This window comes from Phocoena phocoena, chromosome 3 (assembly GCF_963924675.1).
Source record: "Phocoena phocoena chromosome 3, mPhoPho1.1, whole genome shotgun sequence".
Lineage (NCBI taxonomy): Eukaryota > Metazoa > Chordata > Mammalia > Artiodactyla > Phocoenidae > Phocoena > Phocoena phocoena.
In genome coordinates, this window is record NC_089221.1 from 5,253,364 (window position 1) to 5,325,452 (window position 72,089).

Consider the following 72,089-nt stretch of genomic DNA (forward strand, 5'->3'; position numbering starts at 1 on the left):
TGGAGACCAGGATACTGCCAAACATCCCAGGATACACAGGGCAGCTCCCATAACAAAGAATTGATTGGCCAAAAATGTTAATAATATCAAAGGAGAAAAACCCTGGATTGAATCAGTGAAGTTTTAGACATCTGGAATGAAAATAAAGCTAAAAAGGAGCATTAATGATGTCTTTTAGATCACTAAGGGAGGGTTCACAAATATTTACTGAGTGGCTAATATGGGCTGGGAAACTTGGAAAATTTATTGTATCTAATTTTATCACAATCCTTCGGAGGTAGGTATTATCCTTACTTTATTGATAGGGAAATTTAAGTTTCACGGAAGTTAGATTACTTGCCCCAAATTATGTAACTCTTATCGTGATGCTCCAAAATCAACCCAACCATTTCACCAAAATGTCTCTATTTATCAAATCAAAAAGCTTCAACAAAGCATGAAAGATGAAAATCTAAGACTGAAAGAAGGATGGCCTCACATGGTTGTGAGTAAGTTTATGGAACTCAATACTCACAAAAGTCAGTACCAGCTAAGCATAAACACAGACACTATATACATTCATTTATAACATTACTAATGGCATTCTCATGGGAAGATAGGCTGTTTGGAGCACACTTCTGAAACTGACATCAGAAAGGACAATCACCTCTTTCAGGAAACTACCTTGAGATTCAGACCACATCCTGCATCTCATACTCAATAGTCAATTAACAACTGCGTGTCAAATTAGTCTGAAATTCTTGATGTTCTGGTCAAAGACAAGATTCAGTGGAATGGGTCACAGAGTTTTACTTGACAATTTCTATGTTTACATGTTCTTAGCTGGAAGGAAGGGAGAGAGAGGCAGGGAGTAGGGAGAGAAGGAAGGAGGGAAGGAAGGAAGGGAGGGAGGGAGGGGGAAGGGAGAAAGAAAGAGAAAGGAAGGGAGGAAGGAAGGAAGGAAGGAAGGGAAAGAGAGAGGGAGGGAGGAAGGAAGGAAAGGAGAAAGAAAAAATGAAAGGAAGGAAGGAAGAAGGAAAGAAAAAGGGAGGGAGGAAGGATGGAAGAGAAAGAAAGAAAGAAAATTAAACTGAGAGTAGATGAATTCCACTTGTATAGTGAGCAGACATGGGGTAGCTAAGATGAGGAACACGTAAACATGTCTCAACTACCAGCTCAGAGAACTCCTCTTGAAGACAGGGTAATGTCTACAAGCATATCAAGACTTTCTCTATTTACCTATTGTTTTCTAGTTTAACACTATTTTCATACCTGGATATTTTAATATTAGTCCCAAATCTAAATATTATAAGATGTTCCTATTTTACAAGATCCAACAAATCCTAGACCTTTAACAAGGGAGTTCTCAGGTGTCTTCATGACCTCAGACTTGGTGACGTTTGCAAATAGTCATGAGATGGATCACATTTTCCACTTTGCATGCAGACCGTTCTATGTCACAGACACAGCTTTTGCGTAGTACTTTTAAAAATAGCTCACTCTGTTTCCTGGGCTGGCTCGTCCTTCCCCTGGGCTGGCTCGTCCTTCGCTTCTGCATTCTTATGCAGAGGTTCCCAGGCTGGAGGGGCGGCAGGGCTGTGTGGGAGACTCCAGAGCACAGCCCAGCCCAGCCTGGCCCTTTGCGGCCCAGGGCTCAGGGACCCCGCCATCAGCCAGAGGTCCAGGGCACTGCTTTGACGTCTACCTCTGAAGCCTTTCCACAAGGAACTTCCAACTAGTAGGAGCTTATCTGTGAAATCTGGGGTTGGACTAGATGTGTTTTCAGGGCTCATCCATTGGCAGATGGGGGAGCAAGCAGCTCGTGGCCCAAGAAGCTGACTCTCCTCCCTCCACAGGTGCCAGCCTCTCCTCCGCCACAGGTGCCAGCCTTAGCTTAGCAGGGTGACCCCTCTCCCTGCCTTCCTTCCCTTCAGAGCCCTTAAGGCCTGACCCTTCCTCTCTTCAACAACAGTGCAGCGGGACAGGGGAGAGAAGAAATTTTCTCTCTCTGGGTGCAGTTGTCCACATTAGGGGAGAAGAGGCCGGAAGGTCCCCTCCGCTTCCACACCCCCCACTGAGGTCACAGCCTCCATCAACACAATCCCTGGGTGCCTGGTGCGCACCTATGGGCACTGGGTGTTCTGTGGGGCATTGAGGGCTGCGGAGGAGAAAGTGAGGTCGCGACTCACAGGCAGTCAGTTCATAACCCGCTTGGAAAAGAGAACAGCAGAACCATCGGTTAAAGTGATGTGCTTCTAAACAGCAGGGTGAAGGCAGTCCTGCAGTACTCGGCTCCCCCGGCTCTGCCCCTCTGTCCCAGGTCCCACCTGGGTGGCACCCAGAGCCCCAGCACCACCTCCTGGGTTGAGCCCAGGGGAAGCTACAGTGGTCCCAGCAAAACACAAAGGGTGAGCCTTCCAGGGCTGGGGGTTAAGTGTGTGTGTCTGCCTGAGGGTTGTGAGGAAAGGTGCAGAATGAATGGCCAGGGAAGAATCCCACATTTCAGGTTTCGAGGACCACTGTACGGCGGTCTGGGCACATACTCTGCGCACAATAGTGTTTTAGGGACAAATAAAATGTGTTCTCTGGGGGCTTCCCTGCTGGCGCAGTGGTTGGGAGTCCGCCTGCTGATGCAGGGGACGCGGGTTCGTGCCCCGGCCTGGGAAGATCCCACATGCCGCGGAGTGGCCGGGCCCGTGAGCCATGGCCGCTGAGCCTGCGCGTCCGGAGCCTGTGCTCCACAACGGGAGAGGCCGCAACAGTGAGAGGCCCACGTACCGCAAAAAAAAAAAGAAAAAAATGTGTGGTCTAACAGACTTAAAAGTGAGCCTTGGTGACACAGCGCTTCCTAGACTAGCTGGAGAAGTTTGGAATTAGAAGCCACGGCCACGCAGAGCGGGCCAGGACTCTGTGCTGAAGAATCCCACCCACTCCGTGCAGGGCACAATGGGGACTCATTGGGCCAACAGGCTTCTTCAAGGGCGCGGGAGTGGGTGTATTCGTTTACTAGGGCAGTCATAACAAAGTAACATGTTTTCACAGTCCTGGTGGCTAGAAATCCAAGATCAAGGTGTTGGCAGAGTTGATTTCTTCTGAGGCTCTCTCCTTGGCATATAGACAGCCATGTTCTCCCAGTGTCCTCACGTGGTCATCCCTCTGCACAGGGATCTGTATCTTAATCTCCTCTTCTTACAAGGGCACCAGTCATATTGGATAGGGGTCCACCCTAATAACTTCATTTTACTTTTATTACCTCTATAAAGGCCTTATCTCCAAATATAGTCACATTCTGAGGTATTAGGGGTTAGAACTTTAACATGTGATGCGGGGGTGAGGGACCCAATTCAGTCCGTAACAAGGGAAAATTGTGAATGGGTGTCTTGAGGCATTCATAGACCTCTCCTCACCCCCAACCCAGGCTCAAGTTGACTAACTCAAATAACTGGCACCCTAGGGGGTCACAGGTAACTGGGGAAGGTGAGCTGAGGGGTCTCCGGGAGCTGTGAGCTTCTGGGGCTGGGGGGGTCATTTTCAGGCACAGAGAACATAATCGGGGTGGGGTGGGGTGAGGGATAGGCCGAGCCCAGTGCAGGGAGGAGCTCTGCAGGAGGGAAGGGACAACGGGGCTGCAGAGTGGAAATAAGGTCTGGATCCGACCTGCTTGTCATTAGCTCAGAACTGGCCCTGCTGCTTGGATGACCTGGTAGTTCTACATCCACATCTGACATGAGTGGAATGACATAGCAACCAAAAAGGATCCACACCTCCACTTGAGTGGCTCCTCTACCTCTTGAAAAACATTCGCAAAAATGTTCTGCCCTGTGAGACAAGATTCTACATTCCAATTCCTCTATCCCAAACCCCAAACATTGTTTATATAATGAGTCTGAAAATCAAAGAAAAATGTTAGAAGACATTCTTCATGAATTCTGATAAGGATGTGATTCTTTTTGGAGGCATCCTAACTTGAAAGCTACACAATAAACCCCAATTCCAACAGAGTTATTCTCCTCTATCGGGTAGATGGTAATTGCTTTTAAAAATATATATATGTGCACAACTCGTGGCTTACCTGCTTTAAGCTATCTGTTTGGGGGAGGTAATATCTAATCTTCTTAAATTGTCTAATTTTTTATTCTGCAGAGTCTCACTCAGAATAAAATCTCTTTTCAAGAAAAATACTGCTGCCTAGATGAAAAAGCAGCACTGAAAATACAGAATATTTTCTCAGAAAAGACAATAGCGGATTGTCAGAGAAAAGTAGTTCAGTGAACACACACGTGAAACTTCTGCCACAGAGGCTGGAACTATTTCAGACTGAATGAAGATAAAGGACAGGATGGGGACCCCAGACAGTCACCGAGGTGATCCAGGCTGTGTCACAACAGGCAACATTGGAAGATGCACCCAAAGCTAGGAGAAAGCATGGGTGCAGCTGGAGATCCCAGGATGAATTGGAAGCTGCTTCCCTGGATGACCAGTAACAGTTCACTCCTTCTGGAAGCGTGCCCCTCACCCTCAATCACGGAAAACAAATTCAGAATCAGCCTTGCAACAGGTTGCAAAGTGATAGATTCAGAGGGGGGACTTATAAGTGTTTGCTCCCCAGCTACTTGTGAATGCAAAGAGCAGCAATGAAGTTTTAGGCTCTTCAGCCGCTCGGGCTCAGACACATTGGGCAGCTTGGGATGGGGGTGGCCTCCAGGCTCATCCAGATCCCAGGAAAGGGGTGGGGGAATTCCAGGCATTTTAGGAGTAATCCAGTGTTGATTACCCCCAGGGTCATAGAGGACCGTGACAGTAGAAATGCTGCAGTGCCTGGATTTCTACCCAAGGACCACTGCACAAACACATTTCCAGCCAGGCAGTATCACTGGTGGGATTGCTTTGATCAAAACACAGGCTTTTCTATTTGAATATTCATGACTGTATTAATTCATTTATGCATGTATTCGATCATTCAGTAAAAATACATTCAAATATGCCATCCACTGAAAGACAGAATAAATTTTATCTCACATTGCTTTTGAAGATATTTGTTATATATCTTAAAATCTCTTCTGTTGTTCTTTGAGCTTTGTTTCCTTGGATGTTAGTTCTTTGGTTAGGGTTGCTTTTCCTCAAACATTTGGTGATGTTTTATTCTCTGTGCATGTGGGATTGCTCAGGAATCCCTGCTCACCCCCTGGGGAAGGCTGATTCTGAATTTGTTTTCCATGATTGAGGGTGAGGGGCACGCTTCCAGAAGGAGTGAACTGGTACTGGTCATCCAGGGAAGCAGCTTCCAATTCATCCTGGGATCTCCAGCTGCACCCATGCTTTCTCCTAGCTTTGGGTGCATCTTCCAATGTTGCCTGTTGTGGCACAGCCTGGATCACCTCGGTGACTGTCTGGGGTCCCCATCCTGTCCTTTATCTTCATTCAGTCTGAAATAGTTCCAGCCTCTGTGGCAGAAGTTTCACGTGTGTGTTCACTGAACTACTTTTCTCTGACAATCTGCTTCAATCTGCTATTGTCTTTCAAGGATGCCTCCAAGTTTCATGTCCACTAATGATTCTCTTTCTTGTTTTCTAGCAGTAATGCTGGTGGGAGTGTAAAACAGTTCAATCAACATGGAAAAGAATTTAAAAGTTTCTTGCAGAGTTAAACATATGCCTAGCCTTTGACATAGCCATTCCACTCCTTGTTATAACCTGAGAGAAGTGAAAACATATATCCAAAAAGACATGCACCTCGGTGAGCATAGAAGTTATATACACAATATTCAAAATTGGAAACAACCCAAATGTCCTTCGACAGGAAAATGGATAAACATATTGTGGTATATTCATGCAATGAATACTACTGATCAATAAAAACAACTACTGACACATACACGACATGGACGAATCTCACCGTGAAATCATATACTGATTATATATCACTGACAGAAGCCAGATATAAAAGAGTACATACTGTATAAATCTATTAATATAAAGTTAAAAAAAAAAGCAAAACTACTTTATGGTGATAGAAATCAGAACAAAGGGTGCCTTTGGTGGAGGGTTAGGGTAGGCTTGACCTCAAAGGAACATAGGGGAACTTGCTGGAGTGATGGAAATACTCCACATCTTGATTGAGGTGTAAGCTACACAAGTGCATACATTTTTCAAAACCCACTGAGTTGTGCATTTAAGATCTGTGCACTACACTGTATGTAAATGAATCCTCTATTTAAAAATTTTTGAAAATAAGATACTATTTGAGTACCAAATTTGCAGAGTTCATTTTTCATTATATTTTTCAAAGCTGACATGAGAGCAATAAGACATGTATTGTCATACACTGCTGTTACGATAAATAGCAAAAAAGGTTCAGAAGATTCCGTTATACTCTAACGCTTTGAAAATGCATAAGATAAATATAATACATGTTCTCAGTTTCAGCTAATTACAATATTTCACTCACCACCCCTCAGCTTGCCAGGAAGCAGAACTGACTTTTGTTTCTCAGAACACTATATTTGGACCTATCTTTAGACCTAATATTTAAGGTAACAGTGAGTAGAGACACCACCTTGACACACAATATCAGCTGTCATTTCACACTTCCACACAACCAGAAGGTAACTGTCTTTGCCTCAAGCAAAGATGAAAAGGACAGGAAAAACGAGATGATTATCTCTGGAAATCTCCCCAGGACCAAGCAGTTTCTTCTTCAAAAAAGAATGCATGACTCATTTCATCGGTCAAGCATGCCTTCAACTGCCAGAGAAAATCTAAATTCCGTTATTACAAAAGCCATCTTCTCCACTCAAAAAGCTAAGCAGAGCCCAGGAGGAAGCCTTCAGAGATCGTCATGGCGACAGTTCACACGGGTCCTCCAGGCAGCCCGCACGCTGACCCGCGTTTGGACTGGACCACCTGACTTTTGGAAGTCCTGAATGAACAAAGGGGTCAGGATGCTCCGGTAGCTTCTGAAAGTCGCTGCAGAGGGGAAGCAGCAGCGGGCCGAGGCAGCACATGGGGACAGCACACAGCACCTCTACAGCCATTTCTGTCACTGATGGCATTTCTGGGAGGTGAGCGGCTAAAACCTAAAGGCAATACCCTTCTTTCTTTTGGCTTCCTCAGCACCCCTGTTTCTTCTTTTGTTTCTCAAACACTTCAGTGGCTTTGTAACCAGTTATCTGGATTAAATATCTCCTGTTGAAACACTTAGCCTAGCTCTGTGCTCCTGATTAGACCCTAACTAATACAGGGCTTAAGACCAGGAGTGGGTCCAAAGATTGAGATGACCAGCTAATGGCTTTGACCTCGAGCACAATGATGGAATCGATGCTGGCGGAAAATGGAAAATTGGTAGTTAGTGTAAAGCAGCGTCACAGTTCCGTAGTGATCACCCCCTGTGGTTGCCTGAGATGTGGGACATACTTGAAAGGAAGGTTTGGGGAGAGCGAGTAGCTGCTGCATTTGACCGTGACTGTAGAAACGCGGATGACAGTGGAAAGGCGGAGGATGAGCTCCTCTGAGCAGCGGAGAGAGAGCTTGCAGAAGGAAAACAGCAAGCTCAGAGATCAGAACACTCAGTCCAAGAAGAATCAGAGCAGGCAGGACAGTCCACAATGGCCCCATAAGACTGTCATAACCCTTAGAGCGAAAGGACTGGTACAGCGCAAGACCAGTCCCCAAATATGATTCTTGAGGATACAGGATTAGCAAGTACATTGAACTCACAGCCTTGCTAACACTCTGGTGTAAAACTCTGAGCATCGATTGGGAAGAAATAGCAGCCTGAGAACTGAAACGGGCCCCTGTGGGTGACTCAGAAAGCTTTGAGAACCCGCAACCCTGACACTCCTTGCCTGTGAAAGTAGTCTCTCCACACCTGGGTGAAAGTACTAGCTCCTTTGCCTGCAGACCCCATACTAATCTTGCCCAAGGGAGTTGCCTTGCAAGGGAAGGCCTGTTCTCCCCAACACTCAGCCACCGCCCCTCACTGCCACCAAACCAGAGCCCAGCTCACCCCAAGGGGACAAAGGCCATGTCTGACCCAAGAGGAGAGAGCTTGTACTCCAAAGGAATTGCAACACAGTGTGATCCGAAGGGCAAATCCGAAGGGCAGAGTGAAGAACTGCTCAGGTACAGGCTAGAGAAAATGCCCGATAAAGATTACGTGCACACACACATGATCTGAACTTCTTCACTTTAGTTTACTTTCCTAAATTAGCTATTAAGTACAGGTGGTAAAGACTTCTACCGGACCTCCAGAATCCATACCTCCCTGTTTCTTTCTAGTGAGTTTAACCTGGCACATGCTATCCAGTGAAAAACAACATCTCCCGTGCCTCCTTGGAGATGGGTGTGGAATTGGCTATGAGTGGCCTATGGAATTCCCTGGACATTTAATTACAGCTACATCCAGAATGAGCAAAAGGCAGCAGGTGAAGCCACCAGGGAGGCCATGTGGCAACTGCCTTGTCTTATTACATACAAGAGAAATAAACTTCTTATTCGAGCCCCTAGATTACTTTTTGTTAAAGCAATCTAACCAGTGCTCTACCTAATACAAAACATATTATTTCAAAATAAAAACACTGCTATTTATTATTTAAAGTTTCATGTGAATTAGTTTGACCAAAGTCCACGCACCAAGACCAACCCCTATGGAGCCTCCATCTTCTAACCTGAAGTTCTGCTTTGATGTGTCGGATTGGCTGAGACCAGGTCCCATGTCTGTGCCTGGATGCAAGGAATCTGGGAAAGCACATTTCTGGCTTCGAGGAAGTGAGAATCAGAAAGACCTGTACTGTATTGGTTATCTATTATTGCGTAACAAGTTGCCCAAAACACGATGGTCTACATCAGCAGTGTTCTTTCTTATCCCTCACAGTTTCTTTGGGTGGGAAAATCCGTCAAGGCACAGTGGGGATGGCTGCTTACTGCTGCTCAGTAACTGGGGCCTCAGCTGGAGGGCTCAAAGGCTGGGGGCCAGAACCGTCTGAAGACAAGTTCACTCACGTCTGGTCCCTGCTGCTGGCTGTCTGCAAAGACCTTAGCTGGGTCGATGGTCGGACACCCACATGTGTGGCCTCTTTAATGAAGGTTGGGCTTCCTCAAAACATGGTGGCTGGGTTCCCAAGGCAAGCATCCTGACAGAAAGCCGTCAGAGCCCTGTGCTCTCATAGCACAACCTATGGAATTTGAAGACTGCATTGTGATAGCACTGGATGAGGCATCAGGCCTGGGGCTCCTGGCTCCCTCTCCATCACCTCCTGTGACTCTGGGCAAGATCCTCACTGCTGTGACTTCAGACATCTGTGCTGTAAAATGAAAGGCTGAGTTTTCAATTAAATAACAAAATACATCTGCTTCCATCATGGGTCTTGAGCAAATGCAGAGGTGAGTATGGAATATTCCTTGACGTCCTCAAGCTCTTTCCTTTAGAGCCTGCTAGAGCAATTTTCTATAGAGTGCTCAGAGGGTGATAAAGACATCCTCCCCAGAACCCCAGCTCCAGGGCGGCAGGGTTTCTTCACTGCCGTCTCTGCAGTGATGACTGCATGCAGTAGGTGCCCACAGAGCAATAGTGCAGCACCATATGAAACTGTCTGGGTTTGAATCCTGGCTTCACTGACCACTCACTGTATCATTTTGGACTAGTTACTTAATTTCTCTATAAAGGAAGGCTAAACATGGTACCTACTTAGAAGATGTTATGAAGAGTAAGTGAATATCTATATTTATATAACATATATATAGTGCTTGGGATGACACTTGAGATATGAAGTGCCATCTAAGCACCGGCTTTGATGATCGACGAATGAATGCCATAATAGGTCAGGTGACCTGGTGACACCAGAGATCAACACAATGCAGCCTTGCAGTGAATTCTAGCAGAAAATGTTTGTGAATTTTGACAGTGATCTTAACACCTTCGTTCAAGGGAATAAACAATGTGTATGAATTGGGGGCTGATATTTTGAGCTAGTCTGGTTGATGCCTTTATGAGACTGGGGCTCCTAAAGAAATAGGACCAACTGGAAAAAACGGGGATGCGGTCCTCTGAGACAAAGAATAAATGGGCAAACCCAGTTCTGCATCTCTTTATAAAAACTGCCACTGGAGACAGCTGGTCCCTGGCACCATTGATTCAAATGCTCATGGGAGGATCACTGGCAGGTACAACACAATTCCCAGACGACGGACGACTGTGATAACCAGCTTCCCTCCCTCCCTGCCTCCCTCCCTTTCTCCCCTTCATGGCAGATTGTCCTCAGCTCTCTCTGCAGAGATACCCTAGCCGTTCCCTCCCCACCCCATCACGACTTGCGAAGGGAGGAGGAGATAGAGACCCACAGCTGTCCTTAGAGATTATTTTATTTTGCTAAACGCTCTCAATTCAACTGTCTTAATGTTGTAAACTTAATCGCCAATCAGCCAATTTTTAAAAACTTGCTAACAATTTTTTTTCATTGTAACTGCAATATATTCTTTTTCAGAGTGTTTGAAAATCAAATAAAAGAGAATAATTTTAAAAACAAAATGTAACCTCTACACATTGCTAAGCTGGATAGGTGCCCATTCATTCCACTGGTGACGTGGAAATTTCTAGAATCTCCTGGGATAGGAGAAGGAGGGGGCCCTTCTTCCCACTGCTGCTGCTAGCGTCCCATCACTGAAGCAAATGTTTGAGTCCACGGACTGGAGGGTTGAGGAGGGGGTATGTTGAGAATACCTACCTGTACTAACGTAATAATTGTTACCATTTCAATTTTCCTCCTTCTTGTCTTTTTTGCTACACATGGTTTTATGCAGTTGTAGCTATAGTGTATATAATTTTGCACTCTGCTTTCTTACTTAAAACTATTATGTACATCATAAATATTTTCATTTCGCTATGTAATCTTCATAACTGTAATGTTATTGCTGCATAATATTCTCTCAAGTGGATTAGGTATAATTTACCTTCCACTTACGCTATTGTTGTAAATTTAGGTCGTTTCCAATTTTTAACTAACATTTGCCTTTAGCCCTTTAAAGGGTTGATCAGAGATGCTGAAAGTGTGACAGGTAGATAATAATTAAGATGACCTTTATCTCACCTGTCAGTCTGTCCTGCTTTGGCCTCTTGTCCCAGCATCAGTATTAACTGTGATCCTTTCACTTTCAGAAAAAAAAAAAAAAAGCCCTGTATCCCAAGAATAAATTATATGATCACCCTAATAATATTTCCAGTCAGAATTAAAGGCCTTACAGATGGCTGCCTGGGATTTCAGTTAAACCATTCCCAAACCACACTGGATGACACCCCTGCTTCAGGTAGGAAACGTTTCTCCAAGGCCTCCCCCTAGGTCAGCTGGCCTGTGGGGATTATAATCACACCTGTGGAGACTTTCTCACCTCCACCTCTGGGATTGGGACTGAAAGCCAACCCCGGCAGAAACCCTGCAGTGCAGTGTACTGTCTGGAGCAGCTGGTCAACCTCAGCACAGGGCTTGGGGGCACAGGGACCAGGATGTAGGTCCCAGCACATGGTCGAGCTGGGCTAGCCGCTGAGCTTCTTTGAAACACAGTTTCTTTACCAATAAAATGGGTCAGATAAAACCCGAGATGGCTTCTGTGGCCGTGAAATGATAAAACATGTAATGCCTGCCTGTCCCCACCAGTGTCACCTCCCGATCTGCTCACATCCCCTCTTCCCATAGGTTAAATGAACTCAGGGTACTTTACAGACAGACACTGTCATCTTCCTGATCAACCTCTCTTTAAAAATCAGAGCTGGACAGAACGGGTCACAAAAAAGCCCATGAGACCAGGACAACTAGATCTCTTGGTCACCAGCCACTGGTCTTGCCTGGTCTGCTGCATTGCCCACTCCCACCCACTGGAAAACAGCCTCCACGGAAAGGCACCTTTACATATAGTCACCGATCCAGGGGACCACGTCCCAGGGTTGCATGCACTTGCCACAAACCGGCGAGGACTGGCGGGCACCTCACTCTACCGGGAAGCAACTCTAGAAAACCGAACCACAGGCCCTTTGGGTCTGAACTTAACTTCCGCGGTGATCTGAAGAGCTATTTTTCACAGGGAAAATTTTTAATAATTTATAAAAAGTGAAAATGGTAAAGACGTTTGAAAACAATCGTCACGGTGACATCAGAATGAACGCGCTCTGCTGGTGAACTTAGAGGCTCCTCAAGACGAAAGCCAAACCAGGAACAGCGGTGAAGTTTGGAGTCAGTCCTTGGCCATTTGGGTTTTCGGGGTGATGCCTCCTATATTGCGGGGATCATCACCGCCCCTCCCCATTGCGCAGCTGGGCCACAGACACTAGACTATGCGCGGCGGCGCGATTCCTGCAAACGTTGGACTCTTCACGGCTTCCCTGCTTGTTCCAGCTTCTGGGGCTCTGAAAGTGCTTTTTGCTTGAAATTTCACCAGATAAAAATGTTTCAATGAGTTAAAGGCAGAAAGGGAGGGGAGGGATGAAAGCGTCCAAGTTGAAGGAGGATCCCCATCCCTTCCGCGGCCGGTCCCGAGGTTACCCGCGGGTACCGGGGACTCCAGGGCCGCAGAGGGCCCGCCCCGCGCCCTGAGCGCCCGCTGGCGCCAGGGTCGGATGCGTTTCCCCGCAACCTCTTGGAAATGACTCGAAAGCCAGTGCTCCGTGGTCCCTTCCTTCCCCTTTTGGAACACAGGGACCCCCTGGCGTGGCGGGGAGGAGAGGAGCCAGGCCCGGTCGCAGGGGTGAATTCGCGGAACGGTCATCCTTTAAAGTCGGGACTCGAGGGGTTCTTTAGCGGGTTGCGGAGAGCACGCTTCCCGCATCCTCCTCCCCAGGCCCTGATTCTTTGATCAGTCCTTAGGAGAGCACCGGTTCCGCAGACCCCGGTCCAGGATTGCGGTGTGGACACCAGGCTCCATCTGGTACACACGGGATTCAATAAACAGGTTGCTTTCCATCCTTCTCCGACGCCCCTTCCCCTCCGGATTGCTCCAACTAGGTTAAGTGAGGTCGGAGGCTCAGGCCGGGGTTAGAGCCTGGATCCCGGGCAGAAGGACCCGGAGTCTCTGAGACCCTCATTAGCGCGCGCACACACGTGCCCCTTCTCGCCCTGCTCCCCACCCTCGCTCCGCTCCGGCCGGCCGGCCGGCTCCGCGCGGCGCTACCCCGCAGGCCGGCGCGCACCGATGTCTCCCCCCAGCGGCCGTGCGCGTGTCGCCGCAGGAGCCGGGCGGCTGGCGGGCGGCGGGGAAGCGGCGCGGCGCAGGCAGTCCCGCGGCTCCGCCCCGCGCCCCCCTCCCCGGCCGGCAGGACCGCCCCCTCCGCGCCGCGCTCGGCTCAGACTGAGCAGCCGCCTTTGCAATGTCAGCAGCCGCGGCGGCGGCGGCGGTCGAGGCCCCGCGGTAGCGGCCAGCGCAGCACGGCACGGCGGGCGCGCACAGCGCGAGCCCGCGGCCGCCTCGCTGCCTTCGGGGCGCTGCAGACGGCTCGGCGCGCCCCGAGGCGGCGCTCGGACTCGAAGCCAGCCCGGCTGCGGCCGCTCACAAAGGACCGCGGACACCAGGCTCCGGGGGGCTGCGCGCAGGGACCGGCCGGGGGACGGCCCGCCGCGGCGCGTCCCCTCCACGCTTCCCCTCCCCGGGCGGCTGGAGCCCGAGCCAGAGCGGGCCCCGTCATATGACAGCGGCGACCCAGCGGCCGGCGAGCGCGCGTGCTGCCCGCTCGGCTGCGCCACGGCCGCCGGCGCCAGGGGGGGCCTCGCGCCGCGCCCCGCTGAGTGGTCGCCGGTCGCTGCCGCCCCGCGCCCCCCGCGCCCCGGCTCTCGGGCTCCGGGGGCAGGAGCCGAGGGGAACCCCGCGCCGGCGCCAAGCCTAAAATGGCCACGCTGCTCCGCAAAATCGGGCTCATCCGCCTGCACAACCGGGACACCGAGGACCCCAAGCATCACCACAACCACCGCGGCGGCGGCGGCGGCCAGCAGAGCGCGTCGCTGCGCGGCAAGGGCGGCGCCAAGAGCGGCGGCCACAAGCCGCAGCAGCAGCATCCCGCCGGGGGCGCGGGCGACGCCAGCCCCGGACCCGGCAAGGGCAAGGGCAAGCGCGCGGCGGAGCTGGCCCAGCGCGACAAGCCGCCGCAGCCGGCGGCGGGGGCGGCGAGCGGCGGGGGCCCCCGGGAGCGCGCGGCGGGCGCCAGGGCGGGGCCGGGCCCGGCGGCGGCGGCGGCGGCGGCGGCGGCGGGCGGCAGCCTGGTTCCCGCGGCGCGCCAGCAACACTGCACGCAGGTGCGCAGCCGGCGGCTCATGAAGGAGCTGCAGGACATCGCGCGCCTCAGCGACCGCTTCATCTCCGTGGAGCTGGTGGACGAGAGCCTCTTCGACTGGAACGTGAAGCTGCACCAGGTGGACAAGGACTCGGTGCTGTGGCAGGACATGAAGGAGACCAACACCGAGTTCATCCTGCTCAACCTCACCTTCCCCGACAACTTCCCCTTCTCGCCGCCCTTCATGCGGGTGCTCAGCCCGCGCCTGGAGAACGGCTACGTGCTGGACGGCGGCGCCATCTGCATGGAGCTGCTCACGCCGCGCGGCTGGTCCAGCGCCTACACCGTGGAGGCCGTCATGCGCCAGTTCGCCGCCAGCCTGGTCAAGGGCCAGGTAAGCTGGGAGGAGGCCGGGGGCGCGCGGGGCTGGCCCCTCGGCGCTCTCGCTCCTGGTGCGCGCGGGGCTGTGTCTCTACCCCAGCCTGCCAAGGGGACACGTTCCCGAGCGCCTCCGCTTCTCTTCCCTGAGCGTTTTCTTCTTTCCCTACTTTTCCATCCCGTCTCTGTGGGTCTCCCGCTTGTTCCCGGTCGGTCCCCATCGCTCTAGAATACGCTCTCTCCCTCTCCGCACACCCTCCTCTCTTTTCTCCTCTGCTGCTTCTCCCCTCTGGCTCTGCCCCTCTACCCTCTGCCCTGATCTCCTGACCCGCTGTGCGCGTGTGCCCCTCCCTTTCCTCCTCCTCCGCCCCCTCCCCAGGCTTCCGCTCTCTCCCCCTCCCCCTCCCTCTCCCGTTTACCCCCTTCTCCTTTTCCTTGGCTTATCCCCATCTCCTGACCCCACAGTCTCCCTGAGGGTGGAACTTCACGTGGACTTAGGAATCTAAGTATCCGGCCCAGTTTATTGCCCCCTTCCCTGCCACACACGCAAAGTTTCCCCCCCCAACAACAACTCAGGGGGGCTCTGCAGGTGGAGGGCTCTGCAGAGGGCCTGCTGCCTGCTGGTGAATCTGCTCCCCTGCTCTGCCCCCTCTTGACCAGCATGTAGCGCAAAGGTGAAAATTTTGCTCTTGAGAAATTTCACTGGAGAGGCAGAGGTGTGGTTTGAGTGTGACAAAGCCAGATGACCTCAAGGAAATGCATGGTACCTGGCTCCTTCCAGGACCATCACCTTCTGGGTAGTTGTTCAAGGTCTTGGTCTCTCTGAGACCTGTTTCTTCCTTCCGGGTTACCCCTGCCCCGGAGGGTTAAATCCATTATCAGAACTAAAGATTTTTAACTAAATACTGAAATCAGGGGCAGGCTTGGTGCCTGAATCATCTCACCTATTGCACCAGACGGCAGCTTTACCAAAAGAAACCCCAGAGAACTTGAGAGCAGAGAATGAATGAATCTTCTGAAATTTGTCCCACCCCCACCACCAGCTGCAGGCAGAGGCATGATGGTTTTATCTTCCCACATTATATGCTCCTGATCATGTTCAAGTTGGTTGATGTTTTCCCAAATCGCTATTGAACATTACTTAATAAAATTATAATTTAATATGGGCGTCTTTTAGATTTATGAAGAATCCCTGTTTTGTTTAGGAGTCCCGGAATGACCTCGATTTGATCTTTCTACAGCTAGCATTTCAGAAGCCATCAGTCCCCTGTCACCTGCCTCTGTCCCTTTCACGGCAGGATCTTTCACACTAATCAAATAATGCTTGTTCTGCCAATTTCACTAGAGGTGGAGCCCCTGGGATTCCAGGCAAATCGCATTGTGACTCCAGTGGAGAAAGGCACTTAATTCTTGACTGAGGTCTGTTGTTACCAAGTACTATCTTGCTAGTCCATCTTTTCTGGGGTTTAGCTTCCGCTTATTTCTCGCGTTCGAAATAGGAGGGACCTGGCGGCTCTAGAAAGGTGAGGTTTAATGCTTTAACATCAAAAATTCAGTCTGAAGCCTGTGGTTCAGCGCTGGCTCTGATGTGAAGAGCCTGTGATTCGATACCAGCCACGGGGGTGGAGAGGGTCCCGGTTTATGTTATTATCAGGATTTATACAAATGATGGGGAAAAATATTTTGCAGAAATGCTTCTGTTATTTTTTCTGAAAGCACTGCTAATCAGAACTCTCTGGAACACTCTCTTACCTTCTTTCATTCTTCACAGAGATGACTTTGGGGATGAGGGGCAGAGGAATATCATTTTGCCTTATAATCACAGAATCATAGCGTTTAGATTTGGAAGAGATCCTCAACCACAGCCTGCATTTTGAAAGATGTAGGAAAGTAAAGATTTCAAATGAGAAATAAGGACTTTTTTTTTAGGAGAGATATATGTCAGTAAGTTAAGTGTTTTCCATGTTCACATGAATGCTATGATTGATAGTTCTCTTGGTGCCCCTGCACTTCTATTAAATTAGGCAGGTCCTTGTGTATATATGTCTTTTCTTTGTAATCCAAATTGAGAGTCTTCATACAGTCAGCAAGTCAGAGACCTTATTGTTGAAAGTAATTATCAATATTTTTATTTATTAATTTCAAAATCTTACTTAGTTGAACTCAGGGCCCTCCATCTAGCATATTGTGTTATATCACTTATTCTAAAGTCTAGTTATGAAATACCTGAAAGGGAGGTGAGTACTCAGCCATTTACAAAAATACCAATTCAGTTTCTTTGCACTTTTCGTGCTGACTTCAACATCCAAAAGAGGGTCGTGTAGGATATACACAAACAACTCGAAATGCAGTGTAAGAACAGGAGGAATGAATGTTCATCAGTGTTTCAGGATTCTGTGCAGGAAAGGATCCTAATAGGGTCTCAGGGCCCTCAGCTTTATGGTGCCTTTCCTGCTTTTGTAAATTTCCTACCTACAGGTTGTTCATTGCACTTACTGCAGTTACCAAATTATTTCCGTAGTTGAAGGTGGTTAAAGGACTTTGGGAAAGCAATCAAAATACCTGATTAGGTATTCAAAGAGAATCAAGAGTGCTACCAAACCAATGATTACTTTAAAAGGCAGAACCGTTCCGTTCTAGTTACATTCCTCCTTCTGTTGGCACTTTCGTTTTTCTTAAGCAATGAGATTAGAAAAGGCTCGTTTTCCTCTTTCATAACTACTAAGCTTAACTTTCTGAATTGGGGATATCCTAAGTTGATTTTGTTTCTCTACCTTTAGAGAAATCATAAGATACTTTTAAGGGTTTCATTGATCATATTAAGAAAAGATCTGCTTAACCATTTTGTGTATAGTATTAATGTTTGCGTTTATCTCATGGTGTGACAGATTCAGTCATTTCATGAGACCTTTACCTGACTTTTGGGGCCCATGTTATCAAAATCTCTCTTGTGCTACCTTATGGATTGTGGTTGTTTTAAATTAACTTAAAACTTTCTTGTATGATATATTCTTTGTAGAGATAATGACATACATACCTTGCCTATTTGTTTATTACCGAATCCTCTTTTGACTACAAAGAGACAATTTAGGTAACTCTTGGATCCTGCAATTAAATGAAAACTCCCCGTACCTGGGAGGGTCCTGCCCAGGCTGGGCCTCGGCGTTCACTGGCATGTGTACCAGGTCTCGCACCTGGGATGATTGATGATGCAACAGAGACCCTCTCCTTGCAGCTGTGTGAGCAGAAGGCATCCAAAAGTAGCTTGAGGGCGCACTAACTCAGGGTTCTACTTTCACATCAGTTCGCCTCTTGAGTGTTCCCTTTTTAATTAGTTAGACATCGCCAGGGGCAGGGAACCAGATGGCACTTGGAAGACAGTTCCTTACTCCTCCTCTGTCCCCTCAGTGCCAACCATGCACCTCAACCCAGCATGAGGACGATGTGGCAATAATAGCAGTGGCATTTACTGTTTGCTCCATGCCAAGCTCTGGGCCAGCGAAGCACTTAGGGTGTTAACCTTACCTGATTCTACTGTTACCATGGTCACTGTACAGGTGAGGAAACCTCAGCTCCACACGGTCAGGTGAAATTAATGCAGCCTCGTGTTCTAACACTAGCAATGAGTGCGAGCCTCTGAATACCAGTCCACATTAGTAAAAGTCAGCGACGGCAGAGTCACACCCAGGCCACCTGAGCCCCTGGCCGTCTCCAGCCGGTGGTTGGTGGTGACTGGTGTGATCATCATTTGTGTCCACAGAAGACAGGTACACAGTCAGCTGTCAGCAGAAGAATGAAAACAACAGGACTAAAACACCTTCAGTTCTTAGTGTTTGAATTAAAAATTGCTAAGCGATTCCGGAAGAGTTATGTTTCCTGACAGCACTAGTTTCTGGAATTTTTGAACACAGAAAACTGGTAGATGTTGCCACGTGTCAGTGTGTGATGAAGAAGTAACAGGCTCTGCAGATCAGCTCTGTTTGACGATAAAGTGCATCGCTGAGGTCGACTTTAGGGCTTAAAGTGTTCTGCACCATGGGTGTCACTGAGAATCCTGCACACGGGCGCGCGCGCACACACACACACACACACACACAGCCTGTCTTCAGAACCTCTTCCAAAGTACTAGGCCTGGAAATAGCTTTTTACTTATGGCTACACAATCTCCAGGTCTTATCAGAAAAAAGTAATGAAGATAAACAGCCTTGTGGGTTCCTAAAGTTTATTGGCTTCTGAACTATTATAATTCACACAACATTTTTGAAAGCCCTGTGTGAGTGTGCTAGGGCTACTGTCACAAAGTCCCACAGACTGGTGGGCTTCAACAACAGACATTTACTTTTCACAGTTCCAGAGGCCAGAAGTCTGAGCTCCAGGTGAGAGCAGGGTTGGGTCCTTCTGAGGGTGTGCAGAGGATGAGCTCCAGGTCTCTGCCCTTGGCTTGCAGGCGGCCATCTTCTCCCTGTGTCCTCATGTGGTCTTCCCTCTGTGCCTGTCTGTGTCCTAATCTCCCCTTCTGGTGAGGACACCAGTCATACTGGCTCAGGGCTCCATCCTAATGACCTCAGTTTAACATGATCACCTCTGTAAAGACCCTGTCTCCAAATACAGTCACCTTCTGAGGTGCCTGGGAATAGAACTCCAACATACCAATTTTGAGGGATCACAGTGCAGCCTATAACAAGCCCAAACAGGAATTTCTTAACCAATCCAACCTCTTATTTCTCTAGAGGCTATTGCTGGTTTGCAAAGTAACATAAATGATGCCCATCCGTGTGAACACAGGACCACACCGAGGAGACCCCAGCAGGGCCTACGTGGAATAGAGAGATGGTGGCCACTTTAAAGGGAAGCTGGGAGAACCTAGCGTGTGAACCGTGACAGCCAGGGGGTGGGTCCTGCCGTGTGACTCACCGAGGAGAGTGGATTTGTGGAGGAGTCTTGTGAGTCAACCGTGTCGTTGTGTCCTGTGCCCATGTGTAGGTGACGGAGGTCATTACCACACAGGATGACTCTGCAGCTTGAGGTCTCCATGTACTCGATGGTTCGGAGAAAAAAATAGCTTGTTCTGGTATCAAGTGGGACGGGGCAGGAGGACGCAGACAGGACTCTGCATCCTAAAAATAGTGCCGTGCCAACTTGGCAAGCTCCCACGTGCCCGCTCCCTGGCGAGTCTGCTCATCCCAGGGCTGACGGTGCAGTTAATAATAGTAGTGGCTTACTTTACCCAGAGTTGTAAACTTTTGAGAATCTAAAGTTACAAAAAGAGGATGCAAGTACATTTCTGTTTACTTTCCTGATTTATAGTAAAGGGTGTGAGAGGATTGTTTTCCTTTTTAAGGGTCAGGAGAGTTTGGGGGGGGGTTGTTTGTTTGTTTAATGGAAAGTGCCAACATGAACAGTAAGTTGAAGTTTGTTTTAACCCAGAATCCTGCCCTTTCTCATCCTCACGAACAGGTGTGTGTGAGTCCAGGTTTAGAAGGAAGGCAGCCTCAGTGGTACCACTCTGGGGACAGCTAAGGAACCAGCCAAATGGCTTTCATGGCTTTTTTTTAAAGCGGCCACAAATAGTAGGTTCTTTGAGCCACATTTCAAATCTCCTGAATTCTATATTTTTGCTGTGTTGATAGGGTTGTGGGGAGATGGGGCAGAGGATGGGGACGAGGTAACTCCTTTCCTCTCTTTCCTTTACTTATGGCTACACAATGGCCGGTGGGCCTCAGCCCCAGGTTAATTAGATGCTTCCAGGAACCTTTAAATTATTCCAATGCCAGGCCCTTTCCTCGAAGATTCATACTTCTTGAGGCTAAGATGAGGCCCTGGTAGAGGCCTGTTGGAAAATCTCCTACGTTGATTCTAACGGACAAACCAGGGTTGGAAAAACCACCCTGGACCAGAATTACTCATCACGTCTACCATCTTCGGTACATCCTCCCACCAACAACCAAAACAGGGAGCTTCAGGTGATGGTGGATGTAATGAACCCCTTACCTTCCCCCCTCCCACCTTGATTGGACTCACTGTCCTGTGTCCACCCCGACTAGCCCTCTGGAAGCCCTCCTTTTGTAGCAGAGCTCATCATACAGCCCAGTCCTTCCTCCCTGGACCAAGAGGGAGTGTAAACCCGAAAAAGGAAATGTGCTCAGGGGAGTTGCTCACCCCCGGATCAGACACTGTTGTGAGGGCTTAGGTGCGCGGACCGCCCAGAACTGTGGATAATTAGCTAGTTCACACAGCACAGGTACTGAGTGTCCCCTCTGTATCAGGCACACACTGGGCACACGTTGGTGAATCAGATTCACGGAAAGTGCCAACCACGGAGAACAGACTGTCTAGTAGGGATAAAGTGCAACCCACTCACATTTGTCTGTGATGTACCAGGCAGCTCCGCAGTTATCGCTTGCTTTGTATTTGCGTGAGTGTCCGTTCACTGGTGCAAGTGGACTGGACACCTGGCAGTGGCCTGTGGGTGTGCCAGGGACTTGAGAGAGATGGGGTCCTGGGCTCAGCAGTGTCTTCCAAACTTCTGGGTGACGTTCCCAGAAGGAATGCTCATTGTTACGTGATTGTAACCCTGAGGGTTAGCCTGTTTCTCTGAACATAGTTTCCCTGCTAATAAATGGGAGGATCAGGCATTTCCCAAAACAGACAAAGGAGTCATTGTAATGGCAGAAATATTTCCAATAACATCTACGCTTTCCTACTCAAGGAGTCAGCAAACTAAGATAAGGTTTGATTGTTTAATTCCCCATCGTCACACACTTCATTCCTTCTTTCCTTCCTTCATTCGGGACCCGTTTGATGAGGGTCTACTATGACTTGGGCACTGAAGACGCATGGTCTTCAGCACTCCTGTGGCGACCTACCCCCATTCTGTGGGTCACCCCTGGTCCTCTCCGCTAAGGGCAGGAGGACCAAGGCCCCCAGATCGAGAACCTCTGGGGAGGAAGCAGAATTGGGACCAACCAGGTAGCAAAGGCTTGGGGGAGGAGGGCGGGGCGGGAGCGGGGAGCCGGGAGGAGCGCCAGAAGGTGCCCTTCCCCACCCGGCAGGCCTAGGTGTGGTCAGGCAGAAGACTAACCAGGCCTCCTCGGTCACGTTCCCAAGCCTGGCTTTTCCTCTCCTCCCTGCCCTCCTGCCTCCTTAGAGGCTTATCATCCCCTGCTTGGATTCCTGGGATGCCCCCGTCCAACCTCTCCATCCCTTTCCATCCTCCCTGCTGCCACCTTCCTGGGTCCTCTAAGACGCACACCTGGCTTTCTCACACCCTTGGTTATGACGGGGACGGAATACATCCAAGCGCCCAATCACTGCCCAGCCTGGGTGCAACTCTTCCACCTTCCACAGCCCCCAGGAAGCGCTTTTCCCACCAGCCCCTCCAGCCACAGCACACCAGCAGGTCTCCATGTTTGCTGAGCTCACAGGTCCGCCCCCATCGGGAAAGCACCCCCTCATGCATCAGTCGAGCCCTGCCATCCCTCAGAACCCTGCCGAGACGTCTTAACTCCTGCAGAAGACCCCACAATCGCTCCTCCAGTAAGGGCATCGGCTCCCTCCTCTAAACACCTCTGCGTTGTCTGGAAGGTGTTCATTTCTACTCTCATCCTGCTAGACTGCGTGTACCTACTTCCAGCTCTGTTCCCCCTTCCCCTCGCCCAATGCCCAATACATTGTATGTGCCGAATAAATGTGTCCACTGTGCAACTCACACAACTGCACACACACCCCATCCCCTCCCCTCGTCCCTATTTGGAGTACGGTGAGATTGTGAACTTACCAGGTGCTTGCCGTGGGCCAGCTGCTGTGCAAAACGCTTTAGTGGGTCATGTGATTAAATGCTTTCAACAGCCTATGGAGTGAGCGCTGTTGTTATTCCCATTTTACAGAGGAGGAAACCAAGGCTCGCTTAGCCTGGGGAAGGCAGAGCCCTGCAAATCTGCAGGTTGGGGTCTTCGGGAAGCCCCTTCCTCCAGTGAATGCCTGAAACTAACACAGATGAGCTGCCCACAGTGGCCACTGTGATCCCTCCCCTCACAGAAGTGCTTGTTTTTCCTTTGATCACCTTTATAATGTATCCTATGAAGTATAATCTTAGAGAGCTCATGAAAGACAAAGTTTCTCTAACTGTAGGATCAACCAGTAAAATTACATAAAGCTTAAAGGAGGTTGGTTTAATTCATAACTAAAACTAATCTAATAAAACGTGACTTTGAATTCTGCTGGATTGAATTACAGTGATTTTTGTTTTAGTAATTTTATTTAAAAGGGGATCCCGGCATCTGCCTTTTCATTGACAAGAGAGATGGATGCCTCTTGGTTATTCTCGCAGATCCGAGAAGAACCAGAGGCCCCTTCCTGCCACCTCTGAACCCCAAAGGCCACCCCCAGCATCTGGGGACATCTGAAGACCCCTCCTCAGAATAATGCTTTTAAACGCACAAAATAAAATTCATAGGCTTTCAAAGGAAAACAGTCATGCTTAGAAATAGTTATTGCTATTTTTAAAAAGTGATGAACTTTTAAAAATAAAATATGAAACTAAAAAGCATGGTTTTATTAACACATTTAATATCAAGGTCTAGTTACTGTCCTAACTGGACATAGGAAGGGGAACTGATGACATTTCAAATTGTCTACAATAACTGTCATATGATTTTTAAATGTCTGGGGTTTCTGTTTCTGTCAAGGCAATGCTAAATCTCTGCTTTGTTACTTCCAATCACAGTTAAATGAAGTGCTGGACTACAGTTAGAGTTAATGAAAATAAAGACATTTTTTTCCATCCAAGTTTGTGTTCCCTGGGGATGCATGGCCCCAAGAACCCCAAGGTGGTAGATGGCGCTAAGTGTTGACAGCTGTCTGGGGAAAGAACTTAAAGTTTATCATGCAGCTTATGGCCAGAACCTCTGGGAACGAGGTTTAGGAGCCCGACATATAGCTCAGTCCTACGGTGATCTTGTTGGGTGGTCACAAAAATCACAGGGTAGCCTCCTCTTCGCCCTCTCAGAACTGCCACCTCTCCTTGTGGACTCTTGTCATCACCTCTGTGGACTCTCCATCATCAAGTCATTTTGCACCATCAGGTGTCGATTTCAGATAAGAACCACGATCATGTTATTGACCAAGCACAGATCTGAGAGCTGTTTTTTCACCTCTACAGCCTTGCTCTCTAAGAATCCTATTTGTTAGCAGTATCTTTAAATTAGCTTAATTTTTTGCTGCCGGTAAGTTAGAAAATTACATAGAAGAATATAATTATTTTGAACATTTACCTTTATCACCTCTCAACGCCCACGTTGATACTGTTCCATATGGTTGAGATTCTTTATTACAGAACACGATGTTCACTTGAAAACTTTTGAGCCACCATCTTGGTTCAAGATGAAAAGCCGGTTCAGAAATCAAACGTAACATTTTTTTCAAATGCTGTGGATTCCATCAGTTATCACAGGTCACACAGAATGAACACAGATTTCCTCAGTACAACTGAAAGAGAATTTCACCGAGTCAGTGACCCTTTGCCTGACTGAGACCTTTAGGAAAGCTTTTTTCTGTAATGAAATTCAAGAGAAATCTAGTTGAAATGTTTGACCTACATACGTATATGTGATATTTTGACAATTGGAGGCTAATCAACAAAGAACACCAATCTTCTCTTATTGCTTAACAGTTAAGGCCCTGAGCATCTAGGCTAAGTCTTCCTGCATTTGGTAGGAAAGTGACTAGATGTCTTCAGGGTTCTTTCCAACTCTTAAGACTTAGATGAATGCAGCCAGCAATTCTCACAGCGAGCGGGAACAGTATACGGTTCATTGGTCCTCCAGGATTTTTATGCTATTTTTGTTGTACACTCACTGATTTCCCCATAGTTTAGCAATATTGAAGTCTGAAATTCGACCTCTGAGATCACTAGAGACATGAAGCATCCTCCTTTCCCCCGGGGTTCTCAGCCTGCAGTGTGTATCATTCTGAGAAGGGGTGTTATCTTCTTCGTGGAAGTGGAGTCTGTAACACTATCTAAATCAGTGCGTGGGCCTGGGTGGTGTTGCCATAACTACCATGTTAGGTTGGTAAAGTTTTCAGCATCATAGTCAGCAAATAGAAACGGTTCTACCCAGCACGGCTCAGGTGGTTTTTTTCACGTTTACCTATGTCTCTTTTTCCCACCTGTAAACTAATCATTTGGCTGTCATCAAATCTTTTGACTGAGGTCATTTCAGTCGCCCTACCCTAAGAAAAACATGCAATCTGCAGCTTGGCCCTGACCATGTACCACTTAGAGTCTCAGAGGCTGGCTGGTCTCCCCAATCAGATAAGGATGCACCCAGCAGCTGTTGGTCCACACCTGATTTGATTGCCTCTGGGGCCAGGATGCTGCACGAGAAGAGGTGACCCTTGTTTAACCCTTTCAGGCCATTTGAAGAAAGGATAGATGGTCTCACGCCATCTCTGTGGCCAGAAGAGCCCTGGAGACTTCAGAACTGGGTCTTGGTCAGTGCCCAACCCAGAAAGACACCCATGGCCCTGAACTCTAAACCCAAGTGTGGGAGGAGATGTATGAAGGATGCAGCCAATGGCAGGATGTAAGAGGCATGGGTCTGCATGGAGGAAGGAGTGAGGGTGCTGCCAGCAGGTGCTGAATGTGGGTCTGTGCTTGAGGTGGGCAAAACAGACCCCCATCCTGGAGCAATACTTGCATCCACTGTTTGCTCTTTACAGAGCACTTCACCTGTGTGGTTTCCTGGAGGTCCGAGACGGCGGGGAGTCCAGCTGGGGAGCCGGGCAGGCTGGCAGCCCGGAGGGCACAGCAAGTGCCTGTTTTCTTGAGCTCCCAAGGGCAACGTGATTGAACCAGACCATCATTCCTCAAGTAGGAACTAGGAGCTTAGTGAGAGTTTCCAAGGGGCATCTTCTCTCCCTATTGTCTCATTTTGTAGCATCATTAAGTAGAAATTGTCAAATATTCAAGTCTGAAGGACCACTGACTAGAAAGAAGACAGTCCACCCTGAAGGGCTGGACAGAATGAGCTTGTTACAGAACTCGGGGAGGTAAAAGAACGCCCTTGCTAGTGTGCATTCAGGACATAACAAGCCTCGTCCAAAATTCCTGGGGACAGTCCCCATAGAGTCCATGAAAACTTACATACTGTGCCATTAAATTAAGTTGCCCCAAAAGGCTGAGGGAAATATTAAGATTTCTTCTGCAAGGAAATGCTTCTGACATGTCTGCCTTCGAAACCTACAGTGAATTTTGTAATTTGTTTGGTCTTTAGAACAATGCAGTGATACTAACTAGTCTTGTAAGTCAAGCGTAGTTTGAGTGAGTGATAGAAAGAAGGGAGAGTTTTTCATAAGTAATCTTACCTTTCAGACATATGAATGTCTAAATCATCCATTTATTTGCTACTTAGTATCTTCCTTTCCTTTTCACGTCATTTTCTTTACCTAATTACAGTGAATATTGGTGCATTGTACCCAACCTTTATTTTCTTCATTTCTTGCCAGTCTCATTTATCCCACTACTTTCTGCTACTCTAAGTTAGTGAGTCACAGTATTTACAGGTCGGTAGCATTTCAGAAAATTTTTCAGAATGTTCTAGAAGGTTTTACTCTGAGGTTGGGTGAGTGAATCCTTTAAAATTATTTCTTGCAAACCTTGAGCACGTACCATGTGTTCAATTTATAATACAGTGACTTCAGTATTTTTTTTACTTAAACAATAAGACTTTTACTTATTACAGATTTACTTAACTAGTTTACTTATTACACACCAGAGCCATGTACAACAGAGAGTCTGGGGAAAGAATACGGGTTTAGTAGTGACTGGAAGGGAAAAGAAAGCCATCAGTGAAGAGGAGGGTAGTGTTTCCTCCGAGCTGGGCCTTGGGTGGGGTGCCCCTCCATTTCTCTGCACTGGCGTAGACTGCAAAATTGTAGGCCTGCAGTGTGGCCATGACCTGCTCCCACACTGCCCGGCCCTCAAGCCATGGTCAGGCCATAGAGACCAGGTGTCAGGCCTTGATCCAAAGATCTCCCCAAACCTAGTTAGGCTTAGCATTTGTGCTATGATTTTTTGTGTGTGTGTGGTATGCGGGCCTCTCACTGTTGTGGCCCCTCCCGTTGCGGAGCGCAGGCTCCGGACGCGCAGGCTCAGCGGCCATGGCTCACAGGTCCAGCCGCTCCGCGGCATGTGAGATCTTCCCAGACCGGGGCACGAACCCGTGTCCCCCGCATCGGTGGGCGGACTCTCAACCACTGCGCCACCAGGGAAGCCCTGTGCTATGATTTTATGCTGAATTTTTGTTCCAGAATATGCTAAGGTTTTTTTTTTTTTAAAAAACAAATTTGTGGAATCTTGGGATTAAGCAGAGCTGGGGAAACACATAATCCCAGATTTCAGTGATGCTTATTGAGCTGTGATAACATTGGCATTTCCTTGCCATGCAAAGCAAATTTTGTCCCCAGTATAACATGGTTTAAAATCCTGTGCTAGGAACACCGAAGCTACAAGAGATTTGAAATCCTGCACCACACAAAATTCCAAAGTCATGGTGGTGAATTGTCTCATCAATGAAAAAGAAATGGGAAATAGCCCCAGTCAGTTCCAGTAGAACTGTTTAGCACACAGATTCTCCGTTTGTGTGTTCGTTTGTAAGGTTCTGAAGTCCTTTATCAGAAGTAGCTGATTTCACTCTCTCATGTGTGAGGATTCTTGTCCACTTCTGGCTGCTTTTCTCAGTTACAGCTGGACTGGACTGGTTATGTGGAGGTCGGAGAGAAAACAAACTCCTACCAGCCCTCCCTGGGGCTCAGAGGGTCTGGGGTCTGGGAAGGCCACCTTTGCAGGCCTCACTGCGGGGCTGCACAGCCCTGCCCCGAGTGTACACACGAGCTTCCGATCACAGCCAGTGGGATGCTAGCACCTCCCCAGGAGGAGCATCTCCCCACAGGGGGAGCAACTCCCCATGGGGGCAGCAGTTCCCTGTAGATGGAGCGCCTCTCCTGGGGCGGGGGGCGGGGAGAGCAATTTGGTGGGGCTCCCAGGGGGCGTGTGGGATCCGAGGGGACTAGCCCAGCCCTTGACCCTAGTAGGCAGTCCACAGCTATTGTAGAATGCAGTTGAGTTTATGACCTTCAGGTACCGCAAGACCATGAATCATCAAAGAAAGATTAAGGGTGATGAGTGCGCGGTAATTGCAGTGTTGGGAAAATGGACATTTTTAGCAACAGGCACTCAATCGAGATGGCGTTTTCTGGTTGATGCTAAGTACCAAAATAATTTTACCCTCTGCACTGTGACCATCCCATGTGATTTAAATTTTTTGTTTTTCTCTAAACACTGAATTGATTGATCCTGGTGTCTTAGTAAGTGAGAATTCATTTTATGAGGTTTTGTTTTTGATCATGTGCCCTTGAAATGTCATTATTCTATTTGCCAGAAAATACACCAGGTGGACACTGGATGGAGGCTGGTGTTTAGGGTCCAAGAGACAGTGGGTGAGGGTCCCTCCCCACTGTCTTCAGATGATCAATCCACACGTAGGGTTCCGTGATTATTTTGTCAAGCAATTTTAATATGAAAGAGCTTCCCTGTAACCACCTCTTTTGTTTCTCTGTCGTCTTATCCTGATTGGAGGTTTCCGTGTTGCCATATAAATTCATTCTCTCCTCCCTCCCTTCCTCTCTCCCTCCTTCCATTCAGCTTATCGGAGCCTGTAATGGCCTATATTATTATTGGAGGGCTCACACCTAGTCAGGGTGGCTAAACAACAGACATTAACTTCTCACAGTCCTGGAGGCTGGAAGTGTAAGATCAAGGTGTCGGCAGGGTGGGTTTCCTCTGAGGCCTCTCTCCTTGGTGTGTGGACGGCCGTTTCTTCCTGTGTCCTCACATGGTCATCCCGTCTGTGTGTGTCTGTGTCTTAATCTCCTCTTCTTACAAGGACACCAGTCAGGCTGGACCTGGGCCCCCTCTACTGACCTCATTTTACCTTAATTACCTCTGTATAGACCCTGTCTCCGAACAGTCACATTCTGAGGGGTTAGGACTTCAGCATACAAATATTGGGGGACACAATTAAACCCATAACGGATTCTTCCTTTCAAAGCGTGTAAGTTCTAGCCATTTGTTTTCCTCTCCTGACGTTGACCTCTGATTCTGCATCTTCCCGTCGTTGTCCCTGTACCTCCAGGCCCCTTGACTGAGTGACCAGACGTTTCTCATCTAAGCAGCTCCTGCCACATCCACACGTTCTCCTCATCACTGTTAGGTTTCCCACGTCTCTTTGTTTTTCCTGGCATTTTCAGAATCTTTCTTTTCTACTTTTCCCCAAAGATGGCAATTGCCTTTGCTTTGTCACGCTTTCCTTTTCTTCTCCACCTGAAGGGTTTCTTCTGGCTTTGTTTGCTGTGGGCTTCTCCCCCTACTTTTATTAGAGCCAGTGATCAGGGGCTCCCAGTCTTCTCTGGCGCCCTCCCCCAGCTCCCCCTTTATCCCTGCGTGCCTTGTGAGTTTTGCTCCACTTTTCCACATCACAGCTCCTGTAAATCTCCCCACTCCTGCTCCCACGTTGCTCCTCCCGTTTTTCCGCGGTTGACCGGAGTGTTCTTTTCTTTCCATTCTTTCCAGCCGTCACTGTCTCCCGCACCCGCGTCCACACTGGAGCAGCCGTCCATCCTTTTGCCTCTCTCTGGTTCAGGGTTCCCTCTCCTCCGCTTCACCGGGGTTCTGTGCCTTCTTCTCCTCCCGGTCATCTCAGCCCTGGGGGCAGGCAGCTGAGGAAAGGAATGCTCTGCTCCATGCATTTTCCTGGGGGCCTGTAGACAAAAAGAGGACTCTGGGCAAAGCCACGTTGCAGAGGGGATGGTGTCAGGCAGGCAGTGTAGACATGCCGGGTGGACCTAAAGAGAGAGATGCTGATTGGTTGATGATTATTTCAGATGATGGCTTGGGATTCAGTGATCCTGGAAGGCCGCACTAATGGACCAGTTGAGGTCAAAATTATAGTGAATATGCTTTAATCCAATTGATTTTTATGCTGATACACCCAAGTTGATACATGTTTTTAATCAAAAGTGATTTTTATCATTTTAGATGTCTTTAGATGTAGGAGGCTTTCTGAAAGCCCTCATTTCCATTCTTATGGTATCTTATTCATTCAATTTAGTTATGTGAGAAAACAGTTCTTCACTGGTAAATTTATTGATCATGTCTGAAACAAGCACTTAAGAGTTTGAGGGATACATCAGATTGCAAGGCTTATCAGGGAGAACAATTTTATTCATCCATTTGCACTGTGCATGCATTCTTGTCTTATTGAAAAGTAGAGGAATTCATTAAAATATCCCACAATATCTCCACCAGCCTGAGAACAGGCTAGGACAGCCCTTCGTGATGATTCCCGGCAGAGGCAAACGTGATTTATACACACAGCCATCCCTGTCTCCTTCCAGCGTCCTTGAACTCCTCTTGTTCAGCTCCGGTCCACCTAAACGATCCCTCCTATCTCTGGTCCTCTTGGAACCTGGAATTCTGTAGAGCAAGACAGGCTTGGTTTTATCACCAGCCTTGACAGAGGACAGTAGCACTGTCTGAGCCCTTCCTGCATCTCTTCAATCACAATTATGTTATTTCTGTGGATCCAGACGAAATGCATTGCAGATGACACTCAGCATCTTTGTCACGATTGATTGCCAAGGCCAACTGACCCCAGATGTTACTTGAGTGGAGGGATTTTTCCACAAACTTCACAAATATCAGAGTCTAACAAAATGTCATGAGACTGAGCCCTTAATACATATAATCCAAGGTTTCTTATAAAATAAAAATGCATGTTTAAAGTTTTAAGGTAATTTTCTTATTCAAACAGCATACACTTAGAGGTTTCATCTTAATTTCAGGATGATATCGCTGACTTTCACAGGATCATAATTAAAATGATCGGTGGGGTTTTTTTCTTCCACTAAATGCATTTAACCACAAAAAGCTAATTAAATGAGAAATAACAGATAGGTTATCTCTGTTGCCACTGACTTTGATCTTCCCCCATGATGATAATGATTTATTAGAGAAGTAGATGGCTTTAATTCAGTTCAATTTAACAACAGTCATTGAGTTGGAATCAAATGCCCTTCTGCGATGAAAGTGAGACCAGGAGATGTTTTATTTTTTTTATCTTTATTTTATTTTTAATTGACTTTATTGAAGTATAGTTGATTTACAGTGCTGTGTTAGTTTCTGCTGTACAGCAAAGTGATTCAGTTCTATATATGTATATATATACATATATATGTGTGTGTGTGTGTATATATATATATTTTTTTTCTTTTTTATATTCCTTTCCACTGTGGTTTGTCATAGGATATTGAATACAGTTCCCTGTGCTCTACAGTAAGACCCTGTTGTTTATCCATCCTGTGTATAATAGTTTGCATCTGCTAATCCCAAACTCCCACTCCATCCCTCCCCCACCCCCCTCCCCTTTGGCAACCACAAGTCTGTTCTCTGTGTCTGAGAGTCTGTTTCTGTTTTGTACATAAGTTTATTTGTGTCGTATTTTAGATCCCACATATGAATGATGTCATATGATATTTGTCTTTCTCGGTGTGACTTACTTCACTTAGTATGATGACCTCTAGGTCCATCCATGTTGCTGCAAATGGCATTATTGCATTCTTTTCAATGGCTGAGTAATATTCCTTTGTGTATATACCACATCTTCTTTATCCATTCATTTGTCAATGAACACTTAGGTCACTTCCATATCTTGGCTATTATAAATAGTGCTTCCATAAACATAGGGGTGCATGTATCTTTTCAAATTAGAATTTTCATCTTTTCCAGATATATGCCCAGGAGGGGGATTGCCGGGTCGTATGGTAGTTCTATTTCTAGTTTTTTGAGGAAGCTCCATACTGTTCTTCATAGTGGCTGCACCAATTTGCATTCCCACCAACAGTGTAGGAGGGTTCCTTTTTCCAGGAGACATTTTACGATAGACACTCAGGTAAGAGCCCACATTGGTCCATGGGCATCACAGGCCAAAAACGCCAAGGGGAGCCGAAGTGCAGGTGTGTTTCTATGCACCAGCACTGAGTCCAGAGATTCGAAGGTCCTTAGAAGGAAGCACATGGTGTAATGCCTTTGTCCCTTAAATGCAAGATGGTCCCTCAGAAGACTGTCCTTCCCAGAGGGCAGTCTGGGAATGGCCTGTGTCCCCTCGAGGCAGGGATTGTGATGAGCTGGTTATAAGATGCTATTACAGCTTTATCATCATCATCATCATTAATTTTTTCGATTCTTACCATGACTATCAGGGGCGCAGGACTTCCTGAAGGGGCCACGAAATGCATAGATTTTGTGGCAATGTACAAAATGTTAATGTTGTATGTTATTCTGTTTAATGTGTAAAATTTTTAAGTTTTTTCTGATTATAGAAAGTAGTACATGCTTATTGTACAAAATTCACGCAGTACCAGAAAGTACAAAATAGAGAATGAAGAGATCCGGAATTCCACCTGCCAGAAATAATAATTTTTTACACACATGCACACCACACATACACATACACACACACACACACTCACACACTCACACACACAATTACACCAGTGTAACAACTTAAACAGTAATGGAATTACGCTCTGCGTGATGGTCTGAAGTTTGCACATCTTTTCTCGCCAGTGCACTGTGGATGTCTGAATATTAGGTCAGCTGATCTAGATCGAGGTCACTCTAAAAGGCCACGGAGGACTTCCCTGGTGGTGCATGGTTAAAAATCCACCTGCCAATGCAGGGGACACGGGTTCGATACCTGGTCTGGGAAGATCCTACATGCCACGGAGCAACTAAGCCCATGCGCCACAACTACTGAGCCTGAACTCTAGAGCCCATGAGCCACAACTACTGAGCCAACGTGCCACAACTACTGAAGCCCTAGTACCTAGACCCCATGTTCCACAACAAGAGAAGCCACTGCAATGAGAAGCCCATGCACCGCAACAAAGAGCAGCCCCCGCTCTCTGCAACTAGAGAAAGCCCATGTGCAGCAACAAAGACCCAATGCAGGCAAAAATAAATAACTTTATAATAAATAAATAATTAAAAGCCCACCGAGCACCCTGGGTGTGGAATCGTGCATTCCTGATCTGTCCTCTGGGCGCCTTCCCTCTTATCTTTCCTGTACATCACAGTCACTCACTTGCACTTCTGTTACCATGAAAGACACTCCCAGAAGTGGGTCACTGGATCAGAGGGTGTGGACACTCACACATTGAAGGGAGAATGTTGTCAAATTGCCTGTCATCAAGGTTATGCCAGGTTGCATCCCATCAACAGCATGAACTAGAAGCCTCCCCCCAACTCAGTAACTATTACTCCAATCGTACTTCCTAATCTCATTGACGAAACAGATCTTTTATTTTCTTAAACTCTACACTTAACTGTCTCCCTATTTATTTATTTATTTAGTCTGTATATTTGTGTTTTTTTTAATTGAAGTATAGTTGATTTACAATGTGTTAGTTTCAGGTGTACAACACAGTGGTTCAGTTATATATATATATGTATATACACGTGTATATGTGTATGCATATATATATATATTCTTTTTCAGATTCTTTTCCCTTATAGGTTCTCACAAAATATTGAGTATGGTTCCCTGTGCTATACAGTAGGTATACAGAAATGTGTATCTGTTAATCCCAAACTCCTAATTTAGCCCTCCCCGCCTTTCCCCTTTGGTAACCATAAGTTTGTTTTCTATGTCTGTGGGTCTATTTCTGTTTTGTAAATAAGTTCATTTGTATTTTTTTTTTAGATTCCACATGTAAGTGATGTCATATGATATTTCTCTGTCTGGCTTACTTCACTTAGTATGATAATCTCTACATCCATCCATGTTTCTGCAAAAACAGATCTTATTTTTAAACTTATGTATTTCTTATCTTATTGAGGTATAGCATCTGTATTCATTTGCTAGGGCCACCATAACAAAATACCACCGACTGGGTGACTTAGACCACAGACATTTATTTTCCCACAGTTCTGGAGGCTGGAAGTCCAAGTTCAAGGTGTGGGCAGGGTGGGTGTCCTCTGAGGCCTCTCTCCTGGGTTTGTAGATGTGCTTCCTCCGTGTCATCATGTGGTCATCCCTCTGTGTGTGTCTGTGTCCTAATCTCCTCTTCTTATAAGCACACCAGACCTATAGGATTAGGGCTCGCTCTAGTGACCTCATTAACCTCGATTACCACTGCAAAGGCCCTATCTCCAAGTAGAGTCACTTAGAGATTAGGGCTTAGATCAGCTGAGGAAGGCCTGATGGGGCGAGGACCTGCTTCCAAGATCAATCACATGGTGTTGGCAGCGTCCAGGGGCCTGGTGTCTGCTGGCTGGGGCCTCCCCTGTTCCCTGCACCTGGGCTTCTCTCTGGGCCAGCTGGCTTCCCTCAGAGGGAACTGATGAGAGAACGAGAGAGAGCCCAAAAACACAGAGGCGTCATCTCAGAAGGGGCATCCCATCTGTTCTGCCATAGTCTGTTCATTAGAAACAAGTGACAGGTCCTACCCACACTCAAATCACAGGGGCATGAACACCAGGAAGGGGATCATTGGGCCCAACTTAGAAGCTGCCCATCACAGGATGGGGAGTACTTGCTGGTTTTGTCAATATGGCCTTTTTTTTTTTTTCCTTGCGGTACGCGGGCCTCTCACTGTTGTGGCCTCTCCCGTTGCAGAGCACAGTCTCCGGATGCGCAGGCTCAGCGGCCATGGCTCACGGGCCCAGCCGCTCCCCAGCATGTGGGATCTTCCCGGACCGGAGCACGAACCCGCGCCCCCTGCATCGGCAGGCGGACTCTCACGGGCTCACGGGCTTCACTGCTCTGCGGCATGTGGGGTCTTCCCAGGCCAGGGCTCGAACCCCTGTCCCCTGCATTGGCAGGTAGATTCTCAACCACTGCGCTGCCAGGGAAGCCCCAATATGGCCTTTTTTGATTACATTTTCTAAACATTTATTATTGATATATAGGAAAGCTATCAAATTTTCATATACATATGATGTATTTACATAGATATGTATCAACTTACACCTCATTTTTACTGTGACTTTTTCTTTTTGCCTCAGGTGCAGAGAGAATTAGGTTAATCATGGCCCACCAGTCATTCTCTCTCTTCTTTTACTGAAGAAATGATCGCTAATTTTGAAGTAGTTTCATTCATCCATCTTTTCACGGCAAGAAATGTTTGTTAAGACCCATTTCCTCACCCTGTGTCACAAGATACACCCCTATATGATCTTCCATTGGCTTTATAACTTTACCTTTTGCATTTTAAGTGTAATCCATTTGCTTTGTGTGCCATCAGGTAGGAGCCCAGCTTCTTCATGTACTGAAGAACCACCTGGCCGTCTTCCACTGTCTTACTTTTTTGCCATTTTTATCGTGTACAAGTCCCATACAGATGGGATTCTCTTCCGTTCCACTCATCTATCTCCCTGCTCCTGCACGAATATTATTCTGTCTTAGGAATACGGCCTCCTAGTCTGTCTAACAGCGGGTAGGTCAAGACCTCCTCTATGCTCTTCTCAGCTCTTTGTGGATCATTCATGCTCCATGTGAATTGTTTTCAATTGTTCGTCAAGAATTTTATCATAGTAGTGAGCTCTCGTTTCTGCAAGAGAGCATCACACATCACGCATCAGTATCACACAATGAACGTGTGTTTCCTGCACACACTCTGATGTGGGCTGGTGCCCCTCTCCATCTTGTAGCATCTCCATCTGGAGCATGTGAAGCAGATTCACAGATTCCCAGCAATGGAGGCTGAGGATGGGTGAGCACAGCAGCTCTTACTGCCCACACTCAGAACGGATATGCCCACTTCTCACCGTCCACTGGCCAGAACTAGCCACACGGCCACAATCTGATACCAGGGAGGTGGGAATGTAGAAGCCTGTGGATGTTTCTGGAGAACCAATGCTCTCTACCACATCAAGTTCCTCAAAAATAGCCATGTCTCAGACTCACCAGATTGTGAGTACAGCTCTTTGCATGTCAGTCATACCTCAGAGTGGTTGAAAAAAATTGCTAAGCCGTTAGGATTTTCTGCATAGGCAATTGTATCATCTACAAATAATGAGGTCAACAGAATATTGCATCCCATGGCACAGAAAACCTCTTAATACCATGAAAGGCAGGCAAGCAAAGCCAGAGAGAAACGATTATTTTTGCCGCTTCAAATATCAAGATTGAATAAGCTTGGGCTTCCCTGGCGGTGCAGTGGTTGAGAATCTACCTGCCAATGCAGGGGACAGGGGTTCGAGCCCTGGCCTGGGAAGACCCCACATGCCGCAGAGCAGTGAAGCCCGTGAGCCACAACTACTGAGCCTGCGAGCCACAACTACTGAAGCCTGCGTGCCTAGAGCCTGTGCTCCGCAACAAGATAAGCCCCTGCAATGAGAAGCCCGTGCACTGCAAAGAAGAGAAGCACACGCACAGCAACCAAGAACCAATGCAATCAAAAAAAATAAAAGAAGGATTGAATAAGCTTGATTTTTGTATATTTGAATCTCAACACAAGCCAGCATAAATATTACATAACAGAGCCAGGAAGTTTTGAAAAATTACCCTTTTACCATTTAAAATATCACTGCAAGATATACCTGAGATTAACTTTCCCATTACTGGAAAAAGGGCAGTTTTGTTGATTTACTCCTTCACTCCCTTTGACATGTGATTAGTGCCTCCAAAATAAACCCTCCCCCAAATTATTGACTGTAAACATGTCAACCCATTTTATGAGGTACTTTCAGTAAAAGTGAAAGATTTTACTTTGAAGTTTGTTTTCGGAAAATGTCGACTTTGTTAAAGATTCCTATTGGAAAGCTCTGATCAGAACTGGCGTGCTGGTTGGTTTTGATCCCGCAGGGCTAATATTGATGTTGGTCTGTGCTCACAGTGTCTGGCTGGTACCATCCACCACCGCAATCTGTGACTCCGTGGAGATCACCCATCCAGCATGGAGCATTAGTTCTTAGGCTGTTACTAATGACTGGCGCAAGCAGAAGGCAGTATGGTGGGAATGGGGTATACTGTGGTCAGATAAGGTTGGGATATCCTGGCTTACTCAGAGCCATTAAAACTTCTTAGAGCCAATAACATGATGATATTTCTTGTGAAAGTTCAGACGCGGTTCTACGATGCAAAATTTGGCATCGTGGGTTTCAAGTCTAATTCCGGCAGTAGTTGCTGAGGCGTACTTCCGTTTACTACCTCTGCTGCCACAAAGAAGTGATTTGCCCCTTCATTCTCCACTGGATCATTTGCCAAAGGACGAGCGTGTCCACCTCCCGGGTGAGGATCAGATGAGCCAGTGTGTGAAATACCGTATGGGACAGGTTTTGGGAAATGGCAGCCCATGTACTATCTTTTCTTTGGAATTCTGGCTGGGACGTAAAGGAGCCTTCAGATCAGTGCTGATAATCCTATAAGATTCCTCATTCCCTCCTCAGGGAGTGTGCTGGTGCACACGCTGGGTGCCGGTTATGTAGTTGTGTGATGCTTTCATTGAGGCCTTGGGTACCCAAGACACTGAGTAGAGATGCCATAGCCTCACATGTTCATCCTGACACATAATGAGAAGTGGTTTTGTTCACCTCCAGCCTGTGCCCTATGTTCACAGGCATACGAAAACAGGTGACTGTGGGAATAAAATACATAATCATAGCTGACCTGAATTTGCCTGAGAGACTAAATCCATACATTATATCCATGGTTAAAATTAAGTATCCAAAATTGAAATATAATTCCCTTAACTGACAATAGGCTAGCAACTGACAGCCAGCATGGCTTTCTCATTTCTTCCCACAAATGTTACCGAACGAAACTTGGGTCTGCTCGCCCACACGCAGTAAAGCCAATCCACTGACACTGGGTTGTGGTGAAGGAAAGCCCCGTGTTTTTTCCAAGGCATCCAACATGGGCCGAGCAAGGAGAATGGGTAGCTCATGCTCAAAAGACCCGAAGTCCCCGACAGCTTTCAGGGAAGGGTTTTTAAGACAGTGTTAAGGGTGAGGGTCGAAGGGTGCCAGATCAGCTCATGGACGTTTTTTTATTGGCTGGAGGTGAGGTAACCAGGTGGTATTTCGGCAGTCAACATCACCAACCTTCTGGTTCCAACCGGTCTGGGGTCTAGGTGCTTGTGGGCAGCATGCAGTTAATTTCTTCTACCTGGTGGGGACTTGGTATCTGCAAAACAGCTCAAGGATATGGCTCAGGATGTTATCTGTAGCTCTTGAGAAGGAACTAAAAGTCCTTGACTTTGTTTTATGGCTAAACTATTAGTATTTTGTCTTGCTTGACTGTTTTCCTTTGTTTCTGCATTTTTCACTTCTCTGATTAGATTTGTTCTTTGGGACTTGGGGAGGGCCTAGAATGCTAAAGCTTTTCTGTAAACAAGAGGCGGGGCTAGGGGAGAGAAGTCTGTCCCCCAGAAGGCCCTGCAGTGTCCAGCTACGTTTCAAAAACTTAAAAGTAAGAATCTTCAAAATATTTGATGTATGCTCTTGTTTAATTAGAAATCTAATTTATAAAAAGTGCCTTATTTAATTTTATTACATTTTAGATGTCTTGAGAATATATTTGTACTCAATTTATATAGTTTTTATGAGGCTTAATATAAAGTCTGTCATTTAAGAAGAGTTCATGTATCTGCAAAACACAGTTTGTATGTGTCGTGTGTGCAAACAGACCTCTAGGATTTTTTTCTCGAATGCTGTGTCTTTATAGAGGCACCATTGGGCTCTCTGTGGCTAAATCAGTTTTCTTGGCTACATTAATTGTTATTGTGTACAATTATATTGACCAAATAGTTACCCAACTTGATCTTAATAAAGAAAACTAAAGTAACTGGATTTGCCATGGTGTAGTCTTGACCTTGAGATTATGTTGCTAATGATGTATGAATCAGAGGTTCCTTTTGGTCTCACTTCTAAAATTCCCCAAATCTGTGGGGTTTGGTAGCACCTAGGAAGCTGCTGCTTACTGCCTAGATAATGTGGGAGGAATGTTTAGAAATCCGATGGAGGTCCCAGCTCCAGTCCTGACTCCAGCATTTCTTGATGGGGTGACCCCATTCCCCACCTGCCAGCCCCCACTTCCACCCTTTTTATCACGGAAGGTAATAGTTGCCCTCTCTGCCACACCAAGGAGTGAAGATGCAAATGAGAAAGGTCAGTTGAAAATGATGTAGAAACCATAGCAAGCTCTGCAGGGATCGTCCTCAATTTGTAAAACGGGTCTCATTTACACAGCATTGTAAAGCAGAAGTAACCCGCAGGTCGATCATAAGTCAACCTGGCAATTCTGTCTCCTTTACAACGCCCGCCCTTTGTGCTTTGGCGTGCTCCTTCAGCAGGGATGTGTCGCACACGCATCCCTGCGGGTCTGTGGCTGCAGTTCTCAGCACTCACACGGGTTTTGATAAAAGACAAGCTCCTCGACCCGTCACGGGCAATAGCAGGTTCATATGCTCACGGAAAAGGACTGGAGGGAGGGAAAGACTTCTTCCTCTGGCTCCAAAGCTCAGTGCCTTCGTACAAAAGAGGAAAATTAATTTGGGGAAACAATGAAATGACACAAATATAATCCTGATTGAGATGAGAGGAGGTGGTGGGGCTAGGAAAGGACCTAAGAGTCTGCTATAAATAAATAGTCTGATATAAATAAATAAAATGATCTTTTTTTTTAAAGGGACTGGCACAATTGGGCATATTACCTGAAAATTCTATTTAGCATTTAAATACGATTGTGAAACGCTCAATTAAAAGTTGGACCAATGTCGTGCAAACCTGCTGATAATCTAGGCATATATGGGGCTGAGCCACTGCAGCAAACCACCCAGTATTTATGTTTCCATCACTGATGGCTGCTTTCTCTAGTACAGCAGAGCACTGAGGGGCAGGGACTCTGGAATCCAACTGTGCGAGTTCAAATTCCAGCTCTACCACCTACCTGCTGTGTGACCTTGGGCAGTTTAACTCCGAGCCTGTTTCCTCATCATGGTGGCGGGTATAGTGATCTCTCTGTGGTGGACTGAGTGAGTTTATACATGTGAATCCCTCAGAGCTGTGACTGAAACAAGTTTTACCTATGTCGTACAAAGTATGCGCAGTTTGAAAATTCCCTGTGATGTTTATAAAAATCACTGACTGAATTCTTTTCTCTGCTCATTATGACTCTGAGTTCATCAGAAGGAAAGGATTCTGTAGCAGCACGCATATACAGATACAAGAGCTGAAATCAGAACATCCCTAAAGTGATGACCTAAAAGTAATAATAGCCATCCCAGGTGCTTGTAGAAAATCACTTTTTAATTTTTATTAGGTCAACCAGAATCAGCCCCTCAGTTTTCTAAGCTTTTCCGACAGAGACCAGAAATTTGAATTTAGAACCAACTTCCTTTCTCGATTACAATCTTGAGACTATTTTCTGGGAACAGAATACCACGTTTTCCAGAAGGATCCCCACCCCCTTGCTTCTCAACACAGAGCAAGCTACTTCATGCCATATCACTACCCTGCATGTTCTCGCAAACAGAAAAAGCATGTGTTGGGTTTCCTCTGCACTGGAACCAACACGTGTATGACACCAGCAAATACGGATGACAGTATGTAGCCCTGAAATGGTTTGCATGCCTTACTTTTATCCAGGTCTTCATAGCACATGGCTAAATGGGCTCTTAGCGCTCCTAGTGCTTTCTTAATTTAACAAGAAAATGATGCAAGGAAGGCAGTGCAGGGAGGTGGGATGGGGGAAGCCAGGGGAGGCAGGGGCACGATGCAGGGAGCAGTAGACACCAGCCTTGGACGTGAAATGCTGGCTTGTGATGGATGCTCGCGGGGCAGAAACGCACAGGCTTCCAGCACCCGCCCCAGTTATGGGTGCTGCATTTCACCCCAAGACCCTCCAGAAAGTACGCCTGATGAAACGCATGTAAGCTGTTAAGGTCAAGTGCACTAGGATTCCTGTGTCAGGATAAGGTCTTTACACCCATTGGCGTGGCTCCTGGGGAACTGCCTGCTTGGCTCTCTGGGGAGTATCTCCAACCTCGGAGGGAGGGGGTGGGGGAGTGTTGGTCGCGCTCACACTTCCCTCCTGCCAGCCTCCCTGAGCACTGCCTCTGCCCCCGGCCCTGCCCTTCATTAGCACTGCATTGACAGCCAGCGCACAAGATGGTCAGGGTCAGTTCTGGGGCAAATACACCAGCCGTGGCTCAAGTTTACTACAAAGTGCTTGCTTATTAAATGTTTTCCAGCATGTAGCTGGCCACTTTTCCCACGGGGGAAAGCACCCCATTTTTTGAATTGGAGTAGAGTTGATTTGCAATGTCGCGTTAGTTTCAGGTGCACAGCAAAGTGATTCCGTTACACATATTATCATTCAGATCCTTTTCCCTTATGGGTTATTACAAAATATGAGTAGGCTTCCCTGTGCTATACAGTAGGTCCTTGTTGGTTTTTTCTTTTGTATATAGTATTTGTGTGTGTGTTCATTCCATCCTCCTAATGTATCCCTCCCCTGCTTCCCCTGTGGTAACTGTAAGTTTGTTTTCTATGTCTGTGGGTCTATTTTGAAAAACCCCATTTTAAGACTATGGGGGGTTGCTCGGGGGTCAGGGAGCTGCTGTGTAGGTGGGACCTGAGGAAGGATGGGGTGCAGGACCCCACTTTGACTCATTATGGGATGGAATGGAAACTTGGGGTCCCCCTGAAGAGGCACAGGTGCATCTCACAAGTGTGCAAAACCCACCCCAAACCTACACCAGTGTGTGCGGACATGCTGAGAAAGGAAAGGAGCCCCGTGAGTGACACGTTCCTGGTGACACTTTTCTGGCTCTTTTCGTTGCTTGGAATAATGTTTCAGGTCACATCCTGTTGGCGATGCCCACCTGCCCACGAGTCTCCTTATTTTGCATTTGTGCAAGCAAACCACGATTGTCTTCGCTGGACACTAGTTGCCCCCCGTAATGGTAGCTGTTCACTGGGCAGGAGCACCCCCCCGACCTTGGTGTAGAGACAGGTGTAAACATCTCTTCCCCAGCTCCAGGGGCTCAGAAATCCCTGCTCTGCCCATCCTCGGCGGGTGGTCTCACCTGTGAGCCCTGGGACCACTGGGTCACATCGGTGCTGAAGGTCCATGGTCACATGGCGGGGCGGGGCAGGGCCAGCAGGGCAGACCCTCCCACATGCCCTGCATCCCGATTGGCCTCCTGCCGCAGACTGAGTGCCTGTCTGCCCGTCTGCCACCTCCTGGGCTTCTCCCCCAACCTCCGAGCGCCCTCCAAGCCTCCCCCGCCTCCCAAACAGAGCTCGGCTCAGGCCATGACCCCTCCCAGCCAAACTGATGTAGGAGGTGATGTCGGACGCTGTCTCAGGCCAAGTTCATGGGCTCCTGGTTTCAGCCCCATTAGGGATTCTTGGTGCACTGTCCCCGGCACCCAACCCTCACACAGGCCACCTGCTGAGATTCAGGGCAGGTGCGCTGGCCTGAGGTGGGGCTTATGGGGAGCTGCACACCTGCTCCCTCCCAGGACAGGGGTGACCAGAGCCCCCAGCACCTTCAAACTGGAAGGGCTGGCCCAGCAGGCCTCCTAGGCTGAGGGAGGGGCTCTGGGTGACGTTCCAGACTTTGAGAAATGGTTGACTAGAAAGTTGGCGGGTTTTGTGCAAATTGGGGAAGTGGGAGGTATGAGCTATGTAGTGTAAGATACACTCAGGGGGTGTATTGTAGAACACGGGGCATATAGCCAAAATTTTGTAATAACTGTAAATGGAAAATAACCTTTAAAATGGTATGAACAATAAACTTTTTTAAAATTTATGTAGAAATAGAAGGTCAAAGTAAAAATAGGGAAGTTAGAGAGAAATTCTTTAATCAGGAAGGTAGTGAGTTGGATCCTAGCAGTGTCCACGCAGAGGCAGCAGTGGCTGGCCTGCAGCACATGTCCAGTAGGAAGTGACCGGCATCTGGGAGGGAAGGGGAGGCTGAGGTGTGGATTCCAGAGACCCCGCACAGGGCATGTGTGAACCATGACCTGTGAACTGGAGACCAGTCTGTGTGGCCCTTTAGAGACAAACTGCGCATTCAGGGCTATTGTCCAAGGCTTCATCCATGTCCCATCACAATCGTTTCCATCTTTATCCAGTGCTTCAAGAAAGAAAACCAAGCTGACCACAGACCCTGCCCTCTTGTACCCATCCTACTAGAACCAGGTGAAGGGCAGGAATGAGGCCTCTCCAGTGGGCAGAGCTGAAATTTCACATCTTTCTGAACACCACTCCTTTACTGAAAATCAGTAAACTAGCAAAGAATAAAGTAATCCACACAGAGTCTTTGTCTTGCTGTACTTTTTCAGCAAAAACAGACTCTTCTCAAAAGTAATATATATTAGAGAATTTGTGCTCAGATCATAACATTTTCACCTTTGAGTTTTTCTGGAAAATACCTCTTGCAACCTCCAGAATCTCATTTATTTTTTTAATGTGGCAGAATTTCCTTTAGCACTTTGACGTTCCTGCACCAACTGTGTCGTGCGGTGGGAACTTTCTCTGTCACTAGGTCGCATTGCTCGTGGAAAACATTGATGCTGGGAGATGTCACCGTAAATCGCAAAGACGGACGTGCCTCCTGAAACTAGAAACCATCAAGCCATCCCGAGAGTGAAAGCGTATGTTACCTTGGTTGCCTGTGAAAGTCTTGGGTTACTTCTTGATGTAGTTTTTCTGGAACAACACAGTTTGGGATTATTTCATCAAACTCTTGAAGCTTCTGCTGGCAGGGCCGAGGGCAGAAGACGGCTGCCCTGGGTTTTGACAGGTTAATTCCCTGAGCTGATTCTTGTCACCTTTCCTAGTGACAGTCTCAGTCCCCTTTATTTCTCTGGACTTCCCACCGATGGCATGGCCGTAACTACTGTCTGTGCTCACACAGAATTGCTTCCGTCGACGGCAGTGGGTAACGAGAGTGTCCAGGTCACCTGGTTTACTGAGGGTCATAAAATAAACAGCAGACCCCCCAGAAGGGCATCGGCTGGAAGCAGATTCTCTCCCGCCAGCCCTGTGCATGTGGGGTGAAGCTGCAGGAGTGAGCGGCCCTTGTCAGCACGGCCGCTTTCTCTCGAGAGGGCACAGGGGCACGAGGTGTGGGGAGTGAGCGTCTCCTCCCGCTGGCAGCCTTGAGCTCTGACCACCCCGGGATAAAGGAAGACCCGGCCTCTCCCACAAAGCCCCCCCCTGCCCCAGCCCATGCACCCCTTCTTGCATCTCCCCCAGGCAGCAGCAGGAAGGATCTGCATCCCCAGTGTCTGGTCCTTAAATCAAGGCTACGTGGCGGGACAGGGGCAGCCTCACGTGTCATGGGGCCCCAGTGGGTGGGTGGCCATAGGCCGGAGTCAGTGGGGTCCCACCCCCAGAACAGGGGGCTGCAGGGAATGGACAGGTGGACTCCAAAACCAGTGGGGTGCTGGGGGGATGAACCACAATTCTCGTCCTTCTCAAAATGTGTTCCCAGAAGGGAAAACATGGTGCCCTTGGAAGGTTGCCTGTGTAGGACAGAGGGTTGGATTCTGACCTGAGAAGTCTGGTTGGGTAGGAGAACACCACCGGTCCCTGTTCACTCGCCGGGTGCAGGGCACACCTGGAGCTGTCCCAGTAAGAAGGCTGCTAAGCGACTGTGTGCTTGTCAGTGGAGCCAGCTGGGGAAGCGTGCCCATGATGAAGAGCTGCCACTGTGGGGGTCGTCCGGCAAGGCAGAGGGCACACTCGGGAGCTTTTCTAGAAGGCCACATGCCGGCGGCTGGATTCAGCTCGCAAGTAGAAAATCTGGAAGCTGTGGTTGTGTTGTGTTAAACAGGCACTTCAGCCTTGAGAATGGAACACGCCGCCCTCGGCTCGGCCTGTGGCCAGCAGCTCTGCCTACGTCCTGTGCGCAGCAAATGGAAACCACAGGTGGCCAGCGTCCCAGGGAACGGGGCGTGTGGGTGAAAGAGGCCTCGCAGAGCGAGGCCCCCAGAGTTGGGCAGGGGCCCGAGGTCCACACGACTGTGGCCGGAGGACCAGGCTTTTGGTGGTGAAGGCAGATTCGGTGCTGAACGGCTCGGGGTTACCACGTGGGATGGAGGCCCGGAGCTCCACGTTGAAAGGAGGCTGCGGTGCAGAGGGATAGAGGGGTTCAGTGACCCCGGGGCCCGCATCCAGTGAGGGAAGGCCAGGCCGGGCAGCGTTCTCTTCAGCGGAGGGTTGGTATCTTGTTCTCTCGCTGACACCTGCGAAACTTCTCTGTGTTCTGAGAGGCGACCTGGCTTTGGGGTTCAGGGCGTGGCCTCCGGTCTTGCGTGGGGATCCTGTGTGGCTTCGAGCACGTGATTGGCTTGTCTGTGCCTGTCTCCTCATCTATAAATCAAGGTTGACGGTAGTGGCGTCACCCCACCTGGCGGGGCTCCAGAGAGGGTTTAAGGAGTCTGTTCGAGCCCAATCCTGAGAACACTGCCCAGCACACGGCAAGGACGAGCCACCACCACCGAGATTGCCTTTAAAGAGTACGTCCAGCTGCCACTGCCTGTGTCCCTACACAGCTAGTGAAACCCACTGGGACCCAGCCACTTAAGCAGAAGTATTAGTGGGAGATTAGTGGAATCTCCAGAAAACATAATTTCGAAATGATTATCTGATACAGTTTAAAGTTTTAGCAAAAAGTTCCTTTTCCCCTGTTTGCTTCTTCCAAGAAAATATAATCTGTCTTAAAACAGATTCCATAATTGCTAGAACTTTCTTTAAAGTGTAGAAGAAAGAGATGCTTATGTTTTGCAAGAATCAAAAGTATCCACGAGGTATGCCTTTGATGCTGCCAGTGGCTTGAGGATTTTTTAGTGATAATGGAGTTGTCCCTTCGTATCTGCAGGGGATTACATTCCAAGGCACCCATTGGATGCCTGAAACCGCGGGTAGTACCGAATCCATATACTATGTTTTTTTCCCATGTACTACGTGGAGATGCTGGACAAAGGGATGACTTACGTCCCAGGTGAGATGGAGTGGGACAGGCACACTTCATTTTATTGCAATTCATAGATGTGTCTTTTACAAATTGAAGGTTTGTGGCAACCCGGCCTCAAGCAAGTCTATCAGTGCCATTCTTTTTCAACAACATTATTTTTTAATTAATGCTGTTTTTAAATGTTTAAATTGTTTTTTAGACACTGTGCTGTTACGCACTCAATACACTATAGTGTGGTGTAAACACAGCTTTTATACGCACTGGGAAACCAGAACATCTGTGTGACTCTCTTTACTGCGATATTTGCTTTATTGCGATGGTCTGGAACCAAACCTGAAATATCTCCAAGATCTGCCTGAGCGTGAGATTTCATCTCGCTCTTCAGAACAGCGTGCGATTTAAATCTCATGGATTGTTTATTTCTGGAATTTTCCATTTAGTATTTTTGGACCATGGTCAACCAAGGGTAACTGAAATCACACAAGGTGAAACGGTGTCTAAGGGGGACTACTGGGTTAAATAATGTGGTTTCACTTTAATTTCTATTAAATATTAATATTATCCAGGTTTTATAAAACTGATGCTGACTTTGTCATCCTGAGAGGTTCACAAAAATCAAAAGGAAATATCTGAGGACATTTATCGCCTAACAATTGGGAAGCTATTTTAGAGACTGTCACAGAGAGTCTGTCCTTCCATAAGGTTTCTCAATGGACAATTCTAGAATGTTCCACCAGGGACATATTCCTTCCTGACTGCAGTGGCTTTGCATCCTGGGCATTATTCTCATCCTTCACCCAGATGAGCGTCAGTGCCGTGGAAAGATGGCCTGTGGTCCTGCCGGGGAGGGAACGCGAGTCTGGCCCGTGGCACTCATGTGTTTACTCCTTCATGCATTCCCACGGCTGCTGCCCACGAGGCCCAGGCCAAGCCCTGGACAGCTCCCTCACCTGGCCTCATCTGGTGTCTCCAGCAACCCGCACGAGGTCTGTTCCGTGGCAGGCACTTATTAATCTGTGGAAATACAGGTTTTGCTCTTTTGGGACTTTCTGAGAGCTAATCTGCACTTTTCCAAAGAACCAGATTTTTTTTAACATGCAGTGATTGCTAAAAAATAAGGTCGAGAAGAGTTTTTAAAGTTCTGATTTTACTATGAATCAAGGGAGCATAACACTTCTGAGATGACTGTTTCTTCCTGAGGGCTGGACCACAGATGCTCTTCGGACGCTCGCAGGCACCCTTCGTAGACCGCCATCTGTGCCCGCCTCCCCGAGGTCCCCTTGCTGGGTCCAGCTGCTAAGCCCTCCGCTTCCTGCTTCTCCTCTTGCCTCACCTCCCACCCGCTCCCAAGGGCTCTTATCTTACCCTGGAACCCTGTTTCCTCCAGGGTCAGAAACTTGCTTCCTTCCCTCAACGACAGATCCCTCCCAGTCCTGCAGGCGTCGCCCGGCTGCTCTCAGCCCCTTTCCCTCCCTGCGAGTTCCCTCTGTCCCGGCCAGGCCCTTGCCCATCTTCTCTGGGCGGCGGCAATAAGGCAGCTGGCCCCCACCCTGTACTTGATGGCCACCCACCTCCCAAGTGACCCGTCCCAGAGGAAACCCGGACCCTGCACTCTGTCCCCTCCAGGAGAGACGCAGGTGCTGACCTTTCTGTCAGCCTTACCTCCTACAGTGGGGACAGTTGTGCCCCAAAGGTATATTGAAGTCCGTCCCCTCTCTCCCCCGCCCCCCCCCACCTATGAACATGTCCTTATTTGGACACAAGGTCTTTGCAGAAGTAAAGAAGAGATCATCCTGGGTCAGGATGGGCCCTAATGCCATGACCAGTGAGTGTCCTGGTAAGAAGAGGAAGGGTGACACAGAGACAGAGAGACGCATAGGGAGAATGTCACATGACCTGAAGGCAGAGATCAGGGTGATGCATCCACAAACCCACAGACGCCTGTGATTGACAACAAACCACCAGAAGCCGGGGGGAGGCACGGGACAGATTGTCCCCTGGAGCCTCCCGGATCAGCCCTGCCCACACCTTGGTTTTGGACTTCTGCCCTCTAGAACTGAGAGAAAATTAATTTCTGTCCTTTTAAGGCAGCCAGTATGGCCTTCGGTTACGGCAGCCCCAGGAACTAACCCACCTCCCATCCCTGCCTGCTCCATCTCTGTCCTCCCGGGAGCACTTGGACACGTATTCTCCGTGCTCCCCCGGTCTCCCTCCCTGTGTCCTGGATGGATCATTCCACTTGTCCTTGAGTCCAGCTCCTGAACTGCCTCCTCCAGGAAGTCTCCCCCGCCTGGCCCTCCAGGCCAGGTTTGGCGCTCCATCTGCACCCCGCACAGCACGCTCCTTGCATAGACTAGAGCAGGCTATCTCAACGGGAAGCGATTCTGCTCCGACCCTTGGGGACACTTGGCAGTATGTGGAGGCATTTGTGGTTATTACATCTGGCACAGGGCCGCTATTGCATGCAATGGTTAGAGGCCAGAGATGCTGCTAGACCTTCTACGATGCATAGGTCAGCCCCACTACCAAGAATGATCCATCCCCAGGTGCCAGTAGTGCCCAGGCTGAGACTCTCTGATCTAGAGAACACTCGCTTCTGCAGAGATATATTGTATGTTTCCCTGCTTGTCTACCCCAGTCCTGGTGGGGACCACCATATCACCCACGGCTGTGGCCCAGGTCTGCCCGCCACATCACCTCTCTTCTCATAATTGGGCTACAGGTCGTAATGTCAGACAGTCTTGTTGGCATCCATAGGAGAAAATAAGCATTTAACCTCGGGTACAGTCCCTTCCGTGTCGACGACTTTGATAGACCCAGGCATGTCTTTAAGGATGGGTCAACCACAAGGGTGACGCCCCTGGACGTGTGTGCAGTGAAAGGTTGTGTCCTGATGGGCAGAGAGTCACAGCTTCCTTCTGGGTGTCCCCAGGGGTTCACTCAGACATCTTTCCAAAACACAGCATCACTTGCTCGTGCCCTGCCTGCCTCGGGTGGACACACGCAGCCCACGATGCACTGTGGGAACATTTCTGCTAGGGAGAAACTGCAGTGCCTTTCTCCAGCAGACGGTATATCCACGTGCACATGTGCACAAAGCTTTCATCCTGGTCCCTGAATGGAGGATCCTGGCCTTTCCCACCTAAAACCACCCAAGAGTGGCTCCACTCTGTCCACCTGGCAGTGCGGCCCCTAGAGCTGCTCAGCACAAGTGCCCTGTCCCCAGCACCTTTTGTTCCTATGGAATGTTCTAGTGGTCTGTCTTGAAACTTACTTTTCTAATAGCCTTTATGTGTGTGACTGTGAATTAGTGCCCAATGTCAGAATTATAAAACAGACCTTGTGTCCTCAAGGTGTAACTTCCAGAAAGATAAACTTAGCTTTTTGTTTCTGAGATGAATATTTTGAGTTGACAATTTCTAGAATCTGCCTTACAGTCTTTTTTTTGTGATTTATATTATAAAAATAAGACCTTTAATATATAGTAGAATCCTTACAACATTTTGTGACGAGGATATAGAAGTTTGATTTTTTTAATTGAAGTATAGTTGAGGTACAATATTATATGTTACAGGTGGTCATTATAGTGATTCACAATTTTAAAGGTTATACTCCATTTATAGTTATTATAAAATACCGGCTATATTCCCTGCATTGTACTTTGTAGCTTATTTTATGCATAATAGTTTGTGTCTCTTAAACCCCTCCCCCTCTCTTGCCCTCCCCCCCACAGTGGTAACCACTAGTTTGTTCTCTATATCTGTGTCTGTTCCTTTTCTGTTATATTCACTAGTTTGTTTTATTTTTTAGACCATACAGTGTTTAACTTTCTCAGTCTGACTTATTTCATTTAGCACAATGCTTTCCGAGTACATCCACATTGCTGCAAATGGCAATATTTCATTCTTTTTTATGGCTGAGTAGTATTGCATTGTAGATATGTACCACATCTTCTTTATCCATTCATCTGTTGATAGACACTTAGGTTGCTTCCATATCTTAGCAATTGTAAATAATGCTGCTATGAACATTTGGGGTGCATATATGTTTTTGAATTAAAGTTTTGGAGTTTTTTTCAGATATACACCCAGGAGTGGATTTGCTGGGTCGTATGGTAGTTCTATTTTTAGTTTTTTGTATCTCACAAAAGGTCTTATCAACAAAATCTGGGAGACTTCCCTGGCAGTCCAGTGGTTAAGACTTCACCTTCCAATGCAGGGGGTGCAGGTTCGATCCCTGGTCGGGAAGCCTAGATCCCACAAGCCTTGTGGCCAAAAAACCAAAACAGAAAACAGAAGCAATATTGTAACAAATGCAATAAAGACTTTAAAAATTGTGCACATCAAAAAAGAAAATCTTTAAAAAAGAAAAAAAACAAGATCTGGAACTAAATTACAAATAGCTAGGGTGGGGTGAGGGGATGGCGTTAAGTAACTTTGCTATAGGATGTCGAAATAATGGAAGCAAATAGAAGCATGAGCTTCTGCTTAAAACCCAAGGAGGGCACAGGGACCTGAATGCCCAGCAGAGGGATGGGACGCAGGGAAGGGCTGAGCCTCTGTGTCTTTGGACACACTGATTGCCTGGAGGGAGCCCGCCAAGCCCCTCCCACCCCCACTAGCAAAGCCCTTTCCCTGGCGGGTTCCGTGCCTCCTGCGAGCCTGGCCATGATGCATCTCTCCCTGGTACTTCGACCTCAAGGGGCCTCCGGTCATCACCTGGTGGTCTGGAGGAGGCAGCTGTGCTTGGGGGGATGAAGTTGATCAGTCGAAGCCCACTTTCCTGACCCGCCCTGATGATCAAGCTCAAGTGGAGTGTTGTCTGTGGGAGTTTAATGAGATACTACATGTGAAAGTGGCCACACCACTGCAGCACATCAGCAGACGTGACCAGACATGGACCGGATGCCATCGCACTTGTGGGCAGAGGCCACGTGGGGATTCAGGGCGTTTCACGTCGAAACCCAACACCAGCTCGTTGACGGCGTATCCCCACCACGCCATTCTGCCCCCCACTCCCTGCCCTTTCAGCAGCCTCTTCTCCTCCCCACTTTGGCTGGTGCTGGGTGGGACCCCTGACAGGCAGCAGGTCTCACCCCTGTAAACTCACCGTCCTCCTAATCGACGTATGAGGCCCAGGGCTTCCCTCGGGAAGGTTACTCTTGGGTTCCAGTCACTGCAAGGACTCTCACATCTCTCCCAACACTACAGTCACACACACACACGTGTGCACATACAAACGCACATGTGAATGCTCGTGTACATACAAACACACGCATGCATATGCACACTGGTATGCGCACATGTGAACATGCATGCACAGAAGCATGTACACACATACACACGTTCTCAGACCTATGGTAAGGGCTGCAGAATCATATCAGTGCATTTCCACCCGCAAGTGCTTCTCTTTGGTGCTCCATTGGAGAGATCCAGCAGAAGTCCCTCCCTCACTGGTCAGTGGCTTCAGAGTCATTGTTTTGATTTGGGAAAGAGTTTCTTGGAAGCAGTCTCAACCGTTGTAGAGTTTTATCTGTCCTTCAGAACTTGTAAGTTGATCTACTTCGAACAGCAGACCTTAAAAGAGAGGCAAAATCACTGCTGTCTCTCCGAGCGGACCTCCTTTCAAAGATGCTTGTTCCTGTGCTTTCCTCAAGCCGAGCGTGTGACCCATCTGAGCTTCTCCTCCACAGCCAGCGTCCTGAAGGGAGTCCACACTGAGCACAACACATGCTTGAAACCGGCGTCAGAGGGGTAAGGGTGCGTGAGCGCTTTTAGACTAAAAATTACACTTCCAAAGACTTTAAAAACAAGTAGCAGCAGCTCTATAATTCAGCCCAGGAAATGAAATCCAATGCAAAATATTGGATTTGCCTGAAGATGTTTTTGTGACCAAATAAGCCAAGTCATAATATCCTCACGAAAGACAGAGAATTTTGTGTGTTTTTTTTTTCCAAGAGGGCAGAATGAAACTAACTTTACCAAAGAATAAGGATGAGATCCTCTGTGATAGTTTCAAAAATAAAAATCCACATTTATTGTGTTCATCATGTGCCTGGCACTGTGCCAAGCATCTTATATGTTTTAACGTATTAAATCCCTATAAAAATTCAGTGTCATATAATCCTGTGACTATGCTTATTTTGCAGATGAGGAAGTTGAGATTCAGAGAGGTTAAGTAACTCACCCAGGGTCACACAGCCAGGAAGTGTTGGAGCAGGGATTTGAAGTCAGGTCTATTGAATTCTGTACACCCACCGAACACACACACACACACACACACACACACACACACACACACACACACACTGTGCCCTAGCTTCACCAAGTGTCTGCCCATCCTCCTCTGAATACAGCTGCATATTTCAACCACCACTTTTGGACCACTTATCTTTACCCACCATGACCTGATAAACATTTACTACCCGTATTTCAAGGCTCAGTTCAAGTGTCTTCAAATGTAGAAATCTTTCTGACCACACAGACAACAAACACTACCCCTTCTCTTTTCCTCTCCCCCAAGGTAGACTCCATCCTCCCCTCCGAGCTGTAAGTTCTATAAGGACCGAAATCGTTTCCAGTTTAGAAAGCCCTGCAGTCCCAGTAACCAGCACAGTTCCTAACCCGGGGAGGACTTGTAGCGGTGAATAGAGATGGACTATCTCCTCCTTGCTCTGGGCCGTCTTTATTCCATACACCAGTGGCTTAAAATTCAGGAGTGATTTTATCTCTGAGGGGACATTTGGCGATGTCTGGAGACAGTTTGGATGTCATAGCTCAGGAGGTGCTGCTAGCATCTAGTGAGTGGAGGCCACGGATGCTGCTAAACGTCCCATGGTGCACAGAACACCCCACGACAAAAGAATTATCCAGCCCATGTTGTCAACAGTACTGGGGCTGAGAAACCCCAATGTACCCCTTCTGTCTCAGCAGCGACAGCACCCTGGATTCTCTCCCCATAATGATTCTAAGGCCCTACAGGCAGGAGCCAGGATCACTTTGTCTTCTAAGCCCAGCACCCAACATACTGAGTGAGTGAATGAATGAATGAACAAGAAGTGAAGAAGTGACAGAGCCAGACTGAAATTCAATGTGCACATCAGGGTAATGAAAGCCACGTAAGACCAGGTGGCCTGTCCGAGGACCTGAGTCTGGGGTCGCTTGTTAGCTGTGTGGAAATGTTTTCATGTTGATCATTGTGATTCGTCCCCCCTAAAAGCTATAAGCAAAAAAAAAAAAAAAAAGGTCAAACCAAAGCACCAACTAATGGTTTTGTTTGACAGATGCAGCCCCAGAGAACTGTTATCATTAGAATTGCTTGGCATCAATATTACTGAGAGATTTTGAGATTTTTAAGGTTTGTTGGGTCAGAATCCTATGGTTGCACATAACCCTACATTTACAATCTGGAACAAGACAGATTGATTGTAATCAGGAGAGAGAGTTTATTTTCTAACCTCTTAATGCTTGCACAGAGCTGTCACAGTGGGCTAAGCAAACTGTCACGTCAGGTCCTTTGGCATTAAATACAAGTAGAGGTATTTTAGGGAAAACAAGAATTATTTGAAGGAAAATCTCCAGAAAAAACTCTGAGTATTAGTTACATGGAAATAGATAAGAGAGAAATATCAATGTTAGGAAAATAAGAAAAACTGTTCTTGGTTGTACGCACCTTAAAATTCTCAAAATGTTTTCAAATTCAATATCTTATCTGACATTCATCATGATGCTGTAAAGTGGGTTTTGTCCCTGATTTATAGAGGAAAATACAGAGGGTCAGAGGAGTTAGGCTGAAGGTTTCCCCCAAATCCAGACTCTAGGAGACTGTACCCGGGAAGGAAGGAAGAATGGAGCTGCAACCTCGCTAATCATTAGAGGAAAGCAAATCAACACTACAGTGAGGCACAGAATGGCCATCATCAAAAAGGCTAGGGTTGCCCTGGCGGCACGGTGCTTGGGAGTCCGCCTGCCGACGCAGGGGACGCGGGTTCGTGCCCTGGTCCGGGAAGATCCCACATGCCGCAGAGCGGCTGGGCCCGTGAGCCATGGCCGCTGAGCCTGCGCGTCCAGAGCCTGTGCTCTGCAACGGGAGAGGCCACAACAGTGAGAGGCCCGTGTACCGCAAAAAAAAAAAAAAAAGTCTACAAATCATAAATTCTGGAGAGGGTGTGGAGAAAAGGGAACCCTTCTGCACTGTTTGTGGGAATGTAAATTGGTACAGCCACTATGGAGAACAGTATGGAGGTTCCTTAAGAAACTAAAAATAGAGATACTGTATAATCCAGCAATCCCACTCCTGGGCATATATGCAGAGAAAACACCAATTCAAAAATGTACATGCAACCCAATGTTCATAGCAGCACTGTTTACGAAAACCAAGACATGGAAGCAACCTAAGTGTCCATCGACAGACAAATGTATAAAGAAGATGTGATATATATATATATATATATATATATATATATATATATGCAATGGAATATTACTCAGCCATAAAAGGAATGAAATATTGCCATTTGCAGCAACATGGATGGACCTAGAGATTATCATTCTAAGTGAAGTAAGTCAGACAGAGACAAATATCATCTGATATCATTTATATATGTGGAATCTAAAATAATGATACAAATGTACTTACTTCCAAAACAGAAACAGACACACAGACCTAGAAAAGAAACTTATGGATACCAAAGGGGAAAGGCGGAGGAGGGATAAACAAAAGAGTGTGGGATTAACAAATATACACTACTATATATAAAACAGATAATCAACAAAGACCTACTGTACAGCACAGGGAACTATATTCAGTATCTTGTAGTAACCTATAATGGAAAAGAATATATATATATATATATATATATATATATATAATACACATATTCTGGGAATATATATATATATATATATATATATATATATCTGAATCACTTTGCTGTACACCTGAAACTAACACAACATTGTAAATCAGCTATACTTCAATTAAAAAAATAAAGAAGTTCCCTGGTGCCCTAGTGGTTAGGATTCGGCACTTTCACTGCTGAGGCCCAGGTTCAATCCCTGGTCAGGGAACTGAGATCCCGCAAGCTGCATGGCGTGGTCAAAAAAACAAAAAAGAAAAAAAAGAACGGGAGTTGGTTCAACATGAGAATGGCCCTGGACCATCAGAGGCCCGGGTTGGACAGAGCGACCCTCCCCTTCTTGGTGCAATGGGTACCTCAAGGGCATTTCAGCAAGAACAGCTCAGCTGCCCTCGTTTTCGAGCCCAGGGTATCGCTGGGTGATGCTTAAACAGCCCATCAGAGGAGGACAGGTGATCCATGAAAAGATATTTGTTCGCTGCAAACAAGGGTGTAAGACAGGGGGCGAGATGGGAGTGCTTTGTGGCCAGCTGAGTGCAGTGAAGATGGTATGCCTTCCGAGTGCCACACACGGTCTCTGTCTCCCGGCTGCTGAATTGACTGAGTGCTGGTGCTCTATGTTCATCATTCTTCTCAGGAAGAAGAGGCAACAAAGACTGGTCTGTTCATCTGGGGGGTTATCTGTTGTTTTTCGTAACAATTGAGACTTTCACAAAGAATTAGCAAAGGATGTGTTCATGCCAAGAGCATTGGAATATTCCAAGATTATTGTGAGCTTGTATTTTTCTGGCTGCTTTTAGTTCAGAATTCTCAAGTCATACCATAAATTTTCAGTATTATAGAAAAGAATGGTAGAGATGGTTAGAATTTGCATTTTATACAAAACAATAGCCCTTGATACTTGCTCCCACTTATGTAAAAATTGATGCCGACATCCCTGCAAAGATGCGTTTGCCTGTGTTTAATGAAATAACGTTGGACTTCGATCTTGACCCACATAATGATGATTATAAACGTATTAGCTTTTCATAGTCCCTTTTTATAAGTGTAACTACACCACATAAGCAAAGCAGGAGAGACAGGGGGACGTTTCTGTAAGCCAATAAATGGTGGTTTCCTGTCTTCTTTTCCAGTTTTCCTTCACCCTTTAGCAGCTCATTTCTTGTGCACCAAGCAGCTAATTAGAAGCGGTGGCCTTGCCCTTGATTGGCGGATGGAAAAGCTCAGCCAGAGGGATGTCCAGAGCAGCCAGAGCAAAGCAGTAGCTCTGGGTTTCTGACTCGCCACCGCGCCCCCCCCCCCACCCCACCACCAACTGGGCTTTGCTCTGTCTCCACTGTTGAAAAGACAAATGTTAAAAAGGAACCATAAGCTCTGAATTTAAATGTGTGAAACAGCCTCCCATTCCCAGTTTGTAAGGATCCGGTGCCATTTTCCCCGTGAATGAAGACATCTTCCCAGGGGAGTTATGGGTGGGTTATCACAGAGACCTAAGATGGGAGGATCTTGGTCCCCAAGCCACACAGACCTGGGTGGCTGCTGCCCTCAATTCCTGTACAAGGGAACAGGTATGTGGTGTAGCCCAGCCAGGCCCTGGGGGTGAGGTCCAGGTCCCGTTCAGGTCCCCTTACACGGATGGCACATGCCCGCAGTGTGCTGTAACAAAAATATTACATGCCGAGGGCCTGTCCAGAGAGCATTGTTAGTGAAAGTTCATAAACAACAGGAGATTGCTGAGAACGGTGTGCACGCGTTTGCTAGTGGGTGAAACTCAGGGTGTTTCCATCCCACCTACAAAACACGTGCGTGGGATGCTCGGGAAGACAAGCAAGTCTTCCAGGACGGGTGAAGGGAAGTCAAGTGCGAGGAATTGTAGCTGAGAGACTAAGAGAGCGTTTCTGTTGATGGCTCGTGAGGAGGCGGCGTGGGGAGCGGCTGAGCCAGGAGCAGTAAGAGTGATGCCGACTCATCTGATGGAGGGTCCGGCTCCGCCCAGCCCCTCATGGTCCTCTGTCTGCCCATTCCCTCTGATGCCAAGTGTACCTCATTCCCCAGGGCTCCCTGAAGGGGTGGCGATGGCCTGAGACACGGCCACCTCAGCGGTGTCTGCTGGTCCCTTCTCGCTCATGGTCTAGAGCCCGCGTCCATCCTGAGCTGAACCAGACCCTCTGGTCACTGCAGACCCAAAGGCTCCGTCCTTCAGACCGGAGCACCGCTGGTCACTGTGAGGGGAGTGGACCTCTTCTGGCACCACCCCCCTACCACCGGCGGTTGTGTGAGGAAGCATTGGCCTCCCCTGGACCCCTCACTGGGGACTCGAGGACAGGCTTCCGCCTCCGTGGAAATGGCCCTACCATCTTCTCAGGAACTGGTTCCCTCATGGCATGAATTACAAGAAAGTCATTCATTGCTGCTGAGCTTGAACATAAAAAGTTGGAGTTGTAAAATGTGTGTGTGAATCTATAAATATACACATCTATACATAAACATGTATCTCTAAGTTATCATTAAAGGCATTCTGTGGTGGGAGGGAAGGGAAGTTAGAACAGCATTTTGCCTCCGGGATAATGGGCTCCGTTTTGCATCGATGCTCTTTTGGTAAAGCTGGTCCTCCCCCCTTGGGTGCGGGACCTGGGGCAGTGGCCGCCTTCCAGCATCCTGGGATGAGCTCGTTCTGAGGACGCCAGCAGCCCGCGTGTCTCTCTCTCCCCAAAAAGCTTGCCCGCCACTGGACCCCTCCGTCCATTTGGTAACAAAGCTGTGATGTTCCATATCTCCCCTTTCATCACACCGATTCAGATATCAGAAATCCCTGCCACTTTGTGTGTTCTTAACAACGAGAGTGGGAATTGGGATTGCTGATGGGTTCTAACCTGCTTTATCTTTTCCTCTCACTCAGGGGCGGATCTGTAGAAAAGCGGGCAAATCAAAAAAGTCCTTCAGTCGCAAGGAAGCTGAAGCTACCTTTAAGAGTTTGGTGAAGACTCATGAAAAATACGGCTGGGTCACCCCGCCCGTCTCTGACGGCTGATGTTTGCAACGTGCATTAGACGCTTCAGCCGCCTCTGCACACACACAGATACCCGACATCTCCTCCTCCACGCTGAGCATCCTTCATCCTTTTTCACTCCAGCCGGAACTGAATCCTGAATGCCAAGGAGACGTTTAAGTTATTTATGACCAGATGTGTTTACAGAGAGAAAGAGGGAGCCAACGCTGTTTGGGATTAGGTTTCAATTATAAATGAATGATCATCTCTAAGTCACTTTAGAACAAATGTCAAGATGGTGACATTCCCCAGCCCGCCTGCCCCTCCGCCCGCCCCATCACTTTGGCCCTTAGCTTCTTTCCATGACAGCAACTCCAAAGAGCAGGCAGGAAACTCAGTGCCCCATGCTGGACCCGTTTACATGTAAAAGGCGCCGTTCATATGTAACAGGAGCGCCCTGCATCACCAGTACATGTTTGCTGTGCTCTGTATCTCTGTTTCTCTCCCTGGCAGGTCAACATAACTTGAAGACGTGTCTTCCTGTGGCCCCATGTCATGACATGTAGACCTCATTTGTGCTATGACCTTTGGCTCATGAAAACAAAAATTTAATATTGCCAGGTTCTAGTGATATAAAACAGCAACTGCCCACTTAGTTAAACCGTGCTCCCAATGCTGATGCTGCAGTGTGTGTGTGTGTTGTCCACAGCTCAGCCCGTACCCGTGGGTGAAGCCGGGCGTGCTGTGGCCATGATGGGGCACACACGGTGCAGATGCCAGGGGCGCCATCCCTGGGGCTCAGAGCAACGGTGGTGAGATGCGGACAGTCTCTTCCAATATCCTGAGATGCTCCTACGACATTTGTGCTCCTGTCTTCTCTCTGCTGGTCAACCCACCACCAAAAGCAAAAGACAATGTCCCATTCACTGAAGTCACCTTACTCACTTTCTTCTGTGTGCTCGTGACAGGGAATACCAGAACTGCCAAAGGAGACCCAGTGACCATACGACGATTTGCATGGCCCAGTAGTCACTTGTGTGTCCCCGAGGCTGGGATGCGTGAGCACCCTTGCTAGGATATAAATTTCTGTTATTTAACTCCCCACAATTTCATTTTTCTCTTCTGTTGAGTTACTTAGAACTTTCTAAGAAAAACCATGAAATGAGGAAACACTGTTTATAATAATATGCGGAAAGAGGTTAAAATGTTCATTCCAAGTGGAAAAATCTTACTGGACACATTTTAAATAAAATCATGCATACCTGAATCCAGTCATTGTGGGCTATCCTTCCATTTAAAATATTTCTTCTATTTTCAGAATTGAATATTTCAAATACTACAAATACCGTGACAGCATTCTGCAACAAGGTGCAGGAAAAGGGTCTTAGGAACCCATGGTCTTTGCAAAAATCCAGTGGGTTAAAATCGCCTCCAGAAGCAACCAGGGAGACAGTTAGAAACTAACTGGAAGCGTTAAGGGATGGTTTGGCCAGACTCGGATGTTGCCAATTATATTTTGCACTGTGAAGGAAGGGGAATTTTCTTTGCTGATTGTATTGAATTATTCAGGCAGTTTTGGGTATTCAGAGTTTTGGGTTCACTCACCAAGGTGATCAGAGATTTGAGACACCACGCCTCAAAGGACAGGGGTCAGCTCCTCCCAGCAGGTTTGGTCATTCCTCTAAAATCTACCCTTTATTGCTACTTTTTTTTTTTTTTACAAATGTTCTGATGTGCCCCAGATACACATGCAGTTCTGTGCAGCCGAAATGCCTGACCTCCAGCTCAAGTTCCCTGTGAGTAATAATAGTCATGAAATTTGATGACAATGAACTTAAAGTGTCCATTCACCTGATCCTCCACAGCGGAATTCTCCATCCTGGAAACCTGACGTTTAACCCATGGTCTTTGGGCCCCTGGGCTCCTGAGTGTAATGGAATTACACAGTGCATATTGTAGATCTAGGGCAGAAACACCGACGAGGCAGAGCACCTGAGCTTCTTTCTTTCCAGATAGTTCCCTCTTCCAAATTTTGAAATAAAAACAACTTTCTTTTAGGAATGTATGTATATATTTGGACATATGTCTATATATCCACAGCTGGGTCACTTCAGCGCTGCTTATTAGCTGATTGAAGAGCTTGGCCACAGTTGCTTCAGGTGCAGCCAGGAGGTGACTTATAACCTAAGGGTGGGAGAGATTACTGCCAACAGCAAGGGGGAGGGAGACCGTTGGCTCAATTTCAACCTCTCTGTGCACCCTAAACTTGACTTTTTTTCCATGGCATTTCCAATAGGTTTTTTAGAAACTGGAAGTTACAGAAAAAATACTCTTTGGTAAAAGAAATGTTATTTTTCACTGAAATTCATAAGACTTTCTTATTTTAAAAGCAGCAGAGAAGAATTTAAAATTCAACTATTGCTTTGACTCTTAGTCTGAAGCAAGAACTCCCTTTCTGGGGGCTGGAGAAAAACATGGCAGTGTTGGCCAAACAGCAGAGCCCTCTGGCCATGGAAGTTTCCCGATGACCCCGCATGTGGGTCCTGCTGGGCTCACATTCCCACACAGGCCAAGAAATCCATCCCTCTCCAGGCCAGCAGCAGGGGAGTAATTGGACGGGCCTGCAGATGTTCACAGCCCACCAGCTCCACAAGCCCGCTTATGGAAGGAACTTGAATCCAGCCAGTGGCCACAGAACCAAGGGAAGGAAAAAGTACAAACTCACATGTGCCTCCTTTCCGTTCAGCAGTTTTCCTGGACTGACTGCCCTTACTCCTGGGTGTCCCCTCCACAGCGGGCCAAGGGCTGTGCGTGGGACTGCACGTGGCTCATCGGCTTCATAAAGGTCAAGAATTACTTCTGCTTAGGAAGTTCTCTGTGAGCAGTAAGGTTCCACACTCACACACACATGCACACACACACACACACACACACACAGTCCCTGGAAGACTTACAATATCTAAAATTCATTACTCAGAAAAAAAATAGGCCTCAATTTTTCAGCCCCCAAGTTTACTCCATTTTTCACAACTCAACCTTATCTCATGAGAGGAAAATCTGTGGCCTCGTGAGAAAGACAGACCCGGTATAGAAAGACAAATGCCCACAGTGTCTGTGTGATACTGGCAAGTCACGTCACCTGCTTGAGCCCCAATTTCCTCGGCCGTAAACTCCTACCAGGTTGGCGTGAGAATTGACTTAAACAATGAGGGAAAGTGCTTGGGAACCAAAAATTGTCATATGAACTTTATGTGTCATTTTTACAGTATGGGGAAATTATAATAACAACAGGATTTCACTAGAACACACTTGGATAAAGACTCAGACTGAGCAATTACCATGGTTCAAATACAATTATCTTATAACCCTACACTAGCTTTCTGTCCCCAATCCCTTATTTTAAGCTAATCAAGCAAACTTAGCATCTCTCTACCCACTCAGATACAGGGAATGTAGAAGGTAAAGACATGGCTCCTTCCTGGAGAAGCTCATGAGACAAGAATAACACACAGACAGCTAAATGCTAAACTGTGCTGCAGCAGTTGTCCACGTGGTACAAGGCCAGAGGCTTCCTGACTGATAACCAGGGAAGATTTCAGAGTGAGTCAGGTTTAAGCTATGGCTGGGGGAGTGGGAAGGACAGGGGTCGGGCACCGTCTCCATCCACACTGGCCCTGGAGGGGAGAACTGGGCAGCCACTTGTCACTTCTCCCCTGCAGGGACCCTGTCTGCAGGTCTGATTTCAGGAGGCAGGACAGAGTCCAACCCCACAGCCTAACATGGCTTGTGGGGCTGGCCCCTTCCCTAAGAACTGGATTTTCCATGTTTTATCTGAACCCTCCTAAAAGCATGCAGAATTTTCATGGAATTTTCTTTCTAGAGAAGCAGGGGGGCTGCTTCCCAACTGCAGTGAGGGCAGACCCATTGAATCTAGGAGACATTTAGTCTAACTTTATACACCCTACAGTGGAGGCCATAAACCCAGAGAGGTTGAGTGGCTTTTCCAAAGTCAACTGGAGAGGTGAAGATAAGCCCACTGTCTGGGTGGTGCTTTCTGGTCCTCCTTGATGCTTCCTATGGACCATTTGGCAATTCACATGGCAATTCCAAGCACACACCTTTTAGCCCACTGTTGGGTCAGAAGAGCCACAGGTCTTCCAAGCTGGCTGGGAATCACCCAAAGTCATCCACTCTGCATTGAAAGCAACTTGGTGCAAAGGGCAGTTTCCACTCCCTACTGTTTTGGGAAGCCATGGTGAGGGGCTTAGAGCTCAGTCCATGTGGTCACAATCAACAATTTTTTTTTTCCCTCCAAAGACATTAAAATAAAATACAGCTTCATTCCCTAACTTTATGCTATGATGCTTTGTTCTATCTTATCTGTCTGATTTTTGCAGCCTCCAGTTTACGTAGTATTGAATATCACTCAATCCCAGGGCCCATCTGACCTGCAGTATGTGACCAACGAACTGGGAGAGCCAGACACTGTTGTCATAGGGAAGGAAATAAGCAATGTTAGCTCTGTTCCAGAATAAACACAGGAGCAAAGTGTGCTGGCCAAAGAGACATAATCAAGGCAGAGTATTTGAAAAGAGTGTAGATCCAAAAGTAACCCAGATTTTATCACAAGGTCATAATAGTGCTAAACAAATAGTAGAGTGGACCTTGAGGAGTCTAGTTCCAAGGTTGTCCTCTTGGGTCATGAAGGCAGTATGTGGCGAGAAAATAAATACCTGTACTCCTTCCCACTGCAGATTCACCCTGTTTGTCCTGCAGAGTTAAAACAAGGAGGTGCTTCCCCATTTCTTCTATGGGAGGTAAATTGGCTGTCCTGCTTTGTAGACATGCAATCACTTTATATCTCTAGATCTTGGGCAATCACTTGTGATGACACTAACTGAGCTAAAATAGAACGGTTGTAAACTGATATGCTTGGTTTCACTTCCTGCTTGTCCTTTTTACTGAAGTGATTTTTTTTCATGAACGTTGTCGCCATTTTCACCATGGTAAGATGCTAATCTACATGCCGTAGGCTACTGGAAACTTTCAAACTATCACCACAGTTGTCCTATTCTGTGATGCTCAAAAGGGTGTGTGGAATTGCATGTGCCATAAAGTAAATAGGAAAGAAATATTGACTATTGAAAGGAGGTGAATGCACGGGTCACATAATCTAGAGGCGTTGTCCTCGTGGGGAAAGCAATGATACTGAAAAGACTTTCAAACCAATAAATGTCTTTCCACGGAATGTTGGTTATGTTCTTGCATGGTCTGTGTTCAGGATTTGTCAGAATTTCTCTGGGTTTCCATATGTGTTATCCTCTGTGGTCCATTGTGAGCAGCTCTCGGTCACATGGTCCCCTCTGATTTGCTTTGATTTATTTGTGGTTTGCCAAATGAAAACTCTGAAGCATGTCACAGGTATTCTGTATAAAAGTCAATGAATATGGGAACATATGTATATGTATAACTGATTCACTTTGTTATAAAGCAGAAAAAAAATAAAAATAAAATAAAAAATAAAGGAAAAGAGACAAACATTCAAGGAGAATAAAGTTAACGTTAACAAAGTCAGTACACTTGAACCCCCCCCAAAAAAGAAAGTCAGTGAAATGTAATTGAACCAAATCTAATTAAGCATTCGTGTGATTTAGAAGATTTCTCCTTCAGCTGCCATATGCATTAAAAAGATTTGTAAACGTGTTTGCTGATGATTCCCATTAAAGTTTCTCAACGTAATTGAAATTGTGTGCTTAGCACGATACTGTAGCTTAAACTAATACTGAATTACAGAGATACTTCTCTGGAAAACTCTCATAGAGTAGTAACTCTAGAAAGCAACAATTTTCACATAACCTAAGTTCAATTTATTTAAAAGATACTTCAGCCAACTTTTCACACTAGCTGGCTTTCAGTTTTTATTTTATGCTCTTTATCAGAGAAACGTCTCAGCCCTGTGTCAATATTTGGAACTGTTTTCCAATGAAGAGCATACTTTTCTTTTAAAATCTGAAAATATGACTATTTTGGTACTGAATAGGCAGGGGCTTTGGAATCAAACAGCCTTGAATCCTGTCTGCCTCTCATCACATGTAGATAAGGAACTTGGCCACTCAGACACAGTTTCCACTTTCTAAACTAAAATTATGAAGTTACTTTTTACAGCTGAGGCTGCTGTGATGAGACAAGCAGCACGTCTTGAAGCCCTGTGCCTGGCAGGTAACTGATACTCAATACATTCTTTTGGAAACAACAGAGATTTATCTGGTATGGTCGATCGGACAGCTTGAGCTGGCTGTTAGGATCTACTTTAAGTTGTTCACTTCATCCCAAGTGAATTTGCAACCTTTCCTTTGGGCAAAGGCATGGAAGGTCCTCCATCAATTGGGCACTGGCTCTGCCTTTCTCTTGGCGATGGAGATGGACGTGTGTCCAGTCACACTCTTCCCTGAAGCGTATCCAACCCCGGCTGGTGGGGGAGTTGACTGTGGTGGCCTGGGTAACCTGTGTCCAGGGACATGGTTTCCTTAAGGCAAAAGTTAAAGATCCAGAAGGATTGCAACTGACCCATCACCCTAAGACGTCAAGGTGTGGTCTGTGTCCTAAGGATAGGGCCTGGCCAAAACTACATAAAATTCGTGCTCTTGACCTCTGCTATGTCTGTCACTTAGGTGTTTGTCTTGAGTTCTATTTCCATGCTAGAATAACTGTTACATGTTAATGGAAACCAGTTACTTAAACACAAGGATAAGGTAGAGATATTGAGGTAGATGTGTACACAGTCTGTTGGCAAAAATGAAGTTTAAATCAATCGTGTTTAGTCTGGTCAGCCTTCAAGTGTAGGGATTGTGTATAATCTTGCAAGGATTGGTCCTTATAGAAGCAACAGGGTCAGAATATGGTGCATTTTGAAAGCAAAACTTTTTTGTTTAAACTTATCACATAGTATTTTTTAAGATATTTTTTGAGTCATGAAAAGTTTTTTTAATAAATAACTTTGAAGGTTAAATCCAATCAAATAATTCTAAACAACATGAATAAACTTTCCCATGGGGAACTATTGCTTTTTTTTTTTTCCTTCCTCTTCTTCTACATTTGCAAAGGTTTTAGTTTCTTAAAGACCTTTGAGAACTATCTTCTCATATCATCACCTTAGGCAACACTTTGAGGTAGATTTATAGGCAGTACTATGCCAGGCTTATAGATAGGAAGCAGGGGTTAAAAGCTTAATTGATTTTTCTAGTCTGATTTTATTTAAACGTGGTCAATTACTTTCCTGTGTCACTTAAACATTACATTAAGTTGATCCTAAAGCAACTCTTAAATCTCTAATTTCAAAGGATATTTCTAGCTACAACTTTTCAAAGTTTACTGCTTTTAAATGATACAGATCATTTTGCATTAGACAGTACTTCTTATTTTTACCAAATTCTGTGTGTCTACACACACACACACACACACACACACACACACACCTGATTTATGTAATCTTATTCTCATTGTTTCACAGGTTTTCTTCCTCCTTTACTCTAGTTTCTCCATTTAATGGTGTTGCTTTTCCCTAAAACATGTTAATTTCTGAAACAGTACACAATTCCATGCCACGCCACCTCCTCTCTTCTGCAATCTGGAGCCTCTGGGGGTCTCCGTTCTCACCTGCTGGGGGGCTTGTGTCCTCTTTAGGCTGTCCTCAGAGCCCTGGACTTCGTGGCATCCAGGGTCCAACTTTCCCACATTCAAATGGTGGGAATAGAAACTGCTTTTAGTAAATGATAGCTTGGAGCTCACTCATATTTACTCTAGAAAGTTAGTGTTGGAAATAAAAGCAAAGGCTCTGAATTCTAATCTTCATGCCAATCATTTATTTAATAAATGAACTGGAAAGGACCTCAGCAGTCACTGGGAATGACCGGCCCCAGGCTGAGTCCTCAGCTCAGAGCCCGTTCAAACACTTCCCTCCGATCACATAGGGGGTGAAACTAGCCTGTCCCAATGACTTCAACTAGTGAAAGGACTCTTTACAACAAAAGAAGTGTAACCTAGGGATCTCACTTTTCAGAAGGGTGTTTTTAAGGCACAGCAAGTTAAATTCAGAGCACCGTGAAGGTCCTCATCCAACACATCGTGAAGCTGGGACCAGAGATGAGGGCTTTGTTATTCCGGTCATATTGTCTTAGATGTACAAAATATATCTACACTCGCACATATGTGGGATGCATCTAAGAACTAGGCATTGTCTTGGAACATAAAAAAAAATATATGCTTATATACATATAAAAAAAAATATATATATATATGTAGTGGTGAGTTGAATAGTGGTCCCCCAAAAGATATGCCCAAGTCTTAACCCCCAGGACCTGTGAATGCAACTTTATTTGAAGTCTTTGCAGATGTAATTAACTTGAGGATCTCAAGATGAGATCACCTTGGATTTAGGCTGGACCCTAAAGCCAATGGCAGGTGTCCTTATAAGAGAAAGGCAGAGGGAGATTTGAGAAACTGAGACACGGGGCGGGGTGATGTGAAGATGGAGGCTGCGATTGAAATGCTGAGTCTACCACCCAAGTAATGCCAAGCATGGCCAGCAACGCCAGAGGCTAGGAGGGAGGCGGAGGATGGATTCTCCCTCACAGCCTCCGGAAGAAACCAAACCCAGTTTTGGATTTCATGGGTTGGCAGATTATTAGATGCTGTCCTACTAAAAGTCGTCCCTTTGAGCTTCTCTCTTTAAATCTCCGAAAATGTAAGTGCCAAGACGTTCACGACACTGCCACTCTCTTCCCTCGGGGGCAACGATCACAGTGGTGTGATGGTGCCGGGGTGGCAGGTATGGAAGGAAGCAAGCGGGAAAGAGACGGAGAGCTTGAGAAGGGCAGACCCAGGAAGGAAGATGCTCCAGGTGTGTCAGCCGCCCCTGAAGGTGACTCCCCAGTGAGTCGCACTCTTGTACAATCCCCCCCCCCACAGTGGAGGTGAGGCAGACCGACAGAACATGGCAGAGGTAACGAGGTACACCCCCTGATTATGTTCCGTTTCCTGGCAAGAAGGAAGCAGTGGAGCCTAATGGAGCAGAGATTCTCCTGCTGACCTTGAAAAAGTCCACTGCCAAGTTGTGAGGGTGCCTCGTGGTGGGAGACTGCAGGGGTCTCTAGGAGCTGGAAGCGGCCCCCAGCTGACACCTACAAGAAACAAGAGGGCCAGTCCTACAGCTGCAAGGCCTGGGCTTGGGAGAAGACCCCCAGCTCCAGAAAGGAACATGGCCTGGCTGACCCTTGATTGCAAACTGGCGAGACACTGGGCACAGGATCAAGCCCAGCTTTGCCTGGACCCTGCACCACCGCAAAACATGAGATGACAGACGTATGCTATTTTAACAGCGAACACCTACAATAAAAATAGCAGTAAAAAGTTAATATACCAGGAGAACCTCACATTTTTGTCCTCCTCTTCCCCGATTGAGAGACGTTGAACTCCGTGGTGAAGGGAAGGTTCTGGCAGAGGACAGTGGGCCTGCAGTTGCCCAGATGTTAAGTGATGCTTTCTTTGGGGCCCTTGGGCATCGCCATCGTTTCCTGGGGCTCCCATAACAGATCACCACAAAGTAGGTGGATTAAAACAGCAGAAGTGTATTCTCTAACAGCTCTAGAGCCCAGAAGTCTGAGATCAAGGGGCTGGCAGGACCACGCTCCCTCGGAAGGCTCTGGGGAGGCTCCTTCTTGCCTCTTCCAGCTTCTGGTGGCTCCTGGCATTCCCTAGCTTGTGGCTGCATTTTGCCAGTCTCTGCCCCTATCTGTGCCAGATTCCACTCTGCCTTTTCTTATCTGGGCACATGTCATTGGATTTGGGGCACACCCAGATAATCCAGGATGACCTCCTCACCTCAAGATCCTTAATTTTATTTATTTATTTTTTTGGCGGTATGCGGGCCTCTCACTGTCGTGGCCTCTCCTGTTGCGGAGCACAGGCTCCAGATGCACAGGTTCAGCAGCCATGGCTTACGGGCCCAGCCACTCCGCGGCATGTGGGATCTTCCCAGACCGGGGCACGAACCCGTGTCCCCTGCATCGGCAGGCGGACTCTCAACCACTGCGCCACCAGGGAAGCCCAAGGTACTTAATTTAATTACGCCTGCAAAGACACTTTTTCCAAATAAGGTGCCAGGGGTTAGGACACGGACATGTCTTTTGGGGAGCTGCCCGTCAACCCGCTCCAGGAATCCCCGCCAATGATGTTGAAATTCACACGCACACCGCATCCCAGCTCTGTCTGCCCTTGACTCTGGGGCAGAGCCTCCGTCCTCTGAGTCTGCGGATCACCCTCTCCAGAGAGCACCGTCCTGCCTACTCCTCCATCAGCCCACGCTCGGCACTGGAAGCCTGAGCTCGCGGGTCCCTCTTCTCAGCATCCTGGGCCTGGGGAGGGGGAGGGGACGGGGGCAGAGTTGGCAGGCCAGGTCACCCAAGGCCCTGCAGCGGGAGGGACAGGGGGTCCGCTGCTTCTTCAAATGAGACCTTGGGGAGAAAGCAAGAGGAAGGCCGCCATGGTCCCGCTTGGTCTGTGGATCCACAGAGGACAGCTCCGGGTCAGCACATCTCATTAGGAAACCCCGTGCTGACTTCTCTGCGAGAGGCAATCACAACTTCCAAACTGCACCTTTCCCCTTGAACTGGATTTTCCTCTCTCGAATCAGCGCTGAATAATGAACACCTGCGCGGAGCTGTGTACTGAGTCACCAGCTGACACACCCATCTTGCCATTTGGTCCTGTAGACGCCCCACAGTCTTGACTCATCACCTTCCGCCCTCCTGGCTGAGAACAGACGGACGTCTTCTGGGACCACAGAGCACGAGAAAGAGAAAGGGAAAATTGATCTTGGTATAAGAAGGCAAATCTTCTCCAGGAAGGGAAACCCCCAGCCCTGTAAATCCATCACCAACAACTGTGAAGAAACGCCACCACCTTCTGGGAAGCAACGCTGCCTGGAGCCGACAGAGGAAGGCCCCGCCCTTCCCTCAGCTTCTCCTGGTCACCTTGGGTACCCCTTCCGCTCTCTTCATTGGCTGAAGGTTCAAACTTCTCCCGGACGAGTCTGTATGGGATTTGCCCCCAGCACTACATTTCCCCGTGTTGGTTGTTCCTGTAGCCTGAGCCGCAACGATTCAGCCCCAATTCTGCTACGTCTGACGGGTGCAGAGCAGATGCTGTAAGGTCTGCTGGCGGGTTAACTAGAAAGAGAGAATGTTTTAATTAGAGGAAGATGTTGGGAATAGGGACTACATGCTCAGCATCATCCCCTTTTCCGGGCTGGCAGCTTCTGAACGGCATGTTCAAACGGGTGGGGGGTTCCGGGCAATGTAATTACTTTCCTTTCCAGAGCTCATCCAGGCTGGGACTCAGTGAGACACCAAGTGGTGTTCGAAATAATCAATCTGCACTCAGATGTGATTCTCTACGGGGATTAGTTGGACCTGATTCTGATGGTTTCCACTGAAACCGATGGTCCTGGAGACCAGGCCCCCTCAGAGCCCTGGGGTAGGGGTGAGTTTGCTGCAAAGGATTCGGGGGTTGGCTGGTGAGATGAGCCTGCAGGAGGACTTGTCCCTTCCGATTCCAAGCCTAAAACAGAAGACTGGCATTTCTCAACCACAAACAGGACACCAACCAGCAACACAGGCAGGACCTGTACAGAAATATCCATCTGGAGTTCACCCTATAATTTACTTTCTCTGTCATAGGGAGAACTATACTTTTTTCTTGCAAGAACTTCCTTCCCTTCCCCATAATTCTGAATGTTGGATGGAACTAGGAGATGCACCAATAAAAGATTCCTGTCCTGCCCCAGTGCCAGGCCAGGATCCACGTTTCAGCGGGCGCAGCGGGGCCGTCAGAACAAAGAGGCCTCGGCGGGCTGGGGGGTGGAGGGTGGCCTGCTTGGGCTCAGAAGGTATAGAATTCGCACAGATTGGTCCAACCCGCCCACTTGAGCTTCCTAAGCTTCCTTCTATTTGTGTGGGTTCTTTTTTTATCTGTTTTTTTTCCATCTTGGTAGGGAGGGAAAGCCATATATTTCCTATAATCTTTACTTTAAAAAAAGATGAGAAAACAGGAATGAAAAGGGAAATGCGTGATCAGAGAGAGTTGCTGTGGGCAAGAAAGGGGGGGGGCAGAAATGAAAATATTTAAGGTGCTATGGCTCCATCAGGCCAATCGAGGGGGCAGATGCCGGGTTTACCTGGAGGCTGGGAAGGGGGTGGGACTATGTCATACGGACAGGAAGGCTCCAGCCAGGGTGCCTACACCTGCCTCTCTGTGTGCCCTTCTCAGGGTGTGGGTCAACCTGGGGGGTGTCTTCTCAGATCCCACACTGAAGGCTCAGGCCGGCCTAGGGCCCACAGGTCTCAGTGCCCCGTTGACCCAGGGGCACCACCTTCAGGTGACCCAGGAGCAGAAGTCAGGGATGAGGACAAATCAGACAAGATGGCTTATGAACGGGGGCTGGGCTCACTCAGGAGGGGGTGGGGCTTGGCAGAGGACACACCTGTACCACGTGTCAGGTGTGACCTGCCCACAGATGGAGAGCTAGCACCAGTTGGTGAAAACCTGGGCCTGAACTAGTGTGGCTGACAGACCTATGGCCCCTGAAGACATCGAATGGGCATCCTAACCCCCTCGACCTGTGACCGTGTGACCTCCCTTCCGCGGCAAAAACAACTTTGCCGATGTGATCCAGTGAAGCACCTGGAGGTGGCAGATGATCCTGGACTATCTGGGTGGGTTCAGCGTCATCACAGGTCCTTATAAAAGGGAGGCAGAGGGTCAGAGTCAGAGAAGGAGATATGAGGCCAGCTAGCAGAAGCCAAGTCGCTCTGGAAGTGGTCACAGGAGAGGGAGGCAGGCGCCGCTAGAAAATAGACTCGTGACAAGTCTCCAGCCTCTGTTTCCAACAAATGCGGCTGATGAAAGTGCTTCTCAGACGAGCTTGTGGATGACTCAGGGGAGAGTCTGACTCATCACGCTTGAAGCAGAGTGCTGGTGGGGGAGCAGAAGCTAGCCCCAGCCCTGCTTTCGCTCAGCTCGGTGCCTGCCCTCGGTGGAGCGCCAGAGACCCCCAGCCCTGGAAGTCGGCAGGAGACAGGAAAGCGAGCCCTCGGCAGTGTCTGGGGAGCAGAGCAGTGGAGAGGCTGGGTTCCTTCTTGCCCACGGGGGACGCGATTTCCCCCATGACCCACGAGCCCAGCATGGTCTCCTGCCACCCTAGGCCTCCCAGCAGGACCCTCACACTACCGGAGCACCCTGGGACTGAGGGTCTCCAAAGAGTCTCCGTGCTGCTCAGGGAACTTCCCAGAATTGGGAGCAGTGGGAGAGGCCGCCCTGGAAAGTGAGAATGGAGGGCATCCTGCCTCAGGTTCCCCACTTATGTTCTGGAAACGGCTGCCTGCAGGTCCAGAGCACAGTTCTGAAACCAGCCCTGCCACCGTTAAGCCTGATCTCCCAAAGGTCAGTGTGATCGACCAGCAAAGTGTCAGGGCAACACGACCTCCTCTCCTCGAGAAGACATGTGTCCGGGGCAGAGCAGAGGCCAATGTGGCACATCTGGTTCTGGGGCAGCGTTCCCAAGCCTCTCACTGTGTCCCGTGGGCACAATTACAGAATCCAGAGTGGGCAGTAGCATTGCCCAGTAGATTCAAACCACTGGACAACCGTCCCCCAAGAGTGTTGATCACTGGTGAGATGGGCACCTGATGTGAGATGTCCACTGCTGAGATGTCCGTGTCTCTGAATCTTTCTCCATCCCAATGCCAGGATGAGACCTGGACACCTAGAAGGGTGGATGGAACCGTGCCCTGAGAATCACCTCTGCAAATATCTCCCCTGGCCAACATCTTGGCCTGTGGCCGGGGTGAGCTATGGCTGGAATGCTTATGAGATTCGCAGAAGGCCGGAGTCTGGAGGGAAAGTGATTCCACACATCATGGACTGAAGGCCCACAGGCAAAGTCAGCAGGCTGAAGGTGCGCGCCCAAACAAGCTAGGTGAAATGTGACAAACACCACTGTGAAATCCTGGATCCAGGTTACACAGGTAGAGGCTGAGAGGCCTTTTCTCTGTAATTCACAGAAGAAGAGGATCCAGGATTCGACGCAGTGACACGCTTGCTGCCACCAACGCCAATGCAGGGGGCCTCCTTTAGATCTGTGGCCGTCCGGGGACAGCCGCCATGTGGGCATTGCTGGGACCACAAGAACCGAAATGATTTTAATTCCAGGCTCCACACTTTTCTGCTTGAAAAAATCTGGGAGAAGTGAAAAAGCTGACAATCCTGCCATTCTAATGGACCTATAAAGCCTGGGTTTTATATATATATTTAAAGTTTTATTCATGTTTAAATTCATGGTGAACAGATGAGAAAGTAAGGAAAGTTCTGAGAAGAAACAAATAAGGCCCAAATCCCGAGAAGTTAGGGGTCCCTGAGGCCAGAAGCTGATCCACGACGCTTGTGATTCCTGTCCCAAGGTGTCCGTTTGTCTGGGTATGTGGGGATAGGACACAAGCTTTCATTGAGACACCTCCCATACTTTTTTACAGGACAC

At 47.7% G+C, this 72,089-nt stretch overlaps 1 protein-coding gene across 1 annotated transcript; it reads left to right on the forward strand.

Moving 5' to 3' along the window:
- Window positions 1-13,843: 13,843 nt before the first annotated feature.
- UBE2QL1 (ubiquitin conjugating enzyme E2 QL1) lies at window positions 13,844-57,541 on the forward strand. Its single transcript, XM_065875097.1, has 2 exons — window positions 13,844-14,620; window positions 57,410-57,541. The coding sequence occupies exons 1-2, from the start codon at window positions 13,844-13,846 to the stop codon at window positions 57,539-57,541; spliced, it is 909 nt and encodes a 302-aa protein (XP_065731169.1).
- Window positions 57,542-72,089: the final 14,548 nt, after the last annotated feature.

Bases quoted from the DNA above. Each gene is read 5' to 3' on its own strand.
- UBE2QL1 (XM_065875097.1), top strand. From the start codon at position 13,844: ATGGCCACGCTGCTCCGCAAAATCGGGCTCATCCGCCTGCACAACCGG. The intron at 14,621-57,409 runs GTAAGCTGGGAG...CCTCTCACTCAG, and splicing joins CCAGCCTGGTCAAGGGCCAG to GGGCGGATCTGTAGAAAAGC.